The sequence below is a fragment of the Cynocephalus volans genome, chromosome 1 (genome assembly GCF_027409185.1).
Source record: "Cynocephalus volans isolate mCynVol1 chromosome 1, mCynVol1.pri, whole genome shotgun sequence".
Taxonomy (NCBI): Eukaryota; Metazoa; Chordata; class Mammalia; order Dermoptera; family Cynocephalidae; genus Cynocephalus; species Cynocephalus volans.
The window spans coordinates 234,279,203-234,351,291 of NC_084460.1; the positions used below are offsets into that span (position 1 = coordinate 234,279,203).

At 36.0% G+C, this 72,089-nt stretch overlaps 1 protein-coding gene and 1 non-coding gene across 2 annotated transcripts; one reads left to right on the top strand and one right to left on the bottom strand.

Annotated features, from left to right (window-relative positions):
- Window positions 1–16,126: 16,126 nt before the first annotated feature.
- GALNT3 (polypeptide N-acetylgalactosaminyltransferase 3) lies at window positions 16,127–38,662 on the bottom strand. Its single transcript, XM_063113251.1, has 10 exons — window positions 38,113–38,662; window positions 33,959–34,131; window positions 30,308–30,457; window positions 28,141–28,375; window positions 27,462–27,579; window positions 25,750–25,950; window positions 22,787–22,918; window positions 22,477–22,578; window positions 17,115–17,267; window positions 16,127–16,249 (listed from the first exon to the last, which is right to left on the bottom strand). The coding sequence occupies exons 1-10, from the start codon at window positions 38,625–38,627 to the stop codon at window positions 16,127–16,129; spliced, it is 1,902 nt and encodes a 633-aa protein (XP_062969321.1). The 5' UTR covers window positions 38,628–38,662.
- On the top strand, window positions 20,163–20,269 carry LOC134365201 (U6 spliceosomal RNA). Its single transcript, XR_010021956.1, has one exon. It is a non-coding gene; the product is annotated as a U6 spliceosomal RNA (small nuclear RNA).
- Window positions 38,663–72,089: the final 33,427 nt, after the last annotated feature.

Sequence of the window (72,089 nt, forward strand, 5' to 3'; positions counted from 1 at the left end):
ATACCAGCCATTTAGTCCACCCCTAAAGAACTGAGGATCCTGTGAATTTAACCATGTCAATGCAGCATTTTTTACATTAACTGCAAAAAATTGGATGATCTTTAAAGATTTCTTAAGATTAGGAAATAAAAGAAAGTCAGAAGGAGCTAAACCAGGACTGTAAGGTGGATGCCTAATGATTTCCCATTGAAATTCTCACAAAATTGCCCTTGTTTGATGTGAGGAATGAGCAGGAGCATTGTCCTGGTAAAGAAGGACTCCCTGGTCCTAAAGGATTCTGGTTTTGAAGCTTTCCCAGGTGCTTTTCTGCTAAAGCTTTGGCTGACTTTCTCAAAATACTCTCATAAGCAGATGTTGTTGTTCTTTGGCTCTCCAGAAAGTCAGCAAGCAAAATGCCTCGAGCATCTAAAAAAAAAAAAAAAAAAAAGACTGTTGCCATGACCTTTTCTCTCGACCAGTCCACTTTTGCTTTGACTGGATCACTTCCACTTCTTGGTAGCCATGGCTTTGATTGTGCCTTGTCTTTAGGATTGTACTGGTAAAGCCATCTTTCATTTCCTATTACAATTCTTCAAAGCAATGCTTCAAGAACTTGATCCTGCTTGTTTAAAATTTCCATTGAAAGCTCTGCTGTTGTCTACAGCTGATCTGGCCACAACGGTTTTGGCACCCATTGAGTGGAAAGTTTGCTCAACTATAATTTTTCAGTCAGAACTCTGTAAGTTGAACCAATTGAGATGTCTATGATGTTGGCTATTGTTGCTGCTGTTGTCAGCTCTCTTCAATTAAGATACAAACAAGATGAATTTTTTCCTCACAAACTGATGTGGATGGTCTGCTGCTGCAAGATTCATCTTCAACATCTTGTCCCTCCTTAAAACAAGTTATCAATTTTCAAACTGCTGATTTCTTTGGGGCATTATCACTACAAACTTTTCATAAAAAAATCAGTGATTTCACCATTCTTTCACTCAAGCTTTACTATTTGAAATCCATGCATAGATTTTTTAAAATGTGCATTTTCCACAAACTTTTTGAAGGCTCTGTGTGTGTGTGTATTAGGGAGTATCAAACAACATAAAAAAGTGAACAACAATGAAGTCAGGCTACAGGCGGAAATGCCAGGGCCTCTAACATTATCCTTCTTTTCATAGAGACTGGAGGCTCTACAGCTTACAGTATGTATGGCTGTTTGAAATGTGAAATTGCTTATCAAGTCCTAAAATACTCAAATTCCTTTTATTCAAATACAGTTCCAATTCTCTTAAATGGGCAGGATTTAAAATATGTTACAGAAAATCTCAATGACACCCAGCTTTTAGTAATGTGTCAGGTAAAGAGAGATGTATCTAATCCATTATTCAAATTAAGTTTCTGTCACACCACGTTTATTATACTAAGGAAAAAGTAGGGCCCAAAAAAAAGAGATCCACAGTTACTTTATGTTTTCTTCTGTTTTTAGTTTGTTGTAGCCATTGTTTTCTTCTAATGTTTTTTTTTTTTTCTATAATTTCAGATCTATAGTAAAGCTGCATGAGTGGTGTTATGGACTGAATGTTTGTGTCCCCACAAAATGTGTATGTTAAAATCCTAACCTCCAATGTTATGCTATTAGGAGGTAGGGCCTTTGGGAGGTATTTAGGTCATGAAGGTGGAGCCCTCATGAATGGGACTAATGCCTTTATAAAAAGGATCCCACAGAGAGAGAGTTCTCTTGACCTCTTTCTGCCACATGAGGATACAACTAGAAAAAGACAGTCTGCAACCCAGAAGAGGGCCCTCGCCAGAACCCAACCTTGCTGGTACCCTGATCTCAGACTTCCAGAATTCAGAACTGTGAGAAATGAATTTCTGTTGTTTATAAACCACTCAGTCTATGGTATTTTGTTGTAGCAGCCCAAACTAATTAGTACAGAAAATTTCCACGTTTACCCTTCACTCAGATCTCCCAAATATTAAATTTTACTCACATTTGCTTTATCTCCCAAACATTTTTGTCCCTGAAGAGTTTAAGCCTAAGGTGCAGAAATGATAGCTCAACAAATCCTTCAATGTTTCATAGTAATTTGGATCCACTCTGCTAGCTGGGTGAGTCTCCAGACCCTCTGAAGCATGCAGGATGAAGGTTCATAACATCTGTCCCTGGGCTTTCAAATCAATATTAGATTCAAGTTTCTATTGACTAGAACATCTCCTCGGAAATTTGGAGCAGCTTCTGGACTCCCCTTAAAAAAAGAAGGCTGTAACTATTGTCCACCCCATCAGGGCCTTTGCTTTCCAATGCTTTTCAACATTCAAAGCTGCTCCAGTATTAAAAAAAGACAGTCCCCCTCCCAACTTAGCTGCTGACCGAATTTAGCTGAATACACCCAATTAAATATTTATTAAAAATCAGTTCATGGAAGCACTATATCAAATGGATACACAAGGCAATGCCCACTGGGCAGATTTCCAGTTCATCAAAAAGCACAGTTCTGAATTAAGAGAGTAGCTGATGCTCTGAAAGGAATAAGTGCAACATGAACTTGACTATTTGGAAAAACGTTCTATACAATAGCAGGAAATATAAAAAGATGGGTTAAAAACAGGACCAGAAATATCATCAACAGAGCATAAGCTACATTTCGTCTTCCTTTGTAGGTATGGGAGTAAGATTTTTTCATTTAACACTCACCTTTCACATTTGAAATTGTTCATTTTCTTGACAATCAAGGGCAGATCTAAGTGTGTGGAGGCTGAAGCTTATACAACATGGGGGATTCTCATTAAGAAAGTAAAACATAAAATTCTGAACACAAAATAGAGTGCAATAGTAAATATTTACTTATAATGAACAACAACAAATAAATTTTGAAAATCTAAAAAATGTCACAAAATCAATAGATAAAACATAATAGTTTTGTTAACTGACATGCTTTTATAATGCATTCAGCATTTTTTAGCTGAATACTCTCTTCATATAATGATCATTTTCTACATAGAGAATAGAAAAATAATTTCACCTTACTGTTAGCATAATTGGATGAAATTTCTATCAATAATAAATAAATTGACATTTTTTCAGGGCCAATTATAAGCAATTGTTTAAACTTCCTTTTATAGATATGCCCTTCATTCTCTTGACAGTGCGGGCAAGTTTTTCCTGCAATTAACGACAAGGGGGAGTGATAAATTATGTAAAGTCTTCTCTTGGAGGAATTTATCAGAGGCTTTCCAAATGTGGAATCTTTTGCAAGAGTGAGGGTAGAAAAACAAGAGGCTTTGGGGCATGGGGGAGGAGGAAAGACAAGAAAAATGGACAAAAGCATGAAGGAAAAAAAAAGCAGCAGAAAGTAGGGGAAAGGATGCTGAAATCATCTTTACTGAACATTGACTCATAAGTCCTTTGGTAACTTTTTCTCTTTTCCCATCATAAAATAAATTTGAATGCCAAAGGGCAGGTACACTTCCATTGTTGAGAAAAACAGCTCTAAAAATAAGTAATAAACAGACGAGAATGGGCAATAAACATGATGAGCACCATGGTGACCACTTTTAGGTTAACTATGCAAGGATGTAAGCACAGATGGAGGAAGTTAGTTTATCTTTGCTGCTGCACTTAAAAGATAAAGACCAGAAATATAAATGCCATCAAAATGTTGACTTTTCTCAAACCAACCAAAATTTTTGGTTTCATTTTCAAGGCCATGCCCATTTAGGAGAAAAACACATTCATTTGGGTTTTGTGGTTTCAGGAAAGGACTGCCAGAGAGGAGGTGAAAGCCACAGTGGAGCATTCCTGGACAATGCCTTGCAGGCTTGGGGAGATCACCATGCAGGCCGTTTCTGCTCCATAATAGTCAAAATGGCAACTTGATCACAAATAATTCAAAGCCTGAAACATTTTCTTCCCACCAGTTCAAACCCTCCTGCTTCTGTCAAATGGATCTGCCAATCCTGCCTGATGTACAAAGCTTCTCCTAACCAAGACAGTGGTAACTCCCTTTGAACTCTACTTTATATAAACACTTAATTCCCATGGTTCCTTTAACACTCCATTAAAAGCACTTGCTCTTTGGTTGGAACACAGTGCAAATCCTTTTATGTTACATTTGTATAATGTCTGTTGCTTTGGCTGTATAGAGTTAATATCCAGAAGGGTAACTTTTGCATCTAGTTCACAAAGCATTTTGCTTAGTAAAGCTTCTTAAACAAATAAATTATGCTTTAGGATAAATTAGAGACGAGTCCATTTTAGAGAAAATAAAAGTAAAATAATGGTAAGCAAAACAAACCATCCATGTGATACATGTGCCCACCTCCCCACTCCCTTAACCTTGAGGTTCTCACTCTTCACCTCCTCCTTGGTACTTATACTTCAGCCACACATCAATCTGCCTTCTGCTTTCCAGATAAGACTCCTCCCTGCATAAAATATTCCTCCTAGCTTCTTCATCTAACCTTTTTAAATTATGAAGTGCTTCTTATACAGAAGACCATATAAAATGTCTTGAAAGAATAATAAACACCTGTGCACCCACTTTAAGAAATAAAATGTACCTTAGACAGTCCTTGTGTGTCCCCTCTCAATCACATTTCTGTTCTTCCACATTCCCAAGTAACTCCCTACTTTTGTGTTAATCACTGTTTTTTCAGGTATTCTGTTATAAGCAACAGAAAACTAACTAATATACCATAAAAACAAGCAAATAAACAAAAAAAACCCCAGAAAACCAATACCAGGCCCACATAGCTTCACTGGTAAATCCTATTATTTAAGGAAGAAATAATATTCATATTACACATTGTTTTTTAGAAAATAAAGGTAAAGAACTTCCCAAATAGTTTTGCAGACAGCTTAACCTTGATAATAAAACCTGACAAAGACATTACAAGAAAATTCCAAACTAATATCTTTTAAAACCATAGACACAAAAATTCCTAACAAAATATTGGCAAATTAAATCAATAAAAATATTAAAAGGACATTGTAATGGAGGTTCTAGCCAGGGCAACTAGGCAAGAACAGAATAAAAGGCATCCAGATTAGAAAGGAAGAAGTAAAACTATTTCTATTTACAGATAGTATGGTCTTGTATGTAGAAAATCCTAAGGAATACACTAACAAACTACTAGAACTAATAAATTCAGCAAGGTCGCAGAATACAAGATCAATATATAAAAATAAATCATATTTCTGTTCATTTGCAATGAACAATCCAAAAATGAAACTAAGGGCTGGACCGTGGCTCACTTGGGAGAGTGTGGTGCTGATAACACCAAGGCCAAGGGTTCGGATCCCTATATAGGGATGGCCAGTTAGCTCACTTGGGAGAGCGTGGTGCTGACAACACCAAGTCAAGGGTTAAGATTCCCTTACCAGTCATCTTTTAAAAACAAAAACAAAAAATGAAACTAAGAAAATTTAATTTATAATAGCAGCAAAAAGAATGAAGACTTAGGAGTAAATTTAACAAAATAAGTGCAAAATGTATACTCTGCAAACTGTAAAACATTGTTAAAAAAAAAACTAGACATCTCAATAAATGGAAAAACACCCATTTTCATTGACCCGAAGACTTAATATTGTTAAGATGACAACACTCCCCACACTCATCTACAGAATCAACACTATCCCTATCAGATACCATAAATCTTTGTAGAAATTGACAAGCTGATACTAAATTTCATATAAAATTGCATAGGACTAAGAAGAGCCAAGACAATCTTGAAAAAGAAAAACAAAGTAGATGGAGACATATTTCCTAGTCTTAAAACTTACTACAAAGCACTAGTAATCAAGACAGTGTGGAGCTAACACAAGGACAGACATAGAGATCAATGGAATTGAATTGAGTGCCCAGAAATAAAACCATGTTTCTATGGTCATCTGATTTTGACAAGACCACCACAATTATTCAATGAAGAAAGAATAGCCTTTTCAACAAATGGCTCTGGGACTAACAGATACCCACATGAGAAAGGATGATTTACCTCACACCATATGCAAAAATAAGCTCAAAATGAATTGAAGACCCAAATTTAAGACCTAAAAGTATAAAAGTAAAACTCTTTAAAGAAAACATAGAGGTAAATCTTCATGACCTCAGACTTGGCAAAGGATATGACCTCAAAAGCATGAACAGCAAAAGAAAAAATAGATAATTTGGATTTCATCAAATTAAAAACTTTTGTGCTTCAAAAGACACCATCATGAAAGTGAAAAGACAATCCACAGAATGGGAGAAAATATTTGAAATCATATATCTGATATAGGATTTTCACCCAGAATATATAAATACCATAAATTAATAATAAAAATGCAAATAATCAAATTAAACAATGGGCAAAGAATCAGAAACAGACATTTCTCCAAGGAAAACATGCCAATAATCACAAAAAATACACTCAACATAATTATTCATCAGAAAAATGCAATTCAAACCAGAATGAGATAGCAATTCACACCTACCAGAATGATTAGAATCAAAAAGTCAGAAAATAAAAGTGTTGGTGAGGATGTGAAGAAATCAGAATCCTCACACATTGCTTGTAGAATTGGGAAATGGTGCAGCCATTTTGGAAAACAGTATGGTAAGTCTTCAAATGATTAAACATAGAGTGACCATATGACCCAGAAATTCCTCTCCTAAGTATGTACACAAGAGAATTGTAAACAGGTGTTCAAACAAACACTTATACACAAATGTTTTTGTGTATATATAGCAGAATTATTCATAATAGCCAAAAGATGAAAACAAACCAAATGTCCATCAATTGATAAATGGATAAACAAATGTGATATATTCACACAATGGAATGTTATTTGGTCATAAGAAAGAATGTAATGCTGATACATATCCAGTATGAGTAAACCTTGAAAACATTGTATTAAGTAAAATAAGCCAGTCACAGAAGACAACATATTATATGATTCCATCCACGTGAAAGTACAAAATAGAGAAATCTGCAGACAGAAAAGTAGGTTATCTACTTCTTAATCCTGTTTTATAAAAAGGGTAATACAAGTGTATGATCATGTGTAGCTTATCCCAAGTATGCAAGGTTAGTTTAACATATGAAAAGCAATGTAATTCACCATATGAACAGAATAAAGGATAAAAATCATATCTTCAACTCAATAGAAGCATAAAACATATTTGACAAAATTCAACACTCATTCATAATAAAAACTTTTAAACTAGGAATGGAAGGAAATTTCCTCAATTCATATGTACAAAAACTATAGTTAACAACACACAGTAAAACAGTGGACACTTTCCTCTTAAGAACAGGAACAAGAAAAGGATTTTCATTCTCACCATTTCTGTTCAACATTGTACTGGAAGTCCAAGCAAATGTAATAAGGTAAGAAAAAGAAATACAAGGCATAGACATCGTAAAGAAAAAAGTAAATTGACAAGAAAGTTTCAAAATTTACAGAAAAATACCAAGAATCCAGAATAGTCAAAACAATCTTGAAAAAAGAATAATAAATTTGAGCACCTGCACTACAGCATTTCAAAGCCCACAATAAAATGACAGTAATCAGGACAGTGTGGTATTGTCATAAGGAAAGAAATATAGACCAATGTAACAGAATAGAGAGTTCAGAAATAGACACACAAACATATACAGTCCATTGATTTTCAACAAGGGGACCAATGCAATTCCTTTGGGAAAGAAAGTTCCCAAATGGTGTTTGAACAATGGAATACCTTTATGGAAAATTAAATAAATTTCTCCTACATCACACCATATACAAAAATTATTTCAGTATGAATTACTGACCTAAAATAAAAGCTAGAACAATAAAGTGTCTAGAAGCAACATAGAAATATATGTTCACATCCTTTGGTAGGCAAAGATTTCTTCGAAAAAGGATAAAAAGCACTATGTTTTATGTTTAAAAGAAATCTTGATAAATTACACTTAGTCAAAAATAAGAACTTCTGCACATTAAAAGACATTATTGCTGGCCAGTTAGCTCAGTTCATTAGCACACAGCCTTGTAACATCAAGGTCAAGAGTTCAGATTCCATACTGGCCAGCAGCCAAAAAAAAAAAAAAAAAAGATATTATTAAGAAATAAACAGTCAAGCCTCAGATGAGGAGAAAATATTCACAACACATATGTCTAACAAAGGATTGTATTCAGAGTACGATCTTCTAAAAATCAATAATAAATAATAAAGAAATCTACCAAATAAACATGGATAAAAGACTTAAAAACTTTACCAAAAGTTGTATGACTGTCTGATATGGACATGAAAAGGTGATCAAAATCATTATTAACAAGAGAAATAAAAGTTAAAACAACCACAAGATACCATTCCATACTCACTAGAATGTTTAAAATAAAAAGACTGAAAATACCAAATGTGGAACCACTGGAAATTCTCAAATATTGCTGGTGGAAATGTAGAATATCACAGTCATTAAAAAAACAAAACAAAACAAAACTATTTGGCAGTAACTTTTGAAGTTAGATATACATGAAGTCCATGAATCCATTCCTAGGTGTCTTCCTTAAAAAAGTGAAAACATACATACATTCGCACAAGAAGATTTACACATGTATGTTTGTTCATAGCACTCTTGTTTAAAATAGCCAAAACTTTAAAACAACTCAAATATCCATCAATGGGAGAATGGGTAAACAAATTGTGGTATATCTATACATGGAATATTACTCAGCAATTAAAAAAGAACTCTATAGATAGACAAAACCTCATGAATGAATCTTGAAAACATTATAATGAACAACCAAAACCAAAAAATATATGTTTGATTCTATTTATATAAAAGAACATACATACATTAGATGTATGCTGATAGAAATCAGAAAGTAGTTGCTTCCTAGGCTGAAAGTTTGAGTGGAAGAATACACAAGGGCACTTTCTGTTGTGATGGAGATATTCTATATCCTGTTTTGGGTGACAGTTACAAGGATATCTACAAGTCAAAACTCACCAAACTGAACTCTTAAGATATGTGTATTTTGTTGTAAATAAACTATATCTCAACAAAAAGTTAATTTTAAAAAACAGGATAAAAATTGCTGCTTGAGGGAATCAAATTGTGAATATTACTATTTAACTCTACGGAGTACAGAAATAAAAAATATAGTATTTTTGATTTAATTGGGAGGCAAAGAAAGGAAAGCGAGAAAGTACGTACAATAGATTGTTTAATGGACAGCATTTTTGTCCATATCATATGTGTAATCACTTAAACATGCTTGCTTTACAGTTCAAAGGAAAATATAGTGAGAAAAGAATGCAAATCACTCTATAGTTTATAAATCCTAGAATTTGTAGTAAAGTCACTTTTCATTTTTTTAGTTGTCTGGCATCTGAACTCCCTTCCTATGCCTGTGAAATTTCTATCTACAACTGTAGAAGTTCCAAAGCTAGATAATTGCTTTCATAGGCTCCATTGCTTTGAGGGCAGGGCACAAATGAATAGGCTCAGTCAATCTGCATCCAGCCTGGATATTGACTTGGGAGCTAGTGAGAAGACAAGCAAGCAGTGGAGAATTCATTCTGGCAGCAATAGTAGGAGTAATTTCGAGGATTCAGTCACAGCTATAGCAGGGGAGTCATCCAGTAGCCAATGTCAGCAGCAGGTAATGCTAATGCCAGGGAAATGAGAGGTGCAAACCATCAGTCTGGTGTTTGCTGGCAGCAGAAATAGGATTCTCACCAGTCAAGTTCTGCAGCACAATTTTAGCTTCAAAGCTGTGTGCTTTGCTTTGTCCTGCTTGCGCGTTATTTTAGCCTTTTCTGCAGTGTTCCAAACTACTCTATGAGCTACTCAATATCCTTTCAACAATTTTTTCCACTTAAATCATCCAGAGTTAATTTCTATTGCTGGCAAGAACTCTGATGGAAAAATAAAATAATAAATGCACTCTAAGACAGCATAACAAATAATGCTTCTCCTGGTTAACAGCTCCTCCCATAAAGATTTTACAAAGTATTTTTTTTTTTAAATAAGATAAGGATGTGTTGAGCTGCAAACTGAAATGTGTAAAAGATACTGTTATGAAGAACATCCAGATGAAGAAAACACAGACTCTGAAAAAAGAACAAGTATGACATGTGATACAAGTAGAGGAGGCAACTGCTTTGTCTGGAGCACAATGAGCCAGAGAAAAAGTGTTCCTAGATGAGGCAGGAGAAATAGGCAAGAACTGGGCTATGTAGGGAATTATAGGCTGTGGCCAGAAACATGAATTTTATTCTAAGAACAATTGGGAGTCAGTGGAAAGTTACAAAAGCAGGGGAGCAATGTGTTTTTTCTACTTTAAAAGTTAAGTTGCTGTGAAAAAAATCAACAGAGGAATGAACAGAAAATGGGTAATTTAGTTAAGAGATCATCTTAGTCCATGTGAGATATGATGGTTTGAAGCAGGGCAGTGGGACTGGACATAGAAGTTTGTGGTGCCATTGAAGCCAAGAGAGGAGAGAGTTTCACACATTTCAAAAATGAAGTTGTAGTCAATTGTTTCAAGTGCTGCAGAGCCTAAATAAATGAAGGCAAGAAAAAGGATATTGGATTTGGCAACTTGGAAGCTGTTAGTGATAGAAGATAGATTAGAAGTCATTGAAAAATGAAAGGAAGTTTCTCATCAAGAATACCAGTTCCTACCCTCGTTTTCTTCTGCTCCCTTCCAAAATCCCATGAAGATGAAAGTAAAGATATAAGAAAAATCCATGAATACACGGGGAGAAAAAGTAGGAGATTCAATGACAATACAACTTGAAGCCTGAAAAGCAAATCAATTAGTAGTGAGTTAATCCAAAGCTAGCAGTGGAGAAAGCACAAGAGTAATCCATTTGACACTGCAAGACCACAGAAGGGATCAGGAACTGGTGGTGCCTCTGGAAATGAGGGAGAAAGTGTGTCTGGGAGAGGAAGACTAGCTAACAGTTTATTTCCCTATCAGTCAGATCCCTCGATCCTCTCCCACACCCAAGCAGAAGCCTAGAGATTCATTCACTGGAGAGGGTAGAACAGGCTCTCCAGAAGAGGAGACACCAGCACAGATGAGGACAGGGGTCTTATATTGAAAACGCATCCTCAGCCCTCTTTTTCCAAAGGCAGTCAAGTTTAAACCCTCCAGGCAGGTGATTGGAAGATTCCTCTCTGGGGATATAACCTGTCATTTTGTTTCCCAGGACAAGGTTACCCTACAGGAAAGACCACAGTCAACAAGCCCTCCCCACACTAAACAGCTTTCTAATAAGTATTTGATGCTCCTCTGCTAGAGATAAACAAACAAGAGTCACTGGACATTTCAGAAGAACATCTATTATGAAGTGCAGAAAGTAAAAACCGATAGAAAAATAAAAGCAACTTGGCAGAAAGAGACTATGTAAGTGGATGAAAACTTGGGAAAAAAACCTTTCATCAGTATCCTTATTAATATCCTTAGAAAGATAAAAGAAAAAATCACATTCATAACAAAGTGGTGCACAAGAAGATTCAAAAAACAAGAATGTGCTTACAAATTATAACAGAAATAAAGTCAATAGGAGGCTTAGAGAATACATCAAGAATATCTCCTAGCCAATAGAGTAGAAAAAGATGCCAAATATAGGAAAGAAAAGCTGCCCTCCCAAATGAATTAGTGGATCAACATATTAGGGGTCTGATATAATAAGATTTCCAGAAAGAAACTGAGAATACAAAAGACATAAAATTAAGAAATATTTGGAAAATCTCCTAGAATTGAAAGATATGAGTTTTTAAAGAGTACAGCAAAATGTATAATATTATAAGACTTACTGTGAAATTTCAGAACATTGGGGCAAATAGAAGATCTTTATGTATTCAGAGAAAAAAAAATAAGACTAACAAAGGATAAAGAATCAAAAAGTCAGTGGAGTTTTCAATACTGGACCTTAGAAGAAAATGAAGCAAAACCTTCAAAATGTTTTTAAAATGATTTCCAAACAAGAAATCTACATTCAGCTAACTTATTGTGAAGGTAGAATAAAGGTCTATCAGATACAAAGGTCTCAGAAAATGTATACATCCTAAACCCTTCCCCAGAAAGTTACCAAGAAAGAGAAAAGAAAGAGGAAAACACAGAATCTACGAAATAGGAGACCTAACATGAAAGAGAGGAGAGGTAAAAGGATGCATCCAGAATGATGGTGAATGTGTTGTCCAGGATAACTTTGGGTGCAGGGCTAGTAAATGCAAATATTTTGGTTTACCCAAAGTTTGGGTGAATTGCTGGATAATGAAGTCACCCATGAGGATGACAGAAGTAGGGGTATAAAGAAAGAAACCCAAACAGTAACGAAAGTATTCAGTTATTGGAGGTAATGAATGAACAGAAATGACCTACAGACTCATGGTTGACTGTAGCACGAAGGTGTAGAGAATAATATATTGACATGCCACGGCTTCAAATAAGCTGGGGCAGTTTTGAAGAAGGAACACACCAAATCCAAATCCTATTCCAAATCCTTACGTTGAAGCACAAAAGGAATGATAGAATAAAAACCTCAAAAAAACCAAAAAAACATAAACAATAGCCCTCACTGGAATAGGAAGAGGTATCCTTAGACGTCCAGTTTCAGTTCAAGTAAGGCAATGAATAGAACTTTCAGAGAAAACATTGTTGATATAAGTTTTCTGATCAAAGAACAGGAGTAGAAGTTGGCAGAGTACAAGGTAATCAGAAGGTGGGGAATTGATAAAATTAGGGACATACAAAGAATGCAGGAGCAGCCAGGAAACCATAGTGACAATACTGGATGTCAGAAAGACGTTGACTTCTGGTGGTACCTGAGGAAATAAAGGATGTGAAGCATCGTGGAAGTCATTGTGGTAATCTCAAAAAATGCTAGGCATTGGTTCATGGGTGGTCTTTCTATTCAAAGTGTGGTTCCAGGGCCAGGAGCCTCGGCATCACCTGAGAGCTTGCTGGAAATACACAATCACAGGCTTTACGCTAGGCTTAATAAATCAGAATCTGCATTTTAATAAGATCCTCAGGAATGTAAAACAAGTTTAAGTAGCATCACTTCATTTACTTGTAAAATATGAGGTTTCTGTTTTCTCCTAGAGCTCCTGGCAGTGTTCTTACCAGAAGCTGAAGGTGTTGACTCCATCATGAGACTGTTACGCTCCAAAATATCATTATGTTTACTTCATCATTATGATACCCCATTGATGACCACATTAGTAGACTGTAACCTCTTGAAGATAGGAACTATTTTGTAAATTATTAGTCCCTGGTGCCTAATACTATCCCTAAAATACAAAAGATATTTCCTAAATAGTGTTGAAAACTACAGAGCAAGAGAGACTATGTGTGCAGGAGCAATCTCTTCTCCAACGCAGTAGGGCTAATGGCTGATGATTTGAAAAAGGTAGTTAAACTAGAAACCCATAAGAAAGAAAATAACATATCAAATATTTTAATGTAAAACACACACACACATCCCTACATTTATATATATATTAACTCCTTCACAGGTATTCTATTGCAGGCCTTTTATCTGAATATGAACTGGTTTCTGAGAGTTCTGCAACATCTTGCTGGCACAAACCACAATTAAAAATGCATTGTCTTAAGATATTTATTTTGGCTGCCTTTCAAGTGAATTGTGAAGCAATTTGCGTGCAACATGTTCCTTGATTTTTGTTTTCTCTATCTTTTACAGTTCTCATCCACACATAACTTAGTATTTTTTTAATAACTTGACTTTTTTCTAGTTTTTCCTAAGAATTCAACCTTGTTTAGGAAATAGCAGCTCCCTACCTTTTTACACTTATATTTTCATGGTTTACATAGCATTTAATTAAGTTGTCTATTAACAGTAAGACCATTCTCTGTTCTTAGTAAGAAGTAATTCTTGTGTTTTGCTTATTTTTCTCCTATGGTCAATTGTGTGGTCACATCTCCATTTTCAGTGAGCCTGTCCATCAGGTTGACCCTAGCACATTTGGCTGTGCAGTTTACCAACCTAGAGTTCTTAGGACTTGGTCCTTTGGAATGAAGGCAATATGCCAGGTCTTCTGTAGCAACTACACCATTTGCCACAGCAGCTTCAAATTGAGCAAGAGTTCCACAATTTCACACTTGAGTGCATTCAGATCTCTCAGGTGGATGGCAGCCAGGCTCCATAAATAACTCCCTGTTAGCACTGTTTCAAAACTCAGACTTTTAAAAGGCACTACCCCCCCAAAGGGCCAATCCTTAATGACTGATACATGGAGGGCACTCAGGTTGGTCTGTTTTTTTAAAATACACTGAAGTTCATTTATAAAATACCTTTGAGAAATTGTATTGTTTTGTTTTTAGAGATATAACAAGCTCTAAGAGCAACATTTTCTCATGTTCACATCTAGACTGATAAATTGAGAAACAGAAATTGCACATGTAAGTGGGCACTAGTACATATTTAATAATACATATTAGTATTAGCTATAGTAATAGGTCAATATCTTTACTTACAAAGGAAATATCGAATATAAATAGTGAGCTGTCATCTGCATCATAAAGTATAACATTATACTGGTAACTCACCATCCATTTCAAAATTATCTCTTTCTTTCTACCCCATGAAACATAGCTCAAAGGTAATGATAAGTCTTACTCTGCTTATCATAACTTCTGACTCAAAGTTAGAGACACAATAAGTGTTAGATGAACTGAAATAAAAGTTGGCATAGTAATCAATTAGAGAATACAGGTTTTTTAATGTAAGTTCAAAGTTACAGGCAATGGGAAGATTAGGCCAATATTTAAGAAATGTTTTCTTTTATACAGTTGAGGCTCTGCCAGGTTTAAAATATAAAAACAATCCTATTTTACTTCCAGAATAAGAAAACAAGAGATTTATGTATAAAGTCACCAAAATCAAAAATGTGTTAAATCTCCTAAATAAGCATCAAATTTTTAAAACATCACTCTATCATGGAAAGTTATCAGAAACTGGTACAAAATTTTCTAAATATTCTAACAGAATCTTCTCCATTCCCCACTTTTTAGGCCATTACCATCAAATGCTCTAATTTTCCTTAAGAAATATCTGATAGCTCTAAAAACAATAGGTGTTTGGAAATTCAGCATACAAAATTCATATTTCCCTCACCTATTATCAACTATAAATTTTACCCAAAAAGAGGAAAAAAACTTAATCAAATGATTACAATAGCGTTTAGGATTTTTTTATTGTGTTTTCCACATAGATAAAAATAAGGCTTTTTGATGAAAAAAATCTATTACAAAGAAAATCTATAATTGAATCAGTAACAAATAAAATTTAGCTTTAAATGAGTCAGGTAGTCTACACTGAAATTTAACATCACAAACATTCAAGATTAGTGAATCTGGTAAGGAAAAAAAAAAGACTAGCAGAAAGGAAAAGGACACCTTTGCAACAGATAGTAATTTATAAAGTTTTTTTTTTTTTGGATTGCTCTGGGAAAACACACAGTACAATCACTTTAAAAAAGTCATTTAAGGAAGACTTAAGTGCTTCAAATGGAATGGGCTTCAGACCAAAAAATATTTTTAAAATTTCCAAGAAATTTAAGTGTTAAAAATATTCTCCTTCTTACTCAATTTTATTTTTAAGAAAACATTCGACAGACAAGTAAATAAAAGACAAAAAGTTTACCTGCATTTTAAAATAATAAATTCTAGATGTATAAAAATTTCCTGGTTTATACAGAAAGGCCAATGTTTGACCTTCATTGATCCATTTCTAAGGAGTTAAAAAAATATAAGTATCAAATATTACTCCCTCCTCTGAAAAAACTAGGGGAAATATCTTAAATTGTGTGTGAATGTAGCTATGCATATCCTCAGGTGTACAAAACACACAAACGTCACTTTACTTGGACGTCACTTTCATCATACTGTAAACATTTTTCCCCTACATCTGAACATTTAAAAATAGTCTTTGGTATCACTAGTTATTGTGCTTTGAAACAGAAACTTATGGGATTTCTGTAGCAGTGCTACATAGACATTTAAAGATATAAATAAGAAAAATGCACTTGGAATAAGTTACAATTAGCTGCTTTTGCATAATTTTCAAAAACTACAGTGTATGCCTAGTCACAGTTTTATGAGAATGAATATCTCATTTTTCAACTCCTTAATTTTAAGGAACACTTAATCGTTTTGGCTGAAAATCCATTTTTGGAGTGAATCTGATGGATCACATGACACTAAGCTTGGATGCTCTCCATTTGCTGAAAGGCACATTTTAAAGAACGGATTATACAGAAGTTGATCCTAGAACAAAAGGAAATACAACAAACATTAAGTTTCAAGACTCACAGTTAACTGATAAATATAAGAACAACTTTATGGTCTCATGGAAGCTAAAGGGAGACTTGCATATCAAATACATTCCATTTTTAAGTTTAAATCTTTCTAAGATCAACTATGTCTGATAAAATCTTGTCAGTTTCTGGTGTAAACACTATCATTTATGCCAGTACTGTTCAATTAACATAAGGTATTACATAAATGTGGAGAGGTATACAGAACAAGGTTTGAATCAAGTTTTCAAACAGGAATTATTCCATTGATATATCCATAAGTGACAAACTTAAAAAAAATCATGCATCATAAAAGTCAGTCTTATGGTATTCTAGTATTGCACAGAACAATTTTCAGTTAAGAATTACTACCATCCAGCAAAACCTAAAAACACGTGTTTAAAAACAGAAGAGATCTGTCATGTATTCTCTCAATTCTAGATTCATAAAAAAGTGCTAAAATGGAATGAAATAATCAATCCCCTTAAATGAAAAAATAAGAAGACTTTTTTTCTCTCTGCCAGGAAAAAAATAAGTAACTGTTACAAGAAGCATTATAAGAAACCCTAAAAAGCAATAAAAATGAGCAACTATTATTAACAATACATAGAAGAGTTGATCTGTGTAAACCATGCTTCGATCAAGCAACTGTACAATTATTTTGTCCCTAAGGATATTGAATTCATTGATATATCTTCATATCACACGGGTAGACATACATAGTAAAGGCAGAGAAAGTCTAATGGATAATTTTAATGTACTATGTTTTATGCAGATAAGCAATTAGAGGTAATCAACAAATTAAATAAAGGAATGAATTAATTGCACTGAGGTACCTTCTGGATCTCCCATATCTGTTCTGTGGTGACAACTGTCTTATGACCTCGGTAGGCACATGCCTTCAGCTGAACAGAACCTTGAGCAGCATGAAGACATAATTCCTTCTGGATGTTGTGCCGAATTTCATGTTGAGCAGAATATTCAAAGTACTACGGAAGGAAGAGTGCTGTTACTGAAAAAAGCACCTTGTATATTCAGCTGCCAAAAAAAAAAAAAAAAAAAAAAAAACAACCCAGCAACTTAATGAATAATGATGAAGTAATTCATCACTAGAAATAATGAATTAGTTTCATTATTCATTATTCAATACTACTAGTGATGAATCACTTCAACAAAATAATACAATAAAAATAGTTATCAGAAACATAAGTTGAGGGTTTTTTTTGTTTTTTTTTTTCGTGACCGGCACTCAGCCAGTGAGTGCACCGGCCATTCCTATATAGGATCCGAACCCGCGGCGGGAGCGTCGCCGCGCTCCCCCAAGTGTGCCACAGGCTTGGCCCTAAGTTGAGTTTTTATGATAGAAGATACTATAGCCTTCCTTCTATCTATCACCAACAAGTGCCTACTTAAGAAAATATTGTCTTCCTCCCCATATCAGAAACTGGAAGTTATCAGGTAGAATGGAGGCTAACACAGGCAATCCACAGAACAGCACCTGGAAAGTTCTAGCAAGCACATTAGCTGCGTCTTCCTCTCTCCCACAAATGTTCTCTCTCTCTTATTCATCCCCATTAAAGGCATATTCATTAAACTACCAACTACAAGGTACTCTCCTTGCCTCAGTCTCCTCACCTGTAAAATGGGTAATTTAATAGCTCCTGCCCCATAGGGTTACGAAGATAAATGGGTTAATATGCATAAATCACTTACAACAACAACTAGCACGTGGTATGCACTTGATACATTTTAGCTATTGTTACTACTATTGATGCTTCTCTTTCCCCACCTGTCCAATTAATTAGTCTCTTAGTTCTACTGAATTTTGATTTTCCTCAGATGTTACCATCCCATCCATTCTTACTTCTGTATTCTCATTTCCCCTACTCAGACCCTCAGAGGGTTCTACTGCAATACCTCCAGCTACCTCCAATTTCTGCTCTTATAATCCAGCAATCAAATCTGCTGCCAGTTATTCTACAGCATTGGTTTAATCTCCTACTGCCCCTGCTTAAGTAAATCACTATTGTTGCTACAATAAAGTTTGTACTCTTTAATTGGTACACAGAATTTCTATCATCCATTACCCCAGTTATACACCATTCTCCTTTCACACAATTCTACCAATGCAGAACTGTGTGTCTATAACTCTAAGATACTGCTTGACTACCTGCACTCTGCCTTGAATACCCTTCTGACCCTTTCATGCCGGGCTCTTTTTTATCCTTCAAGAGCCAGCTCAAATATTACCTTTCTTTTTCAGCTTTCCCTGAATTTGTCCTACTGAGCAAAATTACATCCTTTTCAAGGTTCCTATAGTATATTAGAGATAACCTAATAACACTTTATTTATAGCACTTTATTAAAATTGTCTGTGTAGCTAGCTGGCTTCTCCACAGACCAAAGTCAGGTGATGTATCTAGTAATAACCTCCATTACAAATCAAGTATTTCATAATGTTGACATTCCAAAGATAAAATAAGTTAACATAATTGATTTTCAATAATGAAATTATTAGTAGAACTAACATTTACTGAGTCCCTATTACATGTGAGGTAGGCATTGTGTTCAACCCTTTATGTATATTAGAGTAGGCACTCCACAAACATTAGCTGAATTAAGTTACATATCTTGAACTCGCCTAGTCTTAGTCTCATGCTTAATTTATCTCCTCCCCACCCCCTGCCACACACACACACGCATACACACACAACCTCCCCCCCCCACAAAACATAAATCATTTTATAACTCGTAGTTCTTCAGATGGAAATATTGGAAGAAAATAGGTTTAGATGATGAAAACAGCATTCTAAGTATACTTGTCTAAGAAAAATAAACCTTAAGATCTCAAAGACGGCTAGAAAGCCTGTCCTGTATTTACCGCATTACTTAAAAAATAGAAAATGATTGAAAATAGTTTGGTAACAAAAAAGAGTAATTACCTAGCTGAGAATATTGGAGAGACCTATAACTTAGGAACAGGACAAACACACTGGAAGAGAAAGTGGATGAAGCAAAGCAGTAAGTTTCATAAAGCTATGACTTAAACTGCGTTGCACCAGTATATTGGCTAATTTAGTCACATAACCAAAATACTTATTTTTGCTTGCCATACACAAATACTGTTACGATGGAGTTTTATGCTATAAAAACACCATCATCTAATCGAAACAGTATATCTCAAAATTTTAGCAAAGAACTAAAATTTGCAAAGTATTTTAAGTGCAAGGCTTGATTAAAAATAAATTTAAAGGAAATAAACTAAAATAAAATCAATGACTGTTTTAGGGTGACAAAAGCCAGAGTCAACTTCTTAAAATTTAAAACAGATAATAATATTCTCCTGCCCAAAACCATCCGATGGCTCATATGGAATTCAGAATTAAATCCAAGTTCCTTAGTGTGGCCTGCAAAGCCCTATGTGACCAGGTCTCTGATGGGTGTGTCTGACCACATTTTTCCCCCTCTGCCTGGACTGCTCTGCTCCAGCCACACTGGCTTTCTACTTTCTCCATGTACCTGCCACTGGGTCTCTGCCCTCCTCCAGGATGCTCTTCCCCTAGAACTTGGTTCCTCTCCCAAACCTAAGGTCACCCTTCCAGAAAGGTCTGAACCTTTGAAACCTCTGAAAATAACAATCCCCCCTCCCTCCACCATACACATTATACTCCTACCTGCTTTATTTTTCTTCCTACCCCAAATTCCATATTTATTTTTTCCTTCCCTGTAGAAAAAATGTCAGGGACTTTGTCTTTTTCACTACTGTAACAGTGCAAGTTACATTATAGGCTCTAAATAAATATCTGTTGAATAAATATGTGGATTTTTTCTTCATCCCCAAATTTCTAAAAGCTATATCTATTTGTAATTTAAAAGTCACTTCAGTGCACACTTCGGCAGCACATATACTAAAATTGGAACGATACAGAAAAGATGAGTATGGCCCCTGTGCAAAGATGACATGCAAGTTCCTGAAGCGTTCCGTATTTTTAAAGTAATTTCTGGTAATAGGTATGCCTCCAGTATGAATCTGGTCCCCACATCATGGGCAGGAGGGGGGACAATCAGTTTTGTATCTCATGAAGAAAGGAAGGAAGGAAGGAAGGAAGGAAGGAAGGAAGGAAGGAAGGAAGGAAGGAAGGAAAGAGAGAGAAAGAGAGAGAGAGAGAAAGAAAGAATGAAAGAGAGAAAGAAGGAAAGAAAGAGAGAGAGAAAGAAAGAGAGAAAGAAAGAAAGAGAGAAAGAACGAAAGAGAGAAAGAGAGAAAGAGAAAGAAAAGAAAGAGAGAGAGAAAGAAAGAAATAGAGAAAGAAAGAGAGAAAGAGAAAGAAATAAAGAGAGAAAGAGAGAAAGAGAAAGAAAGAAAGAGAGAGAGAAAGAAAGAGAGAGAAAGAAAGAAAGAGAGAAAGAGAAAGAAAGCGAAAGAGAGAAAGAAAGAAAGAAAGAGAGAGAAAGAAAGAGAGAAAGAGAGAGAGAAAGAAAGAAAGAAAGAAATTTCAGGTGCAGAACTATAAAAACATCTTTATGGCAATGGTAACAGAAAAACAAATAAAACAACATATGCAATATATCTTCAACTCTTAAGGTAAGGTAATGCTAGAGGAATCCTGAGAGAAATTTCTAAGTATTTACATTTAATAAAGTATTTACAAATACTTTAATAAAGTATTTACAAATAAGGAAATATTTTTCTTTGCTTTAAACCTTAATTTTTAGTAGTACAGTCCAGTGTTATCTACAAAAGAATGCAATTATTTATATAACTATTTTTCTTCTAATAGTTATATAGAAAAAGAAAAGTTTTTTAAAAGATGCATGTATGTTTATGTACACACATATGCACACAGAGATATATGTATATGTAGATATAGGTGTCTATATGTGCCTATAAATATCTCCATTCCATTTCAGAATTACACCTTGATCATCCAGCATTAGATCTGGTTCACCAACTCTGGCTTCTGGACATCTGCATTGTCTATGCTCAGTAGGTTGATTGGTTTAGGTGAATAAGGAAATTAAGCTGAAATTAAGCTAAGCCTAGTGAGGAGGATAAAATATGGGAGAGAACGGACCAGGAGATAAACTGATCCTTTCTTCCTAAATCTGACATCATCAAAGTCTCATCTTGTTAAAACAGGACATCATGAATATTTAATATCATGAAAATCTTCCACACACATCTTGGACTCTACACCAAAAGACGTGCAGTTCCCAGAAAGGTACACAGCAGGCTGCTCTCCTTAGCACACCTTTCTTCACACTCTTCTCATTCTGTTCTCATTCTCACTAGCTCCTACTCACTCTTCTAAAAAATGTTTTAAAATGTCATCTTTCCCAGAAAAAATGTATGGGCACCCAGTCTAATTCAAATGCCCTTTTTTATACCCTCAGGTCACTCTGAATGCTTTATCCCAAACCTTATCACACTGGCTGTAACTGGTGGTTTTGAAATATAGATTTCCTGAAAGAGTTAGAATCTAAATTGCTTGACTCCATCAGAGTACCTGGGCATGCAGGGGTCACTCAGTGAATGTGTTGAATGAACAAATAAGAGAAATAGAGTCTAACCCTTCCAGGAGTTAACTTGCAAAAGGTAAGAGAAGGAAGCTAAAAACCAGAAACTTAATAGTTAATATGTTCTCTACCCATAGTAAGCTAAATAGTAACATTTAACATTTGAGTTTTAATTTGGTATCAAGCGTAGATGTCACCAATAAAGGAGAATCAAGTACATACCTTTTCTGGGGGAGTGGGGAGAAGAGGGGTGACATATTGAAATAATATTGGGGCCAACAAAAATAACCTATAATGCTGCTGTTTGGTATCAACACAATGTAATTTGCTATTAAATACAGTTAAATATGGCCTTTATGTATAATCTTGTAAAATCACCATGCCAATAGTCATAGAAACATCAAAGTACTGAAGATCTGCACAGAAGATCCTATTTTTTTTATTTCAAATGACAATATTCTATTATTTTATCATTTCCTTTCTGTTGAATGTCAAGACAAACTTCAAATTGTTTTCAGAGCCAAAATAAAGTACTCTACAACTTTAATATTAATTGCCAAACTTAGTCTAAAAACATTTCACATGCAAATTTACCTAAGCATAAAACTGATTTAAGATTTATGAAAAATATGCAACATCTTACTTGTGCTTGTAAGGGAGAATTTTTAATACAGTGCTCACCTGGTTTCCCCCAAGTCCATGACATGTATACAAAATTAATGGTTTGCCCCCTTGATTATTTTCTCCAACATCAAGACAGAGAGGCTGACCAGCGCTTTTAATCTAAAGGAAAAATTTCAAGTTATAAAAAAGTTTCTTTAATCTATGTAGTTTACATATTTTTAATTAATTTCAGGAAATAACGTTAATAATAATAATGTAAAATCTCAAAAGCAATAAATCAGAAAGTATTTCAGCAATTTTCCCTGAACCACATAAATGTTGGTGGCAAGGAGTACATCAAGTAAAAAAGGAACAGGAAAATACTCACATATCCAGATATAACAGGATTAAGGTCTGGCACATACACTTCTGGATAAATATTATTCAGATACCATGTAAAATTTTTACATTGAAGACGGTGTTTTATTTCAAATCTTTTCGAAAGATCACCAAATGATTTCTGGAAAAAGATGAGAAATGAAAGGAATGCTTAATAAAAAAAAGCACTGAAAAAGTACTTTCAATGCTACTATTTGTATTTATGTCTAGGTATTAAAAAAATTCTGAGCCAAAATGCAAGACACAATTTAACAGCATTCACCACTTATTCAGGCAACAAGTATGGCTGCCTGTTCATTTCTGGCTTCAAAGAGAATCACCACTGCAGTGCTGACATTGTGCTATTTTATTCTTCATTTGTGCCACAAACCTCCCCTACAGGACAAAGATCACTAGTAAAATGCTGTGGGCACAGATATGGTGTGCAAGCATCCAAAATTAGTCCCAACTTTATATCTAAAATTGATTTGTCAAGTGAGGTGTGAGAGAGCAGGTATAGATAAATAGTACAGATAAACAAACATAAGACAATTTATATCTCTTCTCAGTCAAGACCACAAAAAACCACTACCACCAAGAAAAATAAACAAAAACCAAAACGAAATTGGTTGCTACGGTTTCAGGGGAGGGAGGGAGGGATAAACAGGTGGAACACTGAGGATTTTTAGGGCAGCAAAACTATTCTGATACTGCAATGATGAATACATGGCATTATACAGTTGGCAAAACCCATAGAACTGTACAACATAAAGAGTGAACCCTACTGTAAAATTGAGTTAACAATAATGTGTTGATATTGGTCCATAAATATACCACACTAATGTAAGATACTAATAATAAGAGAAATGGGGAGGGGGATACATAAACTCTCTGTACTTTCTCCTCAATTTTTCTGTAAACCTAAACCTACTATAAAAATAAAATCTATTACCAAAAAGAAAAGAAAAAAAACCAAAAAACTTACCACCACCAAAAAAACGACATAGTTGGGAATCATTTTATTCTAACTTAAGGGTATTGCTTACTCTTAACAATATCCTTGACTAGATCTTTAGTAGAAAGAGGCAATTTCTGAGTTAACTGCATTTTATTTTTCTTTATTTTAAGGGACTAAGAACATTTAAAAAAAAAAAAAGCACTATTAAACTGAAAATGTATTTGGTCTACAGGCAAGATTTTAGAGATAAATTGTTGTGGGTCAAATGTCAACCCCAAAGGTTCGTGTGTTGGAAACTTGATCCTTACTGCAACAGCATTAAGAGGGTGGCAAATCAGATTATGGTATTTGAAAGATGGAAACTTTAAGAGGTGATTGGATTGTGAGGACTATGCTTTAATGAATGGATAAACTCATTCATGGAGTAATGAGTTATAATAGGTGTGTACTAGTGGCTTTCCAAAGACAGCACACAAGAGAGCTCTTGCCATTCTCTCCATGTGATTGCTTGAATCACCACAGGACCCTACTGTAGACAGTCCCCACCCAAAAGAAGGCACTCACTAGATGTGCCCCCTGGACCGTGGACTTCCCATCCACTGAAACTGTAAGAAATAAATTTTGTTTTCTTTATAAATTATCCTGTTTCAGGTATTCTGCTATCAGCAACAAAATATGAACTAATACAAAAATTGTATTTGATAACTAAATGTATAAAAAAGTAAAACTGAAGCTTATTGGTTCAAAGAAGGAAAATATTTTCTTATGGCAACTTCCATGTCTTAAACTCAGTTGTTTTAGCAAAAAAGTATGACTTAAGGACTTCTGGGTAGCTGATGTATTTTTACTAGATATATCTATGTGCCTCATGGTAAAAACAAGCTTTTGCTGGCTCATTTCCCCTTTTGGGGCAACAAGTAGAGTATAAGCTTCGTTTAGTGCCCACTTGCCTGCTTAGCCAAGTATTCTTGTGCAGTACAAAATCTGCCCGATTTGTCTTGGCCTTGGGTAAAAAGACAGCAAACTAAAAAAGTAGTGCTCTGAGTTTGCATCCTACTGACATGTTACAGGAAGATATTAGAGACCAAAGAAAAGGTGGACCAGGTCTCTCTTTAACACACAGGCAAAATGTTGATGCCCCTGATTCCTAATAAATACTCCCCCCCCGCCCCCAGCAAATTAGCACTGTTTCCTATGAAGAGTTGGGTACCATCCACCGAGGCACATTCTTAAACTCTCCAGTTAATTTAGCACATTCAATATTAAGACAGTTGGAACTCAGTTCTAATGCATTAGGCATCACAATTCTGCAGAGCAGAATCTATCTATGACAGGTTAATAACAAGAGCACCACATATTTGTTAGAACTTATCACTTCCTTATTTCATAGTTTCTCTGGGAAAGAGGAGGACATGCATTTCATCTCACGACAGGGAAGGAGAGAGAAGAAACATGTTGAGCACTCAAGGTCCGGCCACCTCAAAACCACCCTATGAATGTTATTCCCATTGTACATTCTGAAAGGGGATTTGCCAAGGTAACATCTCCAGTGACTAGTGGAACTAGAATTTGGGAAAAAAAAAAAAAAGCCTTAATACTCCTGGTTTATTTTCATGCCACATTACATTATCTCTATTCCAGTTCAAAAAGCCACTTAGAACCTTTAGTTAGGTGTTAATCACATCTCCTAAAACCAGTAAAAAGCAGTTCTACTTAATCTTATTTTCTTTGAGTAAAATATTGAACCAAGGCAGTTACAAATAATATGTTTCATATTAAAAAGGATAATATCAAGTAGAATGCTTAAATTTTTTAGAAACAATTTACTTAATTTTTCCTTTAAAAAAGAGAAAACTGGCATCTATAAGTTATATATTTTAAGAGCTAAAATAAAAAAACTTAGTTTCAAAGATAATTGTTGAATTTTTTGTACTTGAGGTGACTCAAATAAGCGAGAGGAAATGGGAACTTGGTATAGATTTTTATTGTAGTTTAATTATTTAGTTCTAACTTACTTGTTTAACAATTTTTGCTGCATCTGTGTTTCTCCTGTAAAATATTTCCTTGTATTCATCCATCCAGACTTCTGCAAGGCGAACCTGATTGCGAGCAATCACCTGAGTGCCTTTTGGAAACGTATGAGGGCTTTTGCTGCGAAAAACATGTCCAACAACAGAGCAAGGCATAATCTCCAACTGCCCACCACATTGCCATACCTGATAATTAATGATATTTGTTTAAATTTACAGTATTTTAGGAAAATCAAAGTGTTGCTTTTAAGTTCACTTTTAAGATATTAATAAAACAAAATACAGAGAGTCATTATAATTTCATGAATAGTCTCTTTCCCTTGCCTGTTGGACTTAACTTCTTAAATGTAAAAAGCTTTTTACTAAATGGTATAAACACTAAAGATATCAAAAGCATGTTTTCAGAAAGTAAGCTAAAAAATAGTGATTTCAGATCTTTCATAAATTCCAAAATTTATTCTTATGCAAACAATTATGCAAGTTCTCTAACATGCACAGAAGACCAGAGGCTCTGTGCATTCCACTTATATCTTCTACAACTTACATGATCACTTCACTTAAACCATAGGGCTTCTCTTCTAAGGCATGAACTAGTAGTCTGGGTGTAAGTGGACCCAGATTCTATGTACTCCTGGCATATTCAATTTTGTAACCAAGAAAGCAAGTGCAGATAGCCATTTTTACCTAAGTACAATCTATTAAATTTATGAAGTAGTTGGTCATAAAGAATTCATGCCTATTTAGAGAGAAAGTATCAAAAAACATATTTGCATTAATTCTAAATAAAATGGCAAGTCATGAAGTCAATACATTTTCACTTAAATATCCTAATAATTGGTTTTGTCATAAATAATCACTAAGCAAAAAATATGAAAAGAAGTCATATTTAATAGCATATGCTAGTATTAGAACAAGTGATCACATCCTCTTTTTTTCTTTTTTAAACAAATCAGAAAACTCAGTCGTGTTTTCAATTAAAGAAACTGGGCTTGAGATTCAACATGCATGAGGGGTTGGAAATACTGAAATGAATAAAACAAGACCCCTGCCCCTAAGCAGTTCAAACTTGGCTAAGATCATCACTCCCAGTATGTGATGGAGCCAGAACCCAAACTTAAATCTTCTAACTCCTAGTCCAGTTCATTTCCCACTACATTCCAGCTTAAGAGATGAAAAATGAATGATAAAGTTATTACAGCAAATAAACTCATGAAATCAAATACATAAGGTACATGTGGAGACTATCCAAAGCTTTTGTTTTGTTTTTCACATTTACTCTTAATGTGTATAGGAAAAAATTCAGCTCATTTATTCCAAAGAGTTAAATTCAATGTCCTTTAAAATTATACATACATGTTTTTCCATTCTGACTTCCTTGATAATCAACTCATTTCCTGAAACACTAGATTTAATTATATTTATCTTGGCTGGAATTCAGCAGCTACAAGTGCATTAATTGCTATTACTGCCTGAACACAGTTTAACTGATTCCTCTTGTTACACTGGCAACAATGAATAAATACTTTAAGTGACATCTTAAAAGGAAATATTCTTATTCCAAAATTTCCAGCAATTAAATTTTAGAAAGCACAAAAAGTAAAGACTGCACACATCTGTAATAATCTGTACCAGCCTATTAGAGCACAATATATTTCTCTGTTTAATACATGTGCTATATTTAATCTCCATAAACTTACTCTGAAAGACATTTCTATATTTTCACCTCCCCAGATTTCCATTTCTTCATCATAACTTCCAATATACTCAAAATATTCTTTTGATATGGAAAAAAGGCCTCCTGCAAAAGTGGGTGTTCTGAAAAATAATCCATTGTCAAACTTTGTTATAAAAATTAAATAAGATAAAATAGCATATTTTAAGAACGGAATCAAATTCACAAATTAAAGGGATATCACAAATTCAAAGCTTTTACATGGATTAATAAAAACTAAAAATGCTATCTTTCAAGTTTAGAGAGAAAAAAATACTTTAAATTGTCCTCTCCCAGCAGAGCAAAATTATTAAGTGTCTTTTACTAACCATGTTTAAGGGTTTTTTTTGGTGGCTGCCCCGGAATGGGGATCCAAACCCTTGACCTCTAAGCAAACAATCAACCAGCCATCTCCAGCTTTAAGATTCTTAAGTAATGATTTATGAGGAAGACATAACAGCTCATTTAATTCTATTTCCTACTCAGTAACATTATGTGTAAGTACATAAATAAATGACTTTTCTCTGTACATAAAATGTGTGTGTTCTTTATTTTGTTAGTATGAATTACCTCACAGACAATTGCTGGAAAGGCAAAGAGTGCATACATCTTCACAATGTATGGTATATGTTGATAATATAAGACTTTGAGAGCAATCATCTTACTTAATTGGGTAGGTTTCATCTTTCCTTCTTTGTTTCTCATGATCGGGAAGTGATTCCCAGCCAAATGAAAGGCTCCAGTCAAAATTTCCACGGTTATGGTTACTTCCATAAGGAGAAGGTTTATTGAATTCAAAAGTGTTCAAATCTATGGATGCAATATCTGGACTCACGACGGCAGTGTGGTTCTCAGCTATTCGGGCCAACAAAGGTTCCAACCAACCATAGAAACACTCACCTGGAGAAAATGGAATTTTAATTAATTAAGTGAAAACACTAAAGAGTTTTTCCTTTAGTCGATTGGGTGAAGGTTTATCAAGAAATGAGAATAACAAAGTCATCTGTGTTTTGAACATTTATAAAGAGGAGATTTTTTTTTCCAGCTGAGGTATAATAGACAAATAAAAATTTCATATATTTATAGTGTATAACATGTTTTGATATATGTATACATTGTGAAATGATTACCACAATCAAGCTAATTAACATATTCATCATCTCATATGGTTGTCTTTGTGTGTGGGGGGGGTGAGAACATTTAAGATCTACTCTTAGCAATTTTCAAGTATACATTATGTCATCATTAACTATAGTCACCATGCTGTTACAATAGATCTTCAGGAGGGGAGATTTCTTAAAGGTTTCTTATGACAGAATGAGGGTAGGATGAAAAAGGTAAAGCAAAATATAACATTAGTTAGGAAAATTTCCCTACAGATGATGGTCTCTTTTTCTCCTAGAAAAGAAGCAAAATGATAGTGGTGTATTTAAGGTCCAGATGATATGTTTCCCTTTACAATGAGCTCTGAATCAAAGATAAGTTTTTGCTCATTCACATCATCTAGCCCGAAAAGTGTTCTAATTTATTTAAACTTATCTCCCTCTGAAGTAAGGTACAGTAATTGAAATCTTCATTTCTCTAACAAAATTTTAGGAGAAAATAAGTCAAGAAGTCAGAATATTCTGAATTTACCAGTCAGAGAAAAGGACCATTCAAAGCTGCCCAACACTAATGGAAAGTGAAACCCGGAGTCCTGTGAAAGGTCGGGGCCCTGGTCACAGGCCAGGCTGTCTCACACAACACACAGTGAGTCCAGACAATTCTTGTGCAGTAATATTCTGGGCTCCCCACTGAGTGAAATTTGGCGGTCATGGTTCAGCAGGACCACCAGACACATTCACCTGAAGGAGAAAAATGCCCAGTCTGACCTTATTGTGATTTTGGAACAGGAGAAAGAACACTAGAGAATGGCATTTTCCTTTGCTAAACACATCTCTAAAATTATCTTTAGACTGCTCTCTGTTTTTTTTAAATGCCTAGTATTAAAAGAGTACTGGATGTGAGGGCTCTAAACTATTCAAGCAAATCCAAAAACCTTTCTGTAATAATTAGCACATGCTCAAAACCAGTTGTTGGGTTAAACATAACCTAAGGGCTGGCCAATTCAAAACTAAATACTCATACCAAGAATAAAACCCACTAAACTTATAGCTCAAGGAACTAAGTGACATTTTAGTAGTACCTAGCATGCACATAATACATTGACTCTAAAAATACTTTCTAAATACTTTAAAAACATTGACACTGAAAAAAATTAAAATACAGATAAAAAACCCAACAGCAGCCAAACCAAACAAAAATAGACAATGTTTACCAGAAGTTGGAAGGGGGCATCCCTTACCTGGCATAAGAAGGCATCCATGAACTTCAGGAAAAAAAAAGAAATAAAATATAAAAATGAAAAGTAGCAGTATAGGATGAAGTTTCATGATATAGTTGATTATACTTAAGTAAACTTTCAGTCATTTTAAAGTGCAGGAATCAAAAATAACAAGAAGAAAAATTTTTTTTCTAGACAGAATGAACATGAAAAAAAATGAAAAAAAAAAGAAAGAAAGAAAAATCCAGGCAAGGATAACTCGCTGGGAAAACTGATCACTGGAGGACACTAAAGTTGAGGACACAAACCCAAAGGATATAAGAACTCTGTATAAGTAATAGGAAGTTCCTGTGCAGAGCCTTTATCTACTCGGGTCATCACTGCTATAATCACCGGTAGAAAATACTGTTAAAGAAAATGCAATTAGGCATTTAAAGAAAAGTCTTCCTTACCTTTTAGAGGAAGAGAAAGGGAAAATGTTACAACTATGTCTACACATATATACTTACAGTGAGCATCTAAAAATGTGAGTGTTTCAGCTGTTGCTACTGCTGCTCCTAGCAACCGAGCAGTGATCAGACCTTTTCTTTCTCTTTGTCTGACTATTTTTACTATAGAAAATTGTTTTATATATTCTTCTAGTTTATCATGTAAGTAATCTGTAAAGAAAAAAAAAGCAGGATTAACTCTTTTAAAATTTATTTTCATATATAACATATAAAAGCTAATGAAACCACAGGGCAATGATTCCTCCAAATTCATAATCTTAACAGTGCATGTGCTCTTCTAGTAAAATGAATTTATTATCTTTATCTCTTCACTGGCATAAAAAGGCTATGTATGCAAATCATACCTACTGTAACACAAACATTATAACACATATTTATCCTGTATACTTCATATTAATAAATATAGTGTGTTTGGGAGAAAGTGAGAGACTTCAAATGGAGTGGACCCAAGGAGTTAAGAAGACTCACTGAGAGGTAAAGAAGATTGACTATGAGTGTGAAATAAATGGAATATGGCCATACAGATATTCAACAGTTTTTAAAATTGGTATTTACATATGGATATCTTAAAGAAAAATGACAAGTATCAAAAGGATTCTCTGATACTTAGGCAGTGATCAAAATAATTTAAAACCAAAATGTTGAAAAGAGGCAAGTAGGAAAGTCCAGGGCTTACAGCAATTTGGGAATATTTCCACAAAGAGTCAGCAGAAAATTTTCAAAAGCTCTGGAGTCTCCTGACAAAATTTTTTCCAGCAAAAATATAAAAGTAAAAAGGAGTATGTAAATCAGGAATGAAGTTAAAAACAGGCAAAATTTTAGTAAAGGGTATGTAATTTAAGATATTTAATATTCCAATTTGGATGAGATACATAATAAGCAAAAGCTGAGACAGTAGGTGAAAGAAAAAAAATCCATTAATCAAGTCAAACAAGTGTTGCTCAGATTTTTAAACAACTTCTTAAGCCTGTTTTTTTAACATTAAATTCTTGATTCCTTGTTGAGTATATAATACAGGTCTTTAAGTGGCCTTCTTGGCCACTTAAGTTGGCACAGTCTCAGAAAGATTTGGGAATAACAGAAAGTAAATAAATGTCCTGGGGTAGATGTTTGCTTCTGCCAGATTTCAGAAGCAAATGCAGATAATTTTGACTTTACCTGTGATGTTATATGTTTTTTCAACTCTCCAGTAGTGAAGATAAAAGAGTTATTTAAAGCTTAAACATTCATGAGGGAGGTGAGAATCCAGGAACAACAAATTTTTCCTTATGGAAAAATAAATCTATCTTAAACACTGTTGTCTCAGAGTAATAGATCAGCTTTTAAAAACACCTTCTAAGCACCTCAGAAATAATTCTCTGAAAGACAAGCAGGATTGCAATTTGTTTTAAAAATATAATCATAAATATTTTTTGCTTTAAGAGACTTGTAAAATTTCAAAGGTCTTAATGGGGATTGACTTTTAAAAATGGAATTAGTACAGATTTCTTCAATAAACCCTCTCATTGTTTGAACTTGTTAAGAAATGTTTTATTTACCCACAACATCTGAACCTCCCGTAAATTCTTATCTGCCCTCTAAATTTGGTTCCAATCCACACCACTTGTTTGGGAGGTTAAGAGCACAAAGCTATATGAAATCAGACATCTTGGGTTCAATTTGTGGCACCATTACTTTTAGCTGTGTGACGTTGAGCAAACTATTTTAACTTTTCTGTGTTTGGTTTCTTTATCTATAAGACAGGGATAATAGGACTTACCATCATAGGAGACTGCTTAGAGGATAAAATGAGAGATTAATGTACAAACAGAGCATTTAATACAGGACTCACCATGTGGTCTATACTATGAAAATGTTAATTATCTTTTATTTTGCTATCATTGGTATTTAACTACCTCATTGTTACATGATTATCCACATATTTATGTGGCTTTCCCCTAAGCAAATTGGAATCAGGGACTAGTTTCTACTTCATAAGCCCCTTCACAGCAATAAGAGACACACAGTAGGTACTCATTGAATAGCTCTGTGACTGATTCAATAAGACAAATTACACTAGCGTGCAACGATAACTTTGTTAAGAAAACTGTTTCAAATCTACTGTTGATTGCTATAAAGAATTATAAAAATACTTAGATCCTTTGACCAAGCATTCCTACTTCTCCTAACTTATCTAAAGGTATAATTTAAAAGAAGGAAAATGACATAATTACAAGCATATTTACTGCATTATAACATATAGTAACACTATGGGGTAAAAAAAAAAAAAAAAGATGAATGGTTAAGTAAAATGCTTCTAGTTCATCATTGTCATTAAAAATATTTTTGAAGGTAAAACAAACAGGCTAATAACAATGTTAGGTGAAAATGTCAGATTTTAAAATGGGATTTCTGACATGAGTATAATTAGATAAACATTATGATTATTATTTAGACAGCGACTAAGAAAGAAAATACTACAATGGTTGAAACTGGAAAATTATGAATGGATTGCTTTTCACTATGATTCCCTTTAATTCTATAATTTCTTTTGTGCAATTAGATAAAGACGGTTTACTAGAAGGCTTACTAGAAGTAGACTTACCATGCCTCATCATCCTACTACTTTGAAAATCAAACAAATTAAAAATCATCTGAGAGGAAACTTTCAAGAAACCAAAAGAGTAAGATATCTAAGATAAAATCTATATTCAATTGCTTTTGTTTTTTAAGGTAACACATATGACAGATGTGCAGAACTTAATCAGGTATCACTTAAAACTCCATGGACTGTGGTCCAACTAGACAAATAATATGAAAAAATTCAGAATAGATCAAGCAATAAATAAATCAGTTGATTACAATTGACCAAAGTAATCTGTGAAAGGGGATTATAGATTCAAATCAGAGATCTGAAGTGTGTAACTTGAATCCAGGGGATGTAAATTATAAAACTTCCCCATTTGGAGGATAGGTTTCACATCTAGGTCAAAAATCTCTGGTTATTAATAATCTTACTCCACCTACATTTATTTTAACTTGAGAACATAACCTCAACTCACTCAGCATATTTAATTTTGAAACCATGGGGATGTTTAGAATTGTAGGTAGAAATGATGAAATAAACCAGGTTAATAATTTCATGTTTTACCCACTCACCATTTCAGGAATCTGGATACATTTTGTAATTGATGGGATATTACCTAACAGGCAGTATTTTTTTTTCTTGTGTACAGAATATAATAGAGTATCTTACAATAAATGGTGATTTGGATTTGATGCAATATGGCATTATATCCCTTTTACCAATAAAGAAACTGAGGCGGAGAAGTTAAGTAACTTGCCCAAGTTACATGGCTGGTTAGGACTAGAGCTGGGATTCAAATCAAGGCAACCTAACTTAGGGTTGAAGTCTGCACTCTTAACAACTATGCCTTACAACACATTTAAATAATATAGTAATAAATAATGGTGTTTCATACATTTCTGCACCCCAAAATATTTGAATATAGACACCTTTGGATTCTATTTTCATGCATCATACATACCATCCAAACTATTATGTTCAAGCTCTAAGATAGCATACAGAGAAGACAATATGAACAAATAGATTTTGGATGCCATCACATGGATTTACTTGCGAAACAATCTAATTTGCATGTGCTTTCTTACCATCTACACTAGCATCATCCACCAAAATGATTTCCTTCAGCAGTATTGCAGGCGAAGAATAGAGGACACTGTGGACAGTTCTAAGGAGCGTGGACCACGCTTCATTATGAAAAACTATTATGACACTGGTGGTAGGCAGGGGAGGGCAGCGCTTAAATTTTTGTTCAATACATCTAGAAGAAGTCAAAGAAGTAGAAGAACAATTATGAATTTTATTACTTTATTTCACAGTGATACTATTGCTAAAATTATCATTATTTATCCTTATCACTGAAAAATGGTAGTAAGTAGTTTCTTTCTATGTGAAATAATCTTAATGATACATAAATGGAAACACAGCAAAACAAATTATTTACAAGCAGATCACCCACCTAGAGATCATGTCCACTGAGAGCGATTACAACATGCCAATGACTATAACATGTTATTGTAAGCTTTCTCAACAATATTTTTAATACAAAAATAATTTTTAATACAAATAATATTTTAAATAGTGAAAATAACCCATGAGACATGTAAAAATGAAAATCCTTATCAGTGCTCAATCAAAAAGAAGCTTTTCTCCTTTCCTGCAGCAATCATTTCTCTTAGTTGCAACAAAAAATTGTGTAACTTTATTAAATGAATATTCTTTTTTATATAGATTATCTTAAATAAGATACTTTTGTAAGTACATACATTTTCTAAGTATTTCCCAAGTATATTTAATCAATTTTCTTAATCTATATATGGAAACAAAAAGGGAAAAAATAGCTGACCATAAACTTACGTTCTTAAAATGTCCATCATTCAGCAAGTACTTATTAAATACTACCATTTGTCATCAGTTATATTAAAGATTTTGCTTTAATAATCTGATCTACTGCTTAATTAAGGCCTAGCATTTTAAAATTTCCTTTAAAAAAAATTTAAAAATTTAAAATAAAGACCAAGATCCATGTTAAAAGTCATGTGCTTCTGTCACCATCTGAAAGGTTCACCGGTACAGGGAGAGAGACTATAAGTACTCTTGACTGATTACTACCCATTAGCTAAAAACATTGACAGTAAATTGATCCTGAATTCGTTTTTATTACAACGTCTTCCTTGATGACAATAATCTTCATATTAAGCCACTGGGGTGTGGGTCACTTTGAATAGTCTCCAGTCTTTGAGAGTGCAGATGTAGAGATAATCACAGCTCCTAGCCTGCTGAGTTGAGATGAGGATCAAATAAAATAATACATAGGAGAGGACTTCAAAACACTGGGACATAAAATAAAACCATGGGTGGTCTATGGAAATGAAAAACAAATAAAACAACTGTATCTTTAAGGTCACTTAAAAACCACAAATGGCCGAACATTTTGGACAACAAACTAGGAAATTCTCCCACACAGGCAAAAGGCACTATAAATACAGTGTATGAACAATTAAACAGTATAGACCCAAAGATAAGGAAGTAAATCAATCACTCATGGAGATAAGTGCCCAATACACTTCAGTTGCTCTGCCAAGGCCAATGGGGAAACCATAGCCCACAGTGTGACACTGGGGGCCTGGAAAAGCCACCTAAAAAAGATCTACAAATTCTTCATTAATTACTTTCATAGCCATACCTCAATAGGAATGTCTTTGAGATCCTTTTCTAAGAGCAGGTCTTTAGAATGGAATATTTGTAGTGAGAAAAAAGGAATTAGATTGGGAGTAAAATATCAGGAGGTGTCAGGACTGAGAAGGAAAAGGAGAGGGTGGTTCTGAGTGAAAGTGATTTTTGCTCTCTAGTGCTTTTATGATTTCAAAATGAAATACAAATGCCTTGTCATAAGCAAATAAGCATACTCTTCCTCACTGGTAGATGAAAGCAAGTTATTCTAAACAGAATTTTGTATAAACCACTAATTAAAAATAAAGCTCAAACAGATTATTCATATATACAACTGAACCATAATTACACAGACATGACTAAATATAAGCTTGCATTTTTAACAAATAAAGGTTTATAAGCCAACATAAACTATAAATAAAAATTATGAAAAACTCTGTAATATAGTATTTTCTTTTCTTTTTTAAAGAGAAGAAACATGATTTATTGTCTCACAAGCATTTTGGGGAAGAAGTGGAATTTAGGGATTTTATTTTTTCCTACCTTTATTTGCCATGTGATTAATTAATACATTATTAATCAAGAATTTAAAAAAGGTTTTGATTGAAACATCAAATTGTACCCCATAAACATGTACAATGAAAAAAATAAATTTTAAAAAAGGTTTTAAGATTTAAAGTATAAAATTGTACAAAACTTCACACTAATAATATGTTGTCACTTCAATCTCGCAAAGCTTTCCCCTCTTTTAAGCTAGAATTTACTTGCTTAACTGATAACTAAGTAAAAGTGTCACGTTATATCATTAACGCAAGTGATAAAATTTCACTGTATGATTCCATAAACTCCATTCATTTTGAACTAACAAACATGGTAAATTTATGCTTTAAAAAATCACTTAAAATAGTGCAATTAAAATAACTTGCCAAAGTAGCTGTGATTTCTAGTTAAACTATTTGAAAAATCTTGCATATGGAAACATGCTTAAATTATCAGTCACATGACCATCTGGCTTTAAGAGTAACCATGCAAAATACTAGCAATTCTTCAGAAAAGTTGTTTCCTTTTGATAGGGTTACATTCAAAGTATGATACAATTAAATCTTCATCACCTTTACAAAACGCTGTCCAAAGTAAGAAATAATTAAATCTTCACTCTAACCAATAAATGTTCTTAATGTGCTTAGTTATTTTCACCAATTTAACAACTAACATCTAAAATTATTGCAGTTTCTTAATATTATATTGGAAAAAAAGCCCATCTGGAGCCAACACTGATTGTCATGTCAAAGAATGAAAATCATGCTTATGGACATTTGATGTGGATTACTTTTCAGTCAAGACTGATCCCAAAATCAGTAAAGTTCAATACTACAGTCAAATCTATTAATATAAAAAAGGAACTATACTGTGCCCTGCTATAACAGCTAGAATATTTTATGGACATTTGTTTGTTTCTTCATACATGCATTTAAAAACAATGAGCAACTTAACCTTGAGTAATACAGAGTAGAAAAGAGTGACAGAAATCCAACCTACACTAGTACAACATTACGGGACTCATATAGTTGGAACAGGTATTCATAATAATAAACCTAGAAAAACCTGAGTAACACAATAGACCAAAGCCTACAAAAGTTCTTTTCTTTAGGTTCACTAACAAATGTAATTCTGTTATAACCAGAAAGCAAAATGTGTAAGCACTGTTTGTTTACGAGTTTGCCTATATTGTGCTTTCAAAAATCTACCAATGGCTTGAAGGCACTGGAATTCATTTTAGCCATATCAGTTCAAATATAGCATTTGAACATATAGCAAAATGGTTATTAAGTAAGGATAAAGAGAAAGCACAGCAGAACCTGAGGGTAAATATTAATCAAAACACTATATACTTGAGACAAACATGTAGACAAAGTGACTCAATAAAAAGGAATGCTGGCCTCCCAGTAGCTAAAAGGAGACAACTCTATAGGTATAAGAATTTAATTGACAAAACTCTAGAGAAAAAATCATAGTTGAAATAGTAATTGTAATAATATTCTCCTTTAAGAGGAAGCTTACAAAATACAGGACATTCTGAAATATAATTATGCACTGAAAGTAGCCACAAAGTCTGTGACTTAGTTAATAAACTCATACAATATTATTATCCTATAGCTCCAAAATCTTGGCACATTTTTTAACATGTCTATTCTGTAGCAATACACAGAGAAATGAAAACTCCACCTCCTACATTTCGCATAAAAACTGTCAAATATTTCCTCCCAAGTACATGAGAAAACTACAGCCGTTAAGAATAAAAGATTTTCTTGTGGACAAGAGGTCAGATCTAGAATTCAGTTTTCTAATTTCCAAGCTAATAAATTTTCACATCTGCTCTTCCTCACCAAGCGTAGATATGCATATCAAACCTCGATAATAAGCGAAAAATAAATAATACACATCAAATAAACACTATTTGTCGATTTTCTGCCACAGAGTGGCTAAAGAACGAGCAACTTCCTTAGTTAATGCCTCTACCCTACAACCCTGGTGATAAACAGTAAACAATGAATATTCTTCAACATACTCAGGAGGTCGAGTGTCTGGTCCAAGATCTCGGTGTAAAGAAATTCTGTCACTTGCAAAAGCATTAAAACAGTGTTTTGTTTCCCCACGTTCTTTTTCCTTTTGTTCTTCAATACTTAAGTTGATTGTCTTGAATGCTTTACCAGAGGCACCAGGTGCGTTAGAATCCTGAGGTGGGCGGTCAAGAACGGGTTTCAATTCTGCTGCTGTATAATATCCTTGCAAACAGGGTCTCTTACCAGCATCAATGTTTTGCCTGACAGGTGCTCCTATTTGCATTTTTGGCATTGCGTCTTTAATATTATTTACAGCTTCTAGCATTAAATCAAACATCTTGTTTTTGTTTTTCATGTTTCTTTCCATCCTTGATTCCTCTTTGGAATAGTGAACACTTACTTCTCTTTGCATTAAAATCAAAACTATTATAAAGACAAAAATTACTGCACCAAGCTTCCAGAACTTTTTATGGTAATATCTTTTAATAAGCAATTTTACTAGTCGCTTTAGGTGAGCCATTCTGACATTAAAAACTCGTCACTTGACAAATAACAGTTATGATTTCCTCTGTTACTTATATTTTTTATCATAGATTTGCTGGCAAGAAAGTTTCCTTAAATGGTAGTACCTATAAACAGAAATGATAGATGGTATTAGTAGCTATTCATTTCTACAAGCATGGTTCAGTTCATTCATTCAACCAACAACTGAGCATAAGCTACAATTACTTCTATAATTAATAAGAATACAAAGATATTTTACCTTCAAGAAAATTATACTCCTGGAAGAAAACAACTACTATTCATTGGGCTGCAAAATATTAGGGATTGCTCCTCAGTAAAAAATACATTTTTTGTTAACTCTAGCTAATATCTACTATAAAATATGCATAAAATTATTTTTATACATATATTTTAAGTTAAAAGAGAATATCTTAACTTGATAACCAAGGAGCCAAAGAACTTCATTAAATACATTGTTAAAAAGGGGGATCCATAAGAAAGAGAGGATATACTGATAGGTACTACCAGCCATCTATCTAAAATAGTGTACATCATTTTATGCAGTTTTCCCTCAATCTGTGAACCAGAACTTCAACTAAACAAATTAAGACAATAAAGCAGATTCACCAATAAGTAAACAAGCATGCTTCCAGATCTGTTCACCTGATAGTGCTTCTGAATCCTGACTGAATCCATAAAGATAAGAAAACAGAAAGCATTTAATTTGTTGTTACATAACAGCTATTTTCAATAATTCACGTAAATACAAAATCTAATACCAAAAAGAAAATGTGCTAGCTTTATTTCAATTCTCTTTAGGGGGTTTACAGAGGTCACTGAGTTTAAAAAGCAGAATTTGGTTTGATGAAATACTGCTTGCAGTTGACCCTAAGAACAAAGCAACAAGTTTACTAAATCCTGATGTGGGCCAACAGGAGCAAAAAAAAAAAAAAAAAGGAAAAGAAAAATAGGACGTTTCAGTACACTATTACATCCCATGTACCAGTATAGCCAGTCAAGTAATCTGCAGGAGCCTAAAGCCTGAGATGTATTCTCTGGCCTTTCGCAGGAAATTTTAAGCTGAGTAAACAAAATAGTCAGAACTTAGTTCTATATGTTCTTTCTAATTGGACTGTTCTACATTCTTTTCAGTAAGGAAAGGACACTTTGGCTCCAAAAGATACCTCAATTATAATGTATATTGCCCACAAAAATAAGATTTCAATATTTTTGAGCTTCGGTCACTTTAAGAACTCCATGTATAGAATAAAATGATCCCTTAAGCTTTTTTCTTTGTTTAAAGAGTTAATATAAGGAGTTGCAGAACCAAGCACAGATGTGTAATTTCTTATGTGTCAAATGTTGTGCTAGACTGTGGCTACAAAATTTAAAACAGTCCTTACCTTCAAGAAGCAGAGACTAGTATGAAACATGGCAATACAACAAGCAACCACAAAGCACTGTGACACATGTGCTATGACAGGAGACTATGAGAGCGACAAGGAGGGTAAGGAGATATGTTAGGGAAAATTTCCCTGAGATGAAACTGTTGAGCAGAATCTTGAAAGATAAACAACTTTAAGGCAGGTGAGCAAGAGAGAGAAGAGAGATGGAATAGCAGATGCAAAGGCTTAAAAGCAAGAAAAGACATGGCCAGTCCTAGAGGGCAGCAGTGGTGGAAGGCACAGGAAGGAATGGCCGGAGATGAGGCCGGGAGGTCAGTTAAAGACCAGTTCACCAAAAGTCTTGTGCATCTTCCAGTGAATTTGGAATTTACCAATTTTGTCCTAAGTGAATGGAATGGAAAGAACTGAATGATTTTAAGGAAGGATCATAATCAAATCTATGTTTTATAAAAATCACAGGTTTCTCAGCCCCAGTAAAGGTGATGGATATTAAAGAGGATATTAAATGAGGGGGAGTGGAAAGATGGAGAGGAATGATTCAAGAGAATCCAGGAAATGGAATCAGACAATAGGACTCCATGAGAAAAAGAGAAGAAAGGGAGGTGAATGGGTACAGTGATGACATTAACAAAGGCAGGAAATATAAGAAGAAGGATAGATTTAGGGTAGGATTTACAGAGGTAATTTGCTCAGTTTTGGATATGGCAAATTTGAGTTGCTGGTGAGACTTCCAAAGCAAGTTTCCATGAGCAAAAAATATATGGGACTGGAAATCAGGGAAAAGCTCTGTGCTGGTGATAAAAATTTGAGAGTCAGTTTTGGGGTACAGAAGAGTTCACTACTACTGAGTACATAAAGTAAAGAGGCCAGAGAAATACCTACCTTTAAGGGAAAGAGGAAAAAAGAGAAACTGGAAAGAAAAAACAGTCTTTCTGGTCTTACTGGTGGGGGTGTGGGGGTGGGACAGGGGGCATAAGAAAACAAGACAAACAGAACCCATGTCAAATGCATGTAGATTTTATAATCTGCATCTTACGCTTGAGAGATGTTAGTGTTTGACAGTAAATCTTTTAAAAGTAAACTTAGTCAAACTTGGTCCAATGGGCTTTAGTGCAAAACCATAAGTAAACCTTGACAGAGAGACCAATAGATTAGTTGTAGTCATGCCCCCAAGATCCTAGGGCTTAGAATTCAGGGCACTTTCAGACTAACAGGGCAGCAACCTGATCTAAGAGGTTCCAGGAAGAAAAAAATGGACAAAATGTTGATGTCTCACAGGACAGTGGTTCCCAACCTATGAAATACAACCTGATTACCTCTCTACAAACACAGCTTGACAAAAGATACATATTAATTAACCTATGTTCACTCTCATTTCTGTCCCTGAGAAAACCACCAAAAATTCCCTTCCCCAGTGCTATCTAGTCATAGTAGATTCTTCAGTAGCCAGAGATAAACTAGATTAGGAATTTGAGAGGGATTGAGCTTGTCTCCTGATTATGTTTGAACAGAATACAGAACAGAAAGAGTCCAGAGAGAGAACAGAGCAGGAGGAGATGACAGAACTAGATCCTTCTACGGTGGTGATAATTTTCCCCAAGACAGTTTATGCCAGAAATCATATTTGTGTGGAGGGTGGGTGCCTAGGGCTGAATGTCCCCCAAAACTTGGTCCCCACTGTGATAGTGTAAAGAGAGTGGGAAGTCCTGTAAAGCCACCACCAAAGAAAGCCCTCGTCATACGCGCGTGTTCCCTGGACTTTGGACTTCCCAGCTTCTGAAACGATAAGCAATAAATTTTATTTGCTTAACAAATTACCCAGTTCAAAGTATTTTGTTATAAGCAACGGAAATGTACTAATACAGTGGGGAATTTGAAAAAATGAGGCAGCTGGAAAACAGTTATTTAGGATAAATAAAACTAGAGAAGTTCATTAATGGAGCAATAATTCTTTCATTTTGCGAGTATGTGTATCTATTTAAAGAGTCAATTAGTAGATTTTAGTTTAGGACACATCTACTGAGGGAGTCAAGGAAAGCTCATTAAGGACGTGGATAGTGTCTCTCTTATTCTTGGATGTTTTTCTGGCTTATCAAGATGTTGGTGACATAATAGGCACCTAATAAATATCTGTTGACTGGAAAAGGTTAGAAGAGCCAAGATTTAATTAGAAATAACAACAAAAACAATAGTTTTTGTTAAATGTTGATTAGATCCCTAGTACTTCAACACTTAATAGGTAAGTTATCACTCAGTGTCCCAACAATCTTATGAAGTATCATGGTATGCCAATTTTACTGACAGATACTGGAGTCAAATAGATTAAATGGCTTGGCCAAGCCCATTCAGTTTTAAGGGAAGAACAGCATATTTCCTTGTGTTCAAACTCAGGTTTGACATAAAAATCTCAGTTTTTAACTGATGTTATCTGAATAAAGTGAGTCAAAACAGAAACCCTAAATTATGTAAGGCAATAAGAAAAAAAAAACAACTACAACTGTAGATAAAAACTGCAAATAGCCTTATTTCACTTCAGGTAACATTTTATAGACAAAACAGTTTTAAGATACTGTTTTCAAAGCATGTTCTTAGAAATAAAGATTGAAGATAAGATTGTAGATCTTGACAACAGAGGATTAAAAGGTCCAGAAACTTTCAGAGGCAAAGTCTAGAAGTAGGAAGATGATGTTTTCCTGAAGGGAATAATCTTCTCTTACCAATTCCTGATCTTTTTTTTTTTTGTCTCTTTCGTGACCGGCACTCAGCCAGTGAGTGCACCGGCCATTCCCATATAGGACCTGAACCCACGGCGGAAGTGTCGCCGCGCTCCCAGTGCTGCACTCTCCCGAGCGCGCCACGGGCTCGGCCCAATTCCTGATCATTTTAAGATTCCAACATATATCTCCCAGGGATTTTCATATGACTTCTGTTCTTTGCTGTTAATGTGCAATATCAGGCTTCCATTAATAACAAATTACACTCAACAGTAAGTATCTCCATCAGTTGTCCTCAACTCTGCATACACATTAGTGAGAGCTCTTTTTAAAAAAGTGCCTTAGGCTTCACCTCTAGAGAGTCTGACTTAATTGGCCTAAGAGCAGGGCCTGCACCCTGCTTTGGTTGTTTAAAGGTCTCCAGGTGATTCTAATGGGTATCAAGAGTTAACAATCACTGGTCTAGAACACAAGACTTTGGGTAAATCTAAGCTAGCACCTGATAAGGAAAGGGCTGTATCTGTTTGAAGGCAATCACATTATTAATTTCTAATATTACTCTAAAGATAGGTTTTTCAACATAGATTCTCGATATAAATTGAGCTAAATTTATTTAGACATGAAGAAAGAAGATAAAATCCAAAGCAAGAATGACCCAATGTTTTTATGAAAAGGTTTCAGAGATTAATGCTGATATAAATCAGGTATTGCGGTTTTATTGCAAATTATGATGCTGCAAAACCATTCAGATCATAAAGATGGGAAAACTGAGACCTGAACAATAAAACACATAATCCAAGATGTACATAATAAATGAATGAGTAAAATAAAACCAGGTTTCTTAATTCCTTTTCCTGGGAATAATGCCATGTTCCTCATCCATACCACCTGCCAAACTTGAAGACCTATGGGAAAAAAACAGCTAATGAAACAAAAATAAATAAATAAAAGTGGAAATGCTTATCGAAGTTACAATTCTTGTACTATTTCTAAAACCTTTAAACATGATTATCCAAAATGGTTATTTGCTAATTACAAAAAATCAGCTTCAGAGGGAGAGTAGTGAATACCTTGAAAACGTTTTTAAAACTAGAAAAAAAATCCAGAGATTTTCTAAATTTTAAATTCTCATAAATTTCTAAAAGTAAAAGAAATTCAGAGACCTGGACTAGTGTATACGTAGACATCATAAAAAAACATTAATAAAAATTTCCACAATTCTAACAGGCTGGCAGACTGGGTTAAAGATCAATGGATTATTCTCAGGGGTAATAACATGCTTCCATCTGGACAGAAAGACCTAAAATATTACAAACTCAAAATATTGTAACTAGAAAACTGTGGCTTCCAGTTATCTAGACTACCACTTTTCAAACTGTACTGTGACTATAAATTACCTGGAGATCTTGTTTAAATACAGATTCAGAAGGGAAAGTATTAAGATAACATCAGTCTTTATAGTCATGGTGGTCCCTCCAGGTGGAAAAGCACACTGCAGGAATGTTAGTTGTTAGTGTAACTGAAAAATTCCAACTGAAGCAATTTTCTAAAGCAGTGAAAAGCAGAACTTTATAACTGCACATGAAAATAACATTTATTAAAATACAAGGATAGTGGTTCTTTCCAATTTTTGTTTCTGTATTTGTGATAGTAAACTGTTACAACTCCAGGGGTTGAAGATCTGGTTCCAGGTGAATTTAATTGGCACAAAGCCTAACTGGAATATAAAACCTGCTTGCTACTGAGCTAAAGCATTCTGTAAAGAGTTAATGGTAATCACACTAAGCAAGGAAATACAAAATTACATCCTAAAATCCTAGTATAGATTGTAGATTAAGTATACTGTTGTGAATTAATACTCACTGGATCTTTGCCACACATTATCATCTGGATTTCCTAACCAAATTTAAAACAAAACAAAACAAAAAACCTTGCCCAGATAATAAACCTTTAAGTGCTTGGGCAGAAGTTTTATTAAATGGCCTTCATCTGTTGGTGCAAGTGTTAGGGAATGGAGGAGTGTTGGGAAGTCATTTCTGCTTGCACTTTATTGGTGGAATCAAATTTCATGGTGATTTGCTGCTGTGGTTTGTTAGTTTTGATCATGTTTAAGTCCAACTTTACAGCTTTGCCAGCAATTCTTCTGAGTGGGAAGTGACTTGTGAATGCATAACAAGAGACAAACACTGATGCAAAGCAAACTGCATAGAGACAGCCACATGCTGACTCAGAGAGGGCAGCAGCAGACATATCACACAGATCCCAGCAAATGGCAAAGCAGCATTGCTCTGAGTGGCTGCAAAATGCTACCAGTGGATAACTAACTGCACGCAATTGTTACAAAGTAAGATAACCTTCTGAACAAAGGTATCTGCAGGTTATGAGACAAAAACCAGAGTGACAGAATACAACTGTGAGGCACAGCTTTCAGTAAAGAGAAGAGCAGGATCAGACATCCAAATTCCCAGCTACACCTGCTCAGATAAACATTTCCATTAACATAATCTTTGAATATAAAAGGTTGCTAATAGTATCCTGATTTGTGGGCCAGCCAACTCTACCTTTACAGTTTGGAGCAAAGAAGTAATCATGGAGCTGTGTGGTGGTGTTGGGGGGTGGGGGGTAGAGGAAGGTCTGTCACAAACTCAGGACCTCACATGCTCTCTCCTGCCACAGCTGCACCTATGAATAAATTTCACATTACATATAAAGGATACATATTGATTATTTATGGCATACTAGAGAGTAGAGGAATTTTCTGGAGTGATCTGGATGGATCCACAGATTTACCCACTTAACAGATATTACCCCCAGGCAGAAACACTGCATTTTTAAAACATTTGTCCATCTATTTATCTTGTAAACATAGTTGAACAAAGAGAACTTAATACAATCTATTAAGAGAGGATTGAAGTAACAGGGAATTGGCTAGTAAAAGTTAAAGAGAATTCTAAATAATACAGAAGCTGCAGATATAAGGAGCAACCACTCCCCCAAGGGCTGAGATAAGCCTGCAAGGAAGAGCCCTCCTCTGACCAGGACTGAGATCCAGAGATCCCAATGAAATGGGGAAAGCTCTGGCTGGCTACCTGGTGGAAAAGTCACAGAGGTGCCTCACTTGTGTGACTTGCCAAAAATCTGCCCTCTGGAGTCCCAGAAGAGGCCATCTGTAGACAGGTGTGAAACCCTGGAACTAGCTAGGTCCTGAGGAAAACTGCTGGCTGCTGATGAAACCTGGAGTGGGAGAGGCTATCCCCTGCAGGGTTCTAGTGCACTTTCATGTGCTGCCCAAGCTAAGATGGCTCTGGGCTGGCTGTCTGGGATAAAGGTTGGATAGTTGGCTGCCTAGACACCCAGTCTTGTGGAGCCCCCAGAGTTCACATATACGGGTCTGCAGAGAGTTTGGGGAGCAGTGACCTGGGCTAGGAACAGGTCTGTGGTTTCTGTGTCTCCAAGGTATAACACTGCTGCCCAAGTTAAGCTCTGGAGAAAGTACAGAAGGTGTGGGGTGTCAGTCAATTCTAGAGAAAGTTGTGCCCTGAAGGTACTTAGCATTGGAGAAAATCATGTAGGGCCTGAGCAGTAGAGGAAAAGTATGCCCAGAAAGAGCCTGGACAGTGAGCAACTCTAAAACTGGGAACGGAAGCCACTTTCATCTTCAGTGTCCCTCCAGCATCCTCTATTGACAAGGTTTAACAGCATGGCAACTGGCAAAAAAGAAATATTTAGAAGGCCCAGCCCTATTATTACAGAGCAGGCTAACAGGATGAATTTGGAGCTCAGAGACAATAAATCGATAAGCAGCACAGTCTACCTTTTTGACTACTCAGCTTTTCCCACACATTTAAACTCCTGTACAATAACAACACAACTCTATACTCCACTTGAAGAAGTTCTGTCTCTTCAAAAGAAGATGCAGCAGAGTCTCAATGACCATTGTATCCACTGCTGTGACTGAATTACTCCTCAAATTCTGTCATAGTCTCACTGAATATTGTTACCTAAACACTAAATTATAATCTCCAACGGCTTCTATGTAACATTTTTAAAAGTAAAAATGGGAAGGAAAGAAGAAAATTATTAGTATATACAAATAAACACATACATAATAAGAAGCAAAGAAAAAATCTGCAAACTTACTACAATCCTCATTTATGTAATTGGCTGCAATGCCGTAATTAATATTTATGGCTTTCTTCTTCTATCTACTCTGGATTTACCCTGTCCTCAGGCATTCTGAGGGTCCACAGATGTCAGTGCTGGCAGGAAGGGCAAATCTATATCAAGAATATGTGGCTAGGGCCGAACCCGTGGCTCACTCGGGAGAGTGCGGCGCTGGGAGTGCAGCGGCGCTACGAGTGAAGCGGCGCTGGGAGTGCAGCGGCGCTGGGAGCGCCGAGGTCGCAGGTTCGGATCCTATATCCCCTTACCAGTCACAAAAAAAAAAAAGAATATGTGGCTATTCTAGTTAGGACAAATCTCTGCCCTCTCAGTGATGGAAGAAATCCAGTGTAATGAAACTGTGACCCAGGAGCTGGCTGGTCCTTCCAGGAGCTCACTGTTGGTCTCTGCAGACTAGGAACTCAGCAGTAGTGCTAGCCAGGTCAGCTTCAGAAAGGGGAAGACCATGTTGCTGAGCAGGCACAGCCTCCATTCCTGCCACTTTCTCTATCAACCAGACTAAGGAAATCCTTAAGAAGCCAAAGGCATGGTTTGAAGAAGATGAGGCAATACAACAGGAATTGGTATTGAAGCAGTTTTGGGTCCCTAGGAATAAGTATGAAAAGTCTGAGTATTTCTTTTTCCCCAGAGCATAATCTCTCTAGTAAATGGCTGCAGGTTCCTTTAGGGAAGGGCTCTGGGTCTGGGAATTAATTTAGTTCTGGAAACTGGGTGAGATGTTGTGACTCTGCAGCAATTAGTCACTTTTTTAATACCAGACCTAGAGTTTTTCCTGTTACACAGACAAAATGATACTGTACTACTGCCCATCTATTTCATTCATTAGCGATCACTAGAAGTCTGCCAAAGACATCTCAGCTATCAAAAACATCTGCAGGCCAATGCACTGATACATCTATATCCCTTTTGTTTGTTTGTTTGTTTGTTTGTTCTTTCACAATGGCTGTAACTACTTTGTCTTTTGGTGGTTAAGTGTTTACTGCCATTTGGTTTTTGCTACTATTGGACTGCATCATCTCCATTAATCAGGGAGTCAATCTCTACGGCCTGCAAAGGAAAGCAACCACAGGTTTTTTCATGGATGTAGGGGCTGCCCTCACCAATGTATTTCTCAATACCCTCAGTAAGAGAGTGTCTACTGGGCCTTTTTATGGAATGCAGTTGGAGGATGGGCATGAAGGTTGCACTCAATAAATTCAGTCAAACATTGCTTTTTAGAAGGAATCCAAAAACTCACAAGCAGTAGGCAATTTCTGTCTACTAATTCTCCCTTAGAGGCAGCAAGAATTTTGAAGAATGGAGGGCCAGGGAGCAAGGGAGTAAGACTGCTTGTTCAACTGCAATCACTTTGCATTCACCTTTCTACAGGTTTACATGCACAACTCATTTAGCAGATACTCATCCTCCACCTCTCAACTTCCATTACGCTCTACAAAGAGTGTCAGCCAACTTTCTGTGAAGGACCAAACAATAAAGATTTTTTGCTTTGCTGGCCATATGGTCTCTATTGTGATCGCTCAATTCTGTTGTAACACAAAAAAGACAATATGTAAATAAATGAGCATAGCTGCCTTCTAATTGAACTTTGTTTACAAAAACAGGTGGTGGACTGAATTTGGGCTGCAGTTTGCCAACGTCTGCTACAGAAATTCTAAAAGACTTCAATCTTAACATTTATACATCTCTCCATACTTACCCCTTCCCCATTAGCTGCCACCTCCCCAGATGTAAAACAACCAAATAAATTCTTCACAAACCCATAACATCAATTTTTTTGACTACACATAAAATCAGTGTCTGCCTTTAAGATTAGGCTGTATATGTGCCTAATTTGAAGCACACCATATCCCTCCACTTCTCCAACTACTATCTGAAATTGCTGAATTACCCACTCTTCATGGTTAAAGTATGAAAAGCCTCCTTTAATACACAAATTGCAGTAGGAAATAAACCAGTCTCAGCCTAAAATTTAATTCTTCTTTCAACAGCTGACCATCAAGTAGGGTAATTTCCCTCAGGACCATACATAGTCAATTATCATATACAGACATATGCTGAATGCCAGCACCAAACAGGGAAGGGAATGGTACCTAATTCTGCGGGATTTATATTTAATTCTTTAGGCAAAGGGGAGAGGCCCTGAAGGATTTTCAACAAGGTGATGACCTAATGAGAACCGAAATTTAGAATGATTATCCTTGAAGCTATGCTGAATATGGATTTTCTGGGGGGTGGGAAAACCAGACAGGAGGCTGAGGGCAATTAGGAGACTACTAAAAGTAATCCAGAAAAGAGATGAGCAGAAGGGGTATGGTGGCTTGGAAAGAGATTTGGGAGGCAGAATTAGCTGAACTCAGCAAATGAATCAATGTGGAGGCTGGGGAGGTTGCTAAGTTTTGAAAGGTGGGTTCTTGACTTGTTGAAAGGGACTAGCTAATGGAGTCCTGTCTGTTCTGGATTGTATGCTGAGGTATACCTGGAACTAAAAAGAATGGAGCAAGAGGCCGGTGAACACTAAGGGAGGTGATGACAGAAGGTAAAGCGTACAAGAAGGATATACTAAGGTAACAGCAGAAATCAGTCTTATCTAGTTCAAAATGATGGAGCATGCCTGAAAAAACAAAGGTTGTGGTCTAAAAGCTCAAACAAAGCAAGGAAAACAATAACTTGTGTTAGAAACCCCATCTGCTTCATTAATTGTCCTCCAAAAACAGGTCCACTTTGCCATCAGGTATTTACTACCAAGTATGCTCCTCTTTTACCCTTTTCCCATTTCACTAAATTATAAAACTTGCAAGGTCTCACACTACTCTAGTCTCTATCATAGTATCAACCAGCTGTGAGGATAACTTCTAGAAATTTATCCCACAGATATGCTAGTACAGTAGTTTTCCCATATCTGAGGGGAAACATTCTGAGACCCCCGGTGGATGTCTGAAACCACGGATAGTCCCAAACCCAACTGCCATCAATCCAAACATGTTTCTGCTCATGTCATCCACCCACACATTTAACGCCTTTTCCACCTTAACTAAACATTTATCACGCACTGTGGCTGTAACTTTTGCAGTCTGAGGTGCAAATAGTGAAACTAGCACAATTTTTTTTTCATACTTTCATGGATAGAAGATTCATTTTTACCACAGATCTTAGCAACCTCAGCATACAATTTTTTTTTTCCTTATTAAGTCAAGAATTTACACCTTTTCACTTAAAGGAAGCACTTTACAGCTTCTCTTTGGCAAATCCCAATTGTCAGCATCACTACTCTTGCACTTTGGGATCATTATGGAAATAATAAAAAAAAGGGTTCATTTGAACACAAGTACTGCAATACTACCACAGTCGATCTGGTAACCGAGATGGCTGCTAACTGACTAACAGGCAGAGAGCGTCTACAGCATGGACATGCTGGACAAAGGCATGACTTAAGTCCCAGGCAGGATGACCTGGGTCTGTGAGAGATTTCATCATGCTACTGAAAAGGACGCACAACTTAAAATTTCTGAATTATTTCTAGAAATTTTCACTTAATATTTTCGGATGACAGTTGGCAACAGGTAGTTGAGCCTGAGGAAAACAAAACCATGGATAAGGGGGTATACCATACACAAGTGAAATGACACACCTATAAACTTGCACATTTAAGCATTGTTTTCATATAAAGAGGTTGAAACAGCCTACAATTCTACCAATAGGGAACTAGATAAATTATGACACAATCATATGATGGGATACTATGCCAAGTAAAAACAAAGCTAACCCGTATGTTGATATGAAATGATTTCCACGATGAAATTAAATAGAAAAAAAAAAAAAGAGCAAGATTCATTTGCATTTTAAAAGAGGAAAAATATATACATACTGTTTTTATATTTCAAAAAAGATAGCATTGGTTGCCTCCAGGGAGGAAAACTGTGTGTCAGAAGGCAACAGTGAAAGGAACACTTACACCTTTCCTTATTTTGAAAATTATGAATCTTGCAAATAGAGGAACTCTACTAAAAAATAAATTAAATAGAAAGGAAAATTTTTAAAGGTAGAATAAAAATTTTTGGACATGCAAAAATTTCAAATTTCTTAATTCCATGCACCATTTCTCAGGAAGCTACTGGAGGATGTATTCCATCCAAATGACGGAGTAAACAGCAAAAGTCATAGTATCTAAGGAATAGAGACTCCATCAGAGATGTCAACAAAGGGAATTCCCAAACAACAGCTATAGAAAAGGCCTAGAGAGCAATAGTCCAAATTGGAACAGGATGACTAACAGCTCCAGGAAGAGACCACTAAATCTGATATGCTAGACTATGTGCAAAATCAAACTGAGAAGATGAGGGAGTACATAGAAATTGTACTCCAATTGCTATATGGGAAAACTAAGCAAATTGGTTTTTGTTTTCTTTCTGAGGTAATTATTAACTCTAGAATTTAAAAAATCTACAAACAAGAAATTATATTCATAATATGATTGCTTGCCTCCGTAGTGAGCAATATTTACATAATGATAATAAAAAAAAATACCAAAATACAAACAAAAGAATGTGAGAATTGTACTGGGAGGTGGAGAAAGGGAGAGCAGCATTGTGCATGAAACAGCTAAATATTTATCTACCATCATGGGAAGTTAGTAGATAATGCCAAATACTGACACATTAAGAAATAGGTGTAAGCATATTATTTCAAAAGGGAAATATTGGAAGAAACATGTAAAAGAGGTGAAAGTGGTTGTTTTAGGCAGCAGGACTGGGAAGATGAAAAAGGAAGGATAGGGTTGACTAGATTTTTGTCGTTGCTGCGATTGCAGTTGCTATTGTTATCTTTTAACACCATTTAATTTTATTTACATATGAGTAGGACAGAAGTACAAGATTTGGAATCAGACTACTTGCATTTGAATCTTGGCTCTGACATTTCACTAACCTCATAGATTGAGGCAAATTACTTAATCTCTCAGTTTTCCTATCTCTAAAATAGGGAGAAAAATAGCATGCACCTCATAGGGTTGCTTTGAAGACTAAATGAGTTAATGTAAATTGCTTAAAATAAACCTGGCATGTAAGTAGTGCTCAATAGTAAAATAGCAAATAAGAACCAATACTTACTATGATAAAAAATATGTACAATTATTGATATAATTATGAGACATTAATAAGGAAAATTTATTTTTAAAAATATAGGCCACATATTAAAGTCTACCCCCTTTGTGAGGAAACTTTAATTTTTAAAAGTTAATACTTCCTGATACTAATAGGACTTTATTTCTTTAGGCTGCAATCTTCACTCTCTAACCCATGGTTGGGGGTGGGGGGTTTGGAAGAAGACTGGTAAATATAAAAATATAAAAAATACCAGTTATAGTCAGTGCTGAAAAATAGGGAGCTCACACTGGAATCTGAAGGGGGAATATTAGCTAGAGAGGCCAAAGTTGGAGGGAAGGGAAGAGCATTCCAGACAGGGAGAATGACACTTGCCAAGACCTAGAGGCAGGAGAAACATGGCAATAAAAATAGGCTGGTAGAACTAGAGCAGAGTAATGATGACAGTGGTGTGTGCTTGGCAGGAGCTGAATGGTGCCAGGCCTTTAGGCCACATTTAGGAGTCTGCCTTATCCTAAGGGTCATGAAGGGTTTCAAGCAGGGGAAACATTACCAAACATTTTGAAAAGATCACTCTGGGTACAGTGCGGAGATGCAACTACAAAGAAGCCAGATTCTGAGTTCAGACAGACAAATAGGGAAGCCAAAGAAAAAGTCCAGGCAAGAGAAGACGGCAGTGATAGGAGTGGAGAAGAGTGAATGGATCTGAAAAACATTTATTTGGGAGGTAAAACTGACAAAACTTGGTGAAGGACTAGCCAGGAGGTGACAGGAGGATGGCTGATTCCAAGGAATCTTTTGCCTTGTTTTATTTTGGTTTTCTGTCTGTTTGTTTTTGTTTTGGCCTCTAAGTAAAATCTGTCCCCTTCCCCCACTGCCCCTCCCCCACTTCCCCACCCTGAGCTCTTCACCAACAGTAACATACTCAATTGTGGAATATTTATAAACAAAAGCTGCAGCACATTTCAATCACAAAGTTAACTTTTCACTTCTAAATGGTAAAACCCAGATCTTGGAACAGAACCAAAAGTCCCCAAAATAACATGGAATTCAAAGGAATGAGATGGAAATAACAGCAATACAAATTCAATAGACCAATTAAGTTCAGTGAAACAAGTTTTCTACTCCCTAATTTCTTTGGTCGTTCCTCATAAAAGAAGCGAATTGACTTACATTGGCTGCCAAAGCCTCTCCCCTTCCTGACACTTTTACTCCAACATTTTTACTCCATAATAGGCTCAGAGGAAAGAGAAATTTTTAATGCTTTGCAAACAATCTAAAAGATGTGTGTGTATACATGTATGTGCTTTATACATGTAATATAAATATACTCTGCTTTTGCACCTGTTTGTGTTTACACATCCATTTATACACAAGACATGTCACCCAGCACAGGTGTATGTAGAGGGATGGGTGGGAGATGCAGTTTCCTAAATAAGGCAAGACCTCCACTAAGTTTTAAGAATCATTCAGTTACCGTGGTAAAGATAAGAGGCAAGGTACTCTCAGTAGTCGGGAGAGCAGAAGAAAAGCACACATAAAAAAATGAATTCTCTTGCTGGAATACAAAATGTTGGTTTATGGAGTATAAATCCAGAGTTAAGCAAGGGTCAGATCCTGTGGAACCATTTTAAGGTTCTATCCTGTGAGCTGTGGATAACTGTTAAAGAATTTTACACAGAGGAGAGAGAAGTTCTGGTTTATATTTTTAAAAAGATCATCAATTATATCAGGGCTTCTTCTGAGGATGGATTTGAGGATGACAAGACTACCTGCTGAGACATCAGGTAGGAGACAGCTGTGATTCTCTAACCAAGAGCTGATAAGATTCTGATGTAGGGCAGTAAAAGTGGGAGAGGAATTGGGAAGGAGTGGGTTGTAAAATGTTAAATGTTAAATGGATTCAGTGATCTGACGGTTGTTACCTTAGTCCATTCAGGCTAGTATAACAAAATATATTAGACTGGTAATTTATGAACAGAAATTCAGTGCTCCCAGTCTGGAGGCTGGGAAGTACAAGATCAAGGCACTGGCAGATTCAATGTCTGGTGAGGCCCATTCCTCATGAATGGCAGCTCCTATGTGTCCTCACATGGCAAAAGGCTAACAAGTTCCCTCAGGCCTCTTTTACAATGGCACTAATCCTAATGACCTGATCATCTCCCAAAGGCCCTACCTCTAATACCAACACATTGGGGATTAGATTTCAACATATGAATGTTGGAGGGACACAAACATTCAGACCATAGCAGCTGTAGAAGCTAAGAAAAGAGAGTTAAAAATTACCTCTGGATTTCTGGTATGATACCTAGATAATGGTACAGATCCATAATCCACTCCCCCAAATCCCTGGAGCCAAATATGTTTCAAAATTCATAATTTAATGGATATTAGACAGGTGTTATGGTTCACATACACAACAGTGTACCCCAGCAGGTCCTGGGGCAGAGTTATGTAATCAAATACAGTACTATTTCTGCAGGGAGAAAATCTCACCAAGTGGGATAGACAACAGCCTTCTGACAGTTCACTCAGGTTCTGCTCCAAATGATTTCTAGTTTCACTGACAAGTTACAGAAAAAAATGTGGTTTTCAGAGGTTGATTTTGGGATTGTAGATAAGAAATTGTAAATGTACTAACATCGGTACATAAAATACAGGAAGTAAAACAGATTGTTTTTTGACAGGAGGAAGGTTCTCATTTATACATGTATTATCTTCAGTGATTATGACAACTTAAGGATGTCCAGCAGGCAATCACAGATAAGCAGATTAGAGTGGACAGTTTGAAACAATTTTAGGTAAAATGTGTACATGGGAAAATACTCTCTATTTAGGGCTGAAAACATGAGCCCAACTCAGAGAATGACTCAAGGAGGTATCATCTAATTGCTAATAGTCACCAGTGACCTAGAATTCTCATTGCTTTGCTATAAATTAATGCACTTTCGTCTCTTGCAACTGTTGGAATTGATTTGAATACCATGTTGCTATTGACAGTACATTAGTTGTGTTAAAATTACCCAAATTATATATTACTAATTATTCTGATACTATCTAGATGCATAATTGAACAGGTAACTGAAAATACCTCCATCCTTCTCAATCAGATTTTATACCCATAGAACATCTTTCATTACAAATGTATTTTTATACTTTATGGATAAGAGAATTTAATACATCTGCAAAGTATTCAGGCATTGATTATTCCAAAGTATTAAATATGGTAATTTTTTTTTTTAGGAGAAAAATTCTTTACACCAGGAATGTGAAACCAAGTTAAATTTGAAAGTTTCTATGGAAGACTGTATCTTCATAGATCACTTAGGGTTCTAATCTAATCTCTCAATCTAGTCTTTTTGTGGAGGACGGAAGTGATTCCTATAATTCCTTTCTTATACCTGTTTCATAATAAAAGAGAAAAATGTAAAATATTAACAGAATACAAACGAAAGAATAAACTGGGCTATGTTTTCCCTAATAACTTTTTCAGACTCCACCAAGAACTGTAACTCAGCTGTAAAACTTAGAATAGAACTGGACAGAATTATTTTTCTCTCTCAAACTTTTACTTGATAATTGTCACCACCAACATCCTCTCAGAAAGACATTTCTAGTTTTTCCTGTCCCTAAATACAGTACAGCATGTTGAGAACCCATTTAAAACACAATAATATACAATAAGGTTTCATGAAGTTTCTAATGTTTGAGAGATTTAATCTAGCACCAAGGTCCTAGAGCTTCAAGCCCTCCAATAAATGTTTAATTAGGATTATAGTATGATTTTATGAAAAGTTTGATGTGTGTGTGTGTGTGTGTGTGTGTGTGTGACACAGTAAACTGTTAGAAAAATCAGCCTAAAAAAATGTAAGCCCAATAGGATAGTGCTATTTTCACATTGTAGACTCCAGCACATAAGTAGTCATAAAATAAACCTAGTGTGTTGAGACTAATATTTTTTAAAATAATAGATAACATCCATGTTGTAAGGTTAAGTATTGTTTTGTGAAGCTTATTTCATTTATATACACACATACTAGAGTACACTGAGTTGAGGCATAGACCACATTTCTTACTGAGGATTACAGTCAAAAAAATTTGAAAAAATATTGGTGTTAAGAAAGTGTGCTTAAAACCAAAAAATCTAGAGTGTTGCAAATGGACGGAACACACTGGATTGTTGCCTCATAAAATATATTTTAAGCCAATACAATAAAAGATCATAGGACTAAATAATTTTGTCTATGTTGACTCAAAAAATTAACTGTGGATCTGAAATACCAAGAGAAGGTTAAAAATCTCAATCCACTTGGACTCTTCAATTACATATGTGATCTACAATGAAAGGAAGAGCACGATGCCTCACTGAGTGCTCTCCATGGCATTGGATATCGTTTGAATGAGTAGAAATTAGGGTAAATCAGAGCTGGACAAAGAACGATTGATTATTTTGTAATTCCAAAGGCCTTAAAAACTATATGAAAGAAAAAAAAAGATAAATATGATAAGTGAGAATGTGGGTGGTGAAAAGTGAAGACACAGGAGCAGTGAGTCAAGCCACTGGAATAATGATGCCATCTCGAGCACTAACTTGCCAGGTGAACTGAAGTTAGAATACCTCTCTTGGCTTCAGCTTATCACAAACTGGATGAGTTGACTGTATCTCTGAGGTGAGAAAGGAATGCTGAGGATATTCCTGATTTTTTTTTTTTAAGCCTCATTATCTTACTGCAGGAAAGTATTATTTTTTCTATTTTATTATTGAGTCACACTGTTACTCTAGCTAATGAAAACACATTACATTTCTTCCTAGAGGTAAGAGTGAAGGTAGTCTGATAACATCTATCTAATAACCAACGAAGATTAACATTCAAAATCAGGGAGCAACATTTACATCTAATTTTCAAACAGTATTTACCACATTTATTTCTCTGTATGGACACAAGATTAAGAAGGCAGGTGAGGTTCTTTTGGGAAAAGCCCTGGTTGAAGTAATAATTATGTCCTGTTATGCTGTGGTTGCTTTTTTAGCATTTAATTGCACCTTCTTTTTTTAAACTATATGTGTTGCCTAAAGCATTTTAAGTCAAATATACTATTGAAAATATGTTTTATAATTAGCAAAGATAGAACTAAACAAATCTAGGGAGTGGAATTACTAGTTATTATTAGAAATTCCTATGTAAAAATGTTGGTTAAAGCAATATGAAAAGATGCTTGGTACAAATAAACTGCTCAGAATGTTTAACATGTATGCTAGACTTCAGATATTAAAAGAAAAAGTTAAATTTAAAGAAATGTAATTGTAGGGTTTGACTGTAGCCTCATGTATTTTAGCCACAAACTCAAAGAAAAATTTAAACAACAAAAAAAAAGGCAACTAGATTTCCCACAACTAGAAATTCTCAAATTAAAATAGTCACTTTCTGATTTTTTAACAATAGAATTTGAGTTTCAATATCTTCATTACGTAGTGTAATTTCTACAGCACATTACGTTCTCTTAATGACGCTTTCTAAAAATTAGAAAAACTGAACTCGATGAGGTTCTAAAAACAGAAAAAGTTCTTTGATGAGTTTGAGAGAGAAGGAAATAAAAGTCTAAGGTAAGTGCCAGTTTCACCCTCAATTCTTGGGCTTCAGAAGAGCCTAATTAGGCAGGGAGAGGAATTTGGGCCTGGCACACCCAGGTTCAGACGTGGCAGGATCCTGAAACAAAGTTTTTCTGAACCTTTGAGTCATATACCACAGGCAAACCATAGCCGCGATATACAGGTCCTTAAGTCAACAGGTCCTCTAATGAGACGGTGTGCGGTTGGTGCGTGGCAGCTGGATTTCCTCCTGCCACGAAAAAAAAAAAAAAACTCGTCCCGATCAAACCGGAAAGTGGGCTCAGCTGTGGCTTGGGGAGCGCCCCCGGAAAAGTGTAGGGCGAAACAGAGAGAGAGGGATGTCCGCGTCTCCACCACAGAGCGCTTTCCAAACCACGCGGAAACCATTTAAATGGCTCGGGCGGCCGCGGTTTCCAGCCGAGGGCTGTCTGGGGTCCGGCTGGGAAAGTTGCCTGGCAAGGCCATGCCCTTCCCCGTCGAGGGCTTGGCCCTCTCGGGCATAGGGGCGGGAGGAGACCGGCAACCTGCTAGTCCTCGTGGAAAGGTGGCCGCCTCGCGCCTGGCCCACCTTCTCCGGCCCTCCACTCTGCGACCCTCCCAAGGACAAGTCCGGAGCCAGCAGGACTTTGGCCCCGGTTCGACTGTTCTAGGCCCACCCTACAGGGACTGACAGGGGGCACCGCGGGCGAGAGGGGTGGCCTGGCTCCTCCCGAGGAGCCACCTCCCGACCTCGGGCGCCCCTTTTGCCTCTCCCGAGGGGCAACTGAAACGCTGCTCTCGAGACGTCTCCAACCGGCCGCCGGGACTGTAGCTGTCTCTCAACACGTGAGCCACCGCGGCCGTCCTACCCCCCTCCGACGCGGCCCGGGGGCTACTCGTCCTCCGGCCCCAGCGCCCGGCCGCCGGCTTACCTGGCGGGCAGGCAGGGCAGGACGGCGGGAAGCGGCGGCCGGGCGGGCGCTGGACGTGGGCTGGGCGCCAGGTGCAGGTGGCGGCGGCGGCGACTTCGGTTGCTGTCGCTACAGTTGCCGCTCAGCCGCGCTCCTCCTCCGCCACCGCCGCCCCGCTGGGCCTCCCGCGTTGCCAGGAGAGGCCGAACCCAGACTCGGCTTCCTCTCAGAGGGCTCCCAGGTGCGCCCCAGCCTGCGACGTCGGCAGGGGCGACGCCCCCGCCCCGCGCCTGCGCGCCAGCCTCCTGCCCCGCCCAAGCCCTACCTGAGCTCTCCAGGTGAGAACCGAGGACCGCGCGCGCGGGGCGGGAGCACCGTCCGGGCCGAGCGCCGCCGCCGCGCGGCTTCTCTCTCCGCAGCCGGCGAAGCTGGTTCTCCGCGCGAGTCGTGCCTCCCCCACCCGTCTACATTTGAGGAATCCTGCACTGATCTGGTGGCGGTGGTCACCTTGTAAACAAAACACACAGTCTGGGTCCTTGGGAAACCAGAAGGTCTGGATTCCCCCTCCTCCCTCCCCCCTCCCCCCACTTTTCTTCCTCTTCGGTTAGCTCAGATGAAGTTGTGCGCTGCCCGGAGACTGGGAGGCTCAGTGCCTCCGAGGACCACTTCATGGGGGCAGCAACTGTTGGCTCCTGTGGTTTTCTTGGGCAGGGTTCAGCAGCCTCTGTCACCAGTTAGGTTCCTGAGTTTCCTTACCATGCAGTCTTGATTTCATCACTTGACTCACTTCAGCTCAGCTAGTGGTTTCCGTTTCTGCGAGCGGGAGCTCTGGTAGGGGCGCCTCGCGTCCCAAGGAGGGGCCTTCCTCTTCCCGTGAAGAGCCTCTGGTATTTGGCAGAGACTCGCGAATTTGGGGCGCACCTCCCCTTCCTGGGTTGCTATCGAAAGGCAAACCAATTCCCAGATGAGAGGGAAAGCAGCGACAATAGAAAGAACCCCGCTGTCCTTGTTTGGAAAGACACTATGGTTTCCTGGAGAGGGCTTGCTTCCACTGTAGGTTTTGTTTAAAAGTTCAGCATCTATTCTGGAAGGTGAGAAAGCAAACTGTAGGAAGATGGGTTTTGCTGTTGTTTTTCGGGTAAACATTTTTTAAACACTACTTTTTCCTTTTATGATATTTAACAACTTTCTGTTTCAATCTTCCTTCTGCTGCTACGACAAACGTTGACACACCCAAAACCAGGACTTAAAATGGCCTTTATACCTTTCTATGAACTCATGTATTTGGCTCTATCTCAAAAGTACGTAGGGATATACACAGAAAAATAGCTAAAAACTTTTTGGTTACATGTTTGTTTACATGCTGGCAGAATTTTCTATAAAGTTGAGCTGTGGCCTTCCACCTACATTTTGACACATATATTCTATGGTGCTTATTTACTGGTTTATTAGTGTTATGGTGACATAAAAATAAGATTTAAAATATTGATTAGGACAATATCAACGAGTGTAACTTGCATTTGGCTAGTCTAAAACATTGGTTTTAGCATGCACAGTACTATTGTATACAACATTTATGAATTGGGTTTAAGACTTTGGTTAGGTAATTCTTTGTTAGTTTTATCTATTGTGACTGTTTTGCAGGCATCAGGAACCTTTATGTGTTTGTGACATTTTAATATCAGTACCTACAAGCAATTTTTAAGCTCTTTCTCCCCAACCCCTCAAAAAAAAAAAAAAAAAAAAGTTCAGGAGATACTTGTGTATATTATCATACTGCTTGGTAATGTTTGTCCTTAGGTTCAGAACTGAAAACACTAACAATCCAAATTCCTTTTTTTGGCCACTCTGTAGCTTTCTTTGCTGTTTGCCTCTAAATGGAGGTTAGCATTAGTCTTTGGGGAATTTGGGAGGAATCCTAAATTTATAATCAAGAAGTCAATATCTCTTGTCGTACACCATATACCCCTAAATGAGGCAGAAGCCAAAATTGTCAGAGTTTTGATGTCCCACCAGGCGAAGAACTACAATTTTCACTGACAATCAGGACAGAGCAGATGGATATAGAATAGCAATCTGGAATCCAAGGACTGAGATGCAATGACAGAAAGACTGGTAACATCAAATGACATCTGAAAAGAGAAGCTAGGTCAAACCTATAAAAAGAGGGAGCAAGCAAATAGGACCAAAATGCTGCATGAGGAGTGAAAAAAGAACAAGGAAAAAAATATAAATGATCAGGAGTTACTAAAAATTGAATGTCGGTTTTACAATGGATACATAATTTAAAGAAGAAATGCAGTATTTTTGAGTTTGGCATTACTTGTACCATTTTATGCAACATTTTTTGTACTATATCATATCATTCTGAAAGCAAGGTCTTAAAATTAATGAAAGTTTTTCTACTTCACAATAAAATTAAAATGCTTCAAGCCCAGGAAAAAATATTACTATATTGAAATGTTTAATGCCCCAAATCTAATCAGATGCAGGGTTTTTGAAAGCAACATCCTATTCAAAATTATGAAATAAAAAATTGTTATAGAAAGGGAAAATTAGCATTTTGTCATGCAATCACACCCAGGAGTCTTAGAGTCTTGGTGTAGAATGCTTCTCAGAAACAATCTTATTTCAATAGTACATGTTTGGCATATAATGGCAGTTCAGATAGAAAATTGGGCAGATTTTATACAGCAAAGAAGAGACAAACCTCACACACACACACACACACACACACACACACACACACACACACACACACACACACACACATGAGACTAGGCACAAAATGCTCATTTATATTAATCTGAAACAATACTCAGTGTTTAATAATATCTGTTAACTTTTTTGGGGGGGGCAGCTGGCTGGTATAGGGATTGAACTCTGGCCCTCAGGTGTTATCAGCACCATGCTCCAACCAGCTGAGCTTACTGTTTCTGTTAACATTTAAATTAATGCCAAGACCAGTAACTGGCACTTAGTAATTACACAATAAATGTGTGTTAAATGAATAAATTGATCCATCAAATGCCATTAAAAAAAAACAAATATGAATAGTGTCTTCAGAAAATTACAGGGTTTAACCCAACAGTATAGAGAAATAATCTGGGGCATGTAAGAGTAATGGACTGGGAATCTGAAGGACAAGGTTCTACTAACAATAGCTACCAGTTTGCACATATCTACATGTCAGAAGCACTGTGCAAACAATTTATACTCCTACAAGTTACTTTACTTCTGGCTTAAATTTTCTCTTCCACAAAATAGTGGTACAAGATGATCTCCAAGTTCCTTTATACTCTGCTTGATGTAAATTCTCTGCCAAAATAATTGTTGTGCAAAACAAAAACAAAAAGCAAGCTTCTGGATATAACAATAATAATTAATGTTATTAATTGGCAACAAAGATGAAGAAATTGAAGTTACTTAACTGAGATCAAAATTTTAATTCATAGAATACAATTGCAATACATAACATAACAAATAAAATTATACAGATTCACTAAGCCCAACTTTAAACATTTTTAGTTTGTTAATTGTTACCCAAGGCTTAGCAAATTTAGTTTGGAGTATACTTCCTGATTTAACTTTTAAAAACAGTTTTGCGTCATGAGGGAAGTAGAGTCTCTAGTCAGGATCTCAAAGTCAAACTGAGAGATTTGGCTCAAAGACTAAACAGATTGAAGTAATTTCTACCAAAACAAGTAAAAGAATTGAAATGCTGTGATTCAAAAGGAGAATAGTAGTGGTGTCATAGTGAAGAGCCACAAATATGTATTTTTAAGTAACAATTCAGCATAATCCTATATTGTGTTTAAAATATTGCAAGAGTTAAAACAGTGAGAATATTTGGAAATTGTTTTGTATGATTTTTTTTTAATGCCCTGAAGAATACAATCAGAACAACCATCTTTTATTTTCAAAGAGGTACACATTATTATGAGGGCACTTATTGACTTAAATTGCAACAGAACTATATCTTCTTAATCTTGTATTCTTAATGCTTGGCACATAGTAGGTGTTTAATAAATATTTGATGAAATGTATTGAATAGAGTGTGGAGTTTCAAGCTTTTAAGCATTACCATAAGAGCAAAAATAAATGCCATGCTGAGTCAGAACCATATTCAATCTAGCTAGCTTTAAACTCTGATGGTGACACCGAGGGATATTTTGTGGGGAAATATGGTGATAATCTTACATGATGTTGACCCTAGGGACGTACTCCAGATATTTCTGACTCATTCTTTTCCTAAATTGAACTCTCTTGTTTTATAAATGATTTTTTTTAGAATGTAAAACAATTAATATTCATTATGGAAAAATCAGAAAATATAGATAAACTAAAAGACACTAGTTTTGAAATACCCAGAATGCCTCATAACAAGATGAATCAGTGCTATCAGACCCTTTCTATTATATATCTTTTTAGGTACTTTAGTTGGGAGAGTGGAATGGGGAATATAGAAAGAGATAGAAACATGTTTGTAAAATACAAACTATATCATTTGGGGGACTTGTTTTGTAGACAGAGTTTTCTACTTAAAATATGTTTCCATATCAATAAATTTAAATTTACAGCATTATTTTTAATGGCTACATGGTATCCCATTGTCTGGATGTATTTAGTCAGTCACTTATGGTTGGAAAATGAGGATTGCTTCCAAATTTTACTATTGCAAACAGTGCGGTGATGATCATACTCTTCATCTGTTGAAACATTAATAATGATTTTTTTCTACCTGACTTTTATAAACCCATCTATGTCAATCATCCAAATCCTAAACCAGGACAATATCATGAGGCAACATCTCACAAAAACAAAACAAATACCAGAAAATATATTAACAATCTACAACTTTCTCTTTGTGAGGATAAGAATAATGAGAAAATTAATTGTAGTTACCAGACTTTTACGTAGAGAATGCTCATTGTAATGAAAACATTATAAACATAGAAATACAGAAGTAGAGTACCCCACTTCTTTTAGAAAACTTGGATCTCTTACCTTCCGCTGATGATACCACACTCAGTTTCCTACCTCTGCAAATCTCTGTATGTTTGAATATGATTTTCTTCTCTCTTTTCACCTCTCCAAATTCCCTTCAGCCTGACTGAAGGCCCTAGTCTCCCATGGAGCCTCCTGGATCAAACGAAATCACTTCACTATTTCTTAATTCCAATGCAGTGGCATAAAGTAAACTTCCTCCTTTCTTGGCCCTCATCACCCTGCTCCTGACTCCAGTACCATGAAAGGAGAATTGTGGAGAGACACTACTGGGGCATGTTATCGCTCATTGCTATATAAGTTGTGATAATTTGTTAAGGAACTCAAGTTATAGAACATGAGGATGCTCTTTTAGTATAATAGGTCTGAGTTATTAGACTAAAAGAAATAGCATAACTGTAATTAAGTTAAAAAGGGAGATATTTATTTTTTATGCATACTAGAAGGGGAATTTTGAAGGAAATTATACTTATGAAGTGTCTTTATATATTTGATTTTTAATTTACTAAGAGAAAAGTCATTTGCTGCTTAAGCTAGAATCCCATCACCATGCCTCCTTTCCTACATCTAATCACAGAACTGGAACTCACCTGTTCTCTGTTCCCAAGGAAGTCAGCAGACTCTAAGATCTCAGTACCTTCCTTTCCTCTGCAAAACTTCAGGGACAGGAGTCCTTGATGTGCAGCTGACGTTTGAGGCTGCAAACAAAAAGTCACTTGTAGGGAAGGAAATTTTTTTATTTCTTCTGGAAGGGTTAGTGCATAACAGATAAAAGTGGACTAGGAAAGGGCTAAAGGGCTTAGGAAATGATAAAGAAGGGGAAGAGTAGAGGGCAAAGGAATCATCCCTGGAGGACATTATCTGAAGGCCTAGGGAGAGTTTTTGGGGATACACCCTCACCCCCAATGTCTAAGTAAGTGTCTTCATTCCTGGGAGTATATAAGGAGCAGAGGAGCTAAGCCACTAGTAACGTCTAATTTCTTTTCCTCTCTCTTTCTCCTCCCACTGCAAACTCTGTACATCTGTCATAACTACTTAAACTTTGTAGTAAAAATCTTAGCTTTCATCAAGATCCTGTATGTATTTGATTCACAGAAAGTTGGTCTTTAGCAGGGCCTCTACTAGCTTAAATAGTGCTTTGCATAAATCAGAAAAATGTCACCACTGGGCAGAAGGACAGAGTCCAAGGGCACATGGCTTGGCAACTGGATGACCCCTTCCTCGTAGTGGAAGCAAATCAATTTGAGGTCATCCGGCTGGCTGAATGGAACCCAAGTTGCATTTCAGCCCTATTTACCCTTTTACAGGAAACCTTTTTATAGAGCACAACCTACACAACTTGATGACCAATCAGGTATCAACCCAATCCTCTTGTAGCTACCTACCTTCAGATGACGACCAGGATAAAAAACTGAAAAGGTTGTCCTCAGCTACAGTTTTGCTTTTCATTACATGGTGGATTTTGAAACATGGCTATGAATTCCTCCCCCTTCAGGAAGTACCTCCTTTTGCAATGTGACTTTGCTACTCCTTCCATCCAGGGTGAACTCTGTTTTCTCACCTTTTGAAAGTAGAGTGGCTGCGTGACTTGCTTTGGCCAATAGAATATGGTGGAAGTGATGCTGTGTGACTTCCAAGGCTAGACCTTAAGAGATTTTTCACCTTCTGCTTTCTCTCCCTTGGAATGTTGCCCTGAGAGTGCCATGCCATGAAGAATCCTAGGTGAAAGACCACATGCAGAGAGATCCAGCTGTCCCAGATGTCCTAGCTGAGCTTAGACCCCAGGCAACTGACAGCTGAATGCAACCTTGTGATAGAGCCCTAGCAAGTACCAGAAGAACTACCTGGTCAACCTGCAAGATCAGGAGAAATATTAATTTCTTGTTGTTGTAAGCCACCAAGTTTTGTGGGAGTTTTTGATTTAACTATTCCACCTAAGTTTGGTCTCCCAATATGAACATGAGCATTTTTTACATTTGTGCACCTTTTGTTCTCTCCTTATCCATACAGAGAAAGTTTTTGAGATGCAAAAGCTTGGATTTATTGGAATTTAAAAAGTCTAAGCCTTGAAGGACTTTGCACAAAACATATGCCATGAACCATATATGTTGAAGAATATGTTCTCAGTCTGAGCCAGTTTTCTATTCCCAGTCCCCAAATCTTGATATTTGTGCAGATGGAGGAAGACAAGAGAGTTGGGGGTAGGCTGATGGGGTTGACAGTTGGCACCATATCTGAAAGAAGCTCTGTAGCCTCTCACCATGCCAGGACACCTTATTGAACAAGTACATGGACCTCCACTCACATAGAATAAGATGTTTAGTAATGTGACCTTGACCTTTGAAACCAAACTAGTGAGGGGGACTCTGAGAGCAAAAGAGAAGCTGAGCTTATAGGTCCTACTCTGGAGAGCAGTAAGACCCCGGTGTTATTTTTTGCCCAATGTTGAGTAAGAATGGAAAACATTTCTAAATAGGGTCTTGAGGAGGACAGACTTTGATAGCCTCACAGCCCTTGTGTGCTCCAGAATGACTCAGAGAGCCATAAAAAAATTTTTTCCAATATAAGTGAGAATAGTTTAGATCCACGTTTTTGTAAATTATGTTGTATTGGAAGAGAGACAGGTCCATTCATTGACCTTTTGTCTATGGCTGCTTTGATTCTACAATGGCATAGTTGAGTAATTGTGACTGTGATATGGTCCACAAAGCCTAGGATATTTACTATCTGGCCCTTTACAGGAAAAAAAAAAAAAAAAAAATCCTTGTTTTAGGTAATGCAAAAAGAACTGGGAAAAGTTAAACTTTGTGTGATAAAACAAAACAAAAATAAACTGTGTAGACCATGATAAGAAAAGGATGTATGAGTGTACTTAAAAAAGTTCATGGAAAGAGTCTTATCATCTTTCAATTCTATTTTTCCATAAACATTTTCAAGTATCCTCATAGGATCCGCACATGACGGTCTGGATAGCTGTGATGGCCCAATGCCAAATGTCTCACTCTAATACTCTCCACCACTCCCATCCCATACTTTGTACTAAGGAGGACCCATGAAATGTAGCTGCGTCCCTAGTGAGATAGAGGAAGTCCTGATTTTACTGAGACTTAGTTATTACTACATAGTGTAATAGGGATTTGAGAGAGGAGTAACCTTGGTATAGACACAGAAAAATGTTACATTAAGTTTCTTATATGTCTGATACTGTCTTCAGAAACTTAGTACCCACTATAAGGCCTTCCATAGTGATAAGCACAAAATTGATGCAAAAGAAATACATGCTGAATGTTCAGCCTCAGTGGGTCTTCCTTTGGTTGCTTTCCTTACAAAACCGCCTGGTGGCATTGCCGTTTCATATAGGAAGCATGGTATTCACAACTCATGTCTCATACGAAGGTACATCAAAATGTGGAAAGATAGAAGTAAAAACTAATACAAATCTTTCCATGAACTTTTTGAAGTACACTTGCATAAGCTTTTTCTGATGATGACGATGCACATTCTTGTGACTTCCATCCCCTCCTTCCACTGTAAGCTTTAGTATTCCTTGAGACAACTATTTCTTTTGTCCCAAACCACAAAGATAAAAGAGGTAGATACGAAAACATCTATGAAGTGAGTGGAAGGAAACAGTAGGATAGGGATCCTGAAGTTTGTGGTTTATTTCATAAAAAACACTGGTAAGTGCTTTGAATGATATGGAAGTAGCCTGTCATCCTTTGCAGTGACCCGATGTTTTTGTACTAAGAGAATTTTACTTCCCACTTTGAGCTGGTGTGTGGGAGTAGGGAGAACATTTACTGAGTAATAACTCCGTGCCAGGAATTATTCTGACATTATCTCATTTCATCTCATAAAAACCTCTATCTGTGTACTCTTTCAGATAAGGAGACCTCAGTGACAAGCTCAGAGATGCACAGCTAATTGAGCTGAAATGTGAATGCAGGTCTGTCAGACCCCAAAACCCCTGCTCTATAAACTACATGATAGAAGTTGTAAAATAATTTTGCCTTGAGTCCAAGTTTGAATGATTTGTCATCTTTAGCTTGTCCTTAGGCATTCATTGACAACTTCTACTTTCCCAGTCTGTCCCATTCATATAGTGATAGCGTATGAAAAAGTTAAGCAATATAAGGTTTTGTTTTCATATATAAATTTTATAATATCTGCAAATATATTAAAACCAAAATTGTTAATTTTGTTTCACATAGAGATACTTTAAATATAAGATGCTATGAAGCAGAATGTCATACCAAAAAGCAAACACACTGACTTTTACAATTAAAACCTTAAGGAACCCAAGGATCTCTAGATAACGCAAGGGGATAAAAGGAAGTACAGAACTATGTCAATACAGTGCTCCACTTTAGCATAGGAACATGTTTGTTCATTTGGGTACCTTACATACAACTTTAAGTATAATGAGGATTAAAAAAAATAGATTGTTACATTTTTGGTTGTATAATTGTATAATAACTTGGTACATGGCATTTTAAAAGATAAAACAAAATGCTCCAAAGTAATACTTTAAAATATTTGATAGTATAATTCTGTCCATTTAGTTATAACTAAAAAATATAAGTAAAATATCTCCAAATAGATATTTTGATGTTAAGAAAAAGGGTCTTTTTTTTTTTTTTTTACATAAATACATAAATTTTAGTTGAGAGTGACAGACTTTGGGACCAGTAATTCTTAACTAATTTCTTTACCGAAGCAAAATTTTGAAATAAGAAGATACAATAAAGTGCATTAATATCAAAAATGGAACTGCGAGTTTAATAATTTAATTTGTATTGGAGAACATATGAACACACTGGATATGCTGAATTTCAGAGGCTGGATTGCATTTAAGGAATTACTCTAGAAGCACATAATATAAAACTATTCTATGAAAAGGTAGAACAAAATTAAAAAGGAATTCTCATTTATAAATATATTTTACAACATCTTTGTGAGAGAGTTTTCAAAATAACTTTATTTCTAATGATTGTCAAACACAAGAGACCTTGGACAGCCTGTCGGTTTGTTTTATGGAATTTGACCTTTTGTACCATCACAGACCACAGTAAACTGGACTTACCAGTTTTGCCATCTTATTTTTTTTAACAGCAATTAAATACTCTGTAATCTAATAGAAATCAGGAAATAATGTCCCTGACTACACACAAGTGGATGAGTTATGAATGACTGAAAGATTATAGTATTTTAAAATATTTTGCATAGATATAATAATGGCAAAGTTTGTTTAGAACCCTTTGTTTTATATTGTTTTTACCAAATATAGAGCACTTTCAAAGGAACATTTGTTAGATATATGTAATATATAAAAAAATCATAGTTCAATGAACCACTGTGTATCTACCACCTACTTAAAGAGAAAAGAACATTTTATATGTTATTTTGATATCTTCTTTGGGATCCTTTTAGGTCCTACCCTCTCCCGATTTTGAATTTTGTGTCAATCATTCCCTAGATTTTCTTTAGAGTTTTGCCACACACGTCTGTGTGCCTAAACAAAATACTGGTCAATTTTGTACATTTGAACTTTATATGTTAATGAAACATATGTACAATATTTTGCTGTTTTATTTTCTTGCTCAACATTATCTACAAAAGTTTTATCCATGTTGTTGCGTGTAGCTGTAATTAATTAATTTTCACTCTGTATTGTGTTTATCCATTCTGCTCCTGATGAACATTTGAAAAATCTCCAAGTGCGTGTGTGTGTGTGAGAGAGATTACAAACTGCTGCTAAGAACATTCTTATACTTGCTTTCTCATAAAAGAGCATGTGAAAAAGATTCTCTTGGATAAATACCTAGGAGCGAAATTGCTGGGTTATAGCCAATTTACCAGATAATGCCCAGTTGTTTTCCAAACTGGTTATATAACACAACCTTATGCTTTTAATAGCATGCTCCTTTGCTAGTCTATTACATATATATTATATGTATGTATACAAAGGTATATAATATACATATATATGCTTTTATTTTGTATGTATAAAACTCCTTTTCTGAGAATGATTTTATATAATAGAAATCTAAATAACAGTATTAGTGCTGCTTTTTCAAAGAACCAAGAATTGTGAAAGATGTGGTTGATTGGGAATTTTTGTCATTTGTTGCCAGGAAACAAAATATTAAGGAAAAAATGGGAAGAATGTTTTAGTTGTGTGTTAACAGATGGAAAAACAAATGTATTTATCTTTCACTTGCCTTCTATTACACTGCTGATGTCTTTATTTTTTAGGATGGAAATAGGCCTTCACTCCATTTTCAATTTTGGTCTTTGGTCTTCTAAAGAAGTCCAAGGGCTGATTGGTGACATTCAAAATAATGTGTTATGCAAGAAGCCAATTTCAGGGATGGACCGTACTTCTTCAGCTATAACTCCTAAAAATCATCAGAATGGGAACACTGGAAAAGAGTTTAATATGTTCTTCTCCTCCATAACTTTTTTGGTACATTTTTTCTCTTGTAACAATTATCCACTTTAAGTTGAAGAGGATCCTTTAACTGCCCAAGTGGGTATATTTCAAATACTCTTAAAGTTTAGACTTGAGTTAAGTAAAATCCTCTGGGTATGATACCACCAGAAGCACATGCTTCTCATTTACATCCAATAAAGTTTCTTTAATCAGTGCAGGCCTATAAGAACGTGTTGTTCTTTAAAAGGAACATTTTGCAAAATGCAAGGAAAAAAGTTTTCTTTTATACTCCCATCATGTGAACATACTACCTTTCAAAGCTTCCCAATGTTATAAGAACTGTAAATTATTTAAATTAGAGTCAAGCAATGGTAATATTATCTTGAAAGTTCCTCAAGAGGTACCTCCCAGCTCTCATGCTCTGTTGATTAATGTGTGTACTCCTGCTGGTCTCCAGCAGGAGGACCAGAAAACTGCAAAACCCTATCTTGCAATGAAGATACAGTGGCTTAGATATTTCATTGTGTTCATTTCAGTGGGGCAGTGCATTCACTCATAATATGTTTTATGAACACTAAATGAATAACCAGAGGTATTTATAAGCAATAATTGCTATTAACCTAATGTGAAATTTGTTGGATATTAAGTGCTATGATAAAAAATATATCACAGGTCTACTGCAAATTAAATGGAAAATTGCAGAAATGTTCTGAGTTGTACAAACAAAATCTATTGAGCCCTGAATTATTTGGTTATTGTTATTGCATTGCTGATGGGGATCTACTCAATGCAGAGATGCTTTCTAATCTACAATCCAACATTGCAAAGCAAGTATATCAGCCATTAAAAAAATCAAACATCTTAAGCTCAGATAATGATAATTATGATATCCAGTGCATGTTAATGAATGCTTATTATGTGCACTAAGCATTTTACATACCTAATCTCATCTAATTTTCACAGAAGCTTTTTGAGGTAGGTAATATTGTTTCCATGCTACAGATGAGGAAACTGAGGCTTAGAAGATTATGTGAGTTACCCAGGGCTACAAAGCTAGCGAGCAGCAAAGTGAGGATTCAGCCCATGTAGGGTGATGTAGAAGCCTGTGTCCTTAACCACACTGTGCAACTCTAATAAGATGTGTCTTCCATTAGCACCTTCCTTCTCACATCTACCAACTCTGATGGTCCAAACACTAAGCACCAGATATAGACATTCATGACTCAATGGAAATGCCTACTGTGTGCACTATTACCATGGGAAGTAATACAAGGACTTATTCACTATCCCTTTTCCCAAAGAACTCACAATGTAGATGGGGGATAAGTCATGAACACAAATACGTATAATTAAAAGCAATTTGTGGCAAGAGCATAAGAGACATACCGTGGCAATGCACAAGAGAAAGAAATCCTGTTGGCTAGAGGGCAAGAAAAGTTTTGTAAAGAAGACAATGTGAATCTTTTGGAGTGGGATGGAGTGAAAAGTAAAGATTTCACATAAGGCTTGCCCTGCAGCCCAAAACTTAAGGTATGTTATAGGCATGATCCATTTTATGCTGGTTGAACTAGGACAGGGTATGTATAAAGAAGAACTAGATGCTGGGGTGAAGAATTTGTGCTAAATTATTAGACAATGGGGAACCACTTTAGGTTTTGAATCAGGGAGTGACATCATTTACTCAGCAAATATTTATGTGGTATCAGTATGTGCCAGGCACTGGAATAGATGCTGGAATAGATGCTGGGTGATCAAGACCACTCATACCCTGTCCTCATAGCTCTTTCAGGCCGAGAGGGGAAAAAGAGGCTAATTTCCACTATAAATGAGAAAGTGATGGCTGTGCACAAAACAGGACCAAAGGCTGAGTAGAAAATAACTTTGATGCTTTGGTTTACATTTCCTGTGGTTACTAGAGGTGGGAAAGGGAGGAGGGGTTAGCAAGAAATTGGTTAATGGACATCAAGAATGATTATGTTTTGTAATGATGAATATGCTAATTATCCTGATTTGATCATCACACATTGTACACAGGTATTGATAGTTAACTCTGTACCCCACACATATGTGTAATCAATTCTTTCAATAAAAAAAGTTATGTTTACAGTATACTATAGTCTATTAAGTGTGCAATCG

What these genes read in the sequence shown, in the direction of transcription:
- GALNT3 (XM_063113251.1), bottom strand. Translation starts at nt 38,627, where the DNA reads ATGGCTCACCTAAAGCGACTAGTAAAATTGCTTATTAAAAGATATTAC. An exon ending in CCAGACACTCGACCTCCTGA is followed by an intron (nt 34,132 to 38,112) that starts GTATGTTGAAGA and finishes GACTTCTTCTAG; the next exon opens with ATGTATTGAACAAAAATTTA. An exon ending in GGATGATGCTAGTGTAGATG is followed by an intron (nt 30,458 to 33,958) that starts GTAAGAAAGCAC and finishes TTTTCTTTACAG; the next exon opens with ATTACTTACATGATAAACTA.